General features: G+C 37.6%; 3 protein-coding genes across 8 annotated transcripts; all 3 read left to right on the forward strand.

Annotated features, from left to right (window-relative positions):
- Window positions 1–2,225: 2,225 nt before the first annotated feature.
- Window positions 2,226–14,152, forward strand: LOC141400783 (carbonic anhydrase-like). Of its 4 annotated transcripts, none has more exons than XM_073980280.1 (4): window positions 2,226–2,340; window positions 12,763–13,169; window positions 13,448–13,681; window positions 13,749–14,152. In XM_073980280.1, the coding sequence occupies exons 2-4, from the start codon at window positions 12,846–12,848 to the stop codon at window positions 13,983–13,985; spliced, it is 795 nt and encodes a 264-aa protein (XP_073836381.1). In that variant the 5' UTR covers window positions 2,226–2,340; window positions 12,763–12,845; the 3' UTR covers window positions 13,986–14,152. The 4 variants fall into 4 exon arrangements, with proteins under 4 accessions (XP_073836381.1, XP_073836380.1, XP_073836378.1 ...); XM_073980279.1 differs by lacking the exon at window positions 2,226–2,340 and adding an exon at window positions 3,090–3,117; XM_073980277.1 differs by lacking the exon at window positions 2,226–2,340 and adding an exon at window positions 12,595–12,675.
- Window positions 14,153–25,477: 11,325 nt separating this feature from the next.
- On the forward strand, window positions 25,478–38,989 carry LOC141400759 (uncharacterized). Of its 3 annotated transcripts, none has more exons than XM_073980231.1 (5): window positions 25,488–25,607; window positions 36,573–36,633; window positions 37,930–38,312; window positions 38,385–38,618; window positions 38,690–38,989. In XM_073980231.1, the coding sequence occupies exons 2-5, from the start codon at window positions 36,621–36,623 to the stop codon at window positions 38,927–38,929; spliced, it is 870 nt and encodes a 289-aa protein (XP_073836332.1). In that variant the 5' UTR covers window positions 25,488–25,607; window positions 36,573–36,620; the 3' UTR covers window positions 38,930–38,989. The 3 variants fall into 3 exon arrangements, with proteins under 3 accessions (XP_073836330.1, XP_073836332.1, XP_073836331.1); XM_073980230.1 differs by lacking the exon at window positions 25,488–25,607 and adding an exon at window positions 36,092–36,209; XM_073980229.1 differs by lacking the exon at window positions 36,573–36,633 and having other exon boundaries at window positions 25,478–25,607.
- Window positions 38,990–50,484: 11,495 nt separating this feature from the next.
- On the forward strand, window positions 50,485–55,320 carry LOC141402975 (uncharacterized). The gene is made up of 4 exons (XM_073985103.1): window positions 50,485–50,598; window positions 54,326–54,594; window positions 54,774–55,007; window positions 55,081–55,320. The coding sequence occupies exons 1-4, from the start codon at window positions 50,550–50,552 to the stop codon at window positions 55,318–55,320; spliced, it is 792 nt and encodes a 263-aa protein (XP_073841204.1). The 5' UTR covers window positions 50,485–50,549.
- The last annotated feature ends 16,769 nt before the right edge of the window (window positions 55,321–72,089 follow it).

Consider the following 72,089-nt stretch of genomic DNA (forward strand, 5'->3'; position numbering starts at 1 on the left):
GGAGGTATCCGGTTTGTCTATTTTTGAGATTAACGAGACATCAAATACTCGGACTGGTTGTGGTTTGTATGTGGATCTGGACTCAGAACATTTTAAGTCCGAAAGTTACAAGCAGTTGTTAGCAAAAGTTGAGAGAACTCGGGATACAATGCCGGACTTAAAGATAGTGGACGGGTATTTATATAGGCGTATGGAACATGCCACGGGTGAACAGGTACAAGACGATATGGCATGGAAGTTGTGGATACCTCTGGAGCTAGTTCCTGAGGTATTAGAACGCGCTCATAATGACCCGTTGGCTTCTCATGGGGGAATTAACAAAACATTGCACGCTCTCAGGAAGTTTTACTTCTGGCCGAACATGGTGGTGAACGTTAAAGAGTATGTCAACAACTGCGAGACTTGTAAGACAACTAAACATCCCAACCAGCCCCTTAGACCGCCAATGGGCGCAACATCAGAAACCCAACGTTTCTTTCAAAAGATATATGTCGACTTCTTGGGACCGTATCCCAGGTCGAAAGCAGGCAATGTAGGGATTTTTGTCGTCTTAGATCACTATTCAAAATATCCATTCCTCAAGCCCGTGAAAAAGTTCTCTTCAGAAATAGTAGTGGATTATCTTGAAAACGAACTCTTTCATACATATGGGGTACCTGAAACTCTCGTTTCAGATAACGGATCCCAATTCAGGTCTAACAATTTTAGTGCCTTCCTTAAGCGATACGGCGTTAAGCATTTTTTCACTGCTGTTCATTCACCCCAAGCCAATGCATCAGAACGGGTCAACCGATCGGTTCTGGCTGCGATCAAGTGTTATATTTCCCCCGACCAGAAAAATTGGGACTTACCGTTGAGTAGCATTGCTTGTGCCTTGAGATCCTCTTACCATTCCGCGATAGGAACATCACCATACTATCTTGTGTTTGGCCAGCACATGGTGACAAATGGTGCAACTAGGTATGTTGGAAGATAGAACCGTGCGATTTACGAAAAATGATTCTCTGGCCATAATGGGAAGTAGGGCAAAGGATTGTATGCAGAGGCAATTTGTAAGAAATCAGAGAACCTACAATTTGCGAGCCAAAGAGGTAACATATAATGTCGGTCAGGAGGTGTATCGCCGTAACTTCACCCAAAGCAATTTTACCAAAGGTTACAATCAAAAATTAGCCCCAAACTTTCTGAAATCTCGGGTACGAAAGAAGCTAGGAAATGCCACTTACGAGTTAGAAGACCTGCAAGGCAATTATATTGGAGTGTATCACGCGAAGGATATACGACAATGACCACTGCAAGCGGTATCAGCTTTGGTGGTAAAGGCGGTTGACCCCCAAAGTCTGATTTTGGCGGGGGGTGCTGAAGTGGCGCTTGCATTGGCAAATTATGTTCACAAGATTTCGCAATATTTTTATTTTTTTTTTCTCTTCTCAGATATTCAAATTCGAAATTGTAACCGACCTTAATTAAGCGACCTCTGCCGCTAAACTAGTTAATTGTAGGAAAATTTCCTTTTGGACCGTTGTCATTCTACCCTCATTTATCTTTGCGATTTTAGCAAATTTCATGGAAAGAAAATGTTAGCTATACGCCCTCATATGGCCTCGTTATACGTACGAGGAGAAAATCTCGTCCATTTGGTTACTTGCAAGTTGAACATTAAACATCAAGAATTTTAAGGAAGAAATCCTTTTAATTTCGCAAAGTGAAAATAGTCTTTGGTTATAAATTATATCAAACTTATTCCAAAACTTGAATTGTAAGCAACCATTTTGCCAATTGTAAGTAGAAACTCTTTCGACTTTTTTACTCGGAAAGGTGTATGCAATCTATCATATTTATTTCAATTTAGTTGCTTTGGAGATTTGTGAATATAATTGTTGAACGTGACCGGCCACCCTACAGGGGTTCTTCAAATAATTTTGATTTCCATTGCTTTATTGGAGAGACAAAATAGAGATATAATTTGCATTAGGTAAATGTTTATTCTTTGAATTACGATCAAAATTGTTCTCTCATTTAATTATTTATTAATTCTGTTAGGTCGAACAGCAATTGGTTTCTGTGAGAGCACGGCTTCTTGTGCATGATCGTAAGGCACCAAACCAAGGGCTGAACAATGCACAGAATTCAGTTGACTAATAACACTCTGTCTGTCCGCTGAGTGACGTAAAACCGTTGACAATGTGATGGAAAGAAGAATATGTAAAATTTGCTTGGTTCGAGAAGAAAAAATATCAACTTGCTAAATATCCACCTCGCTGGTTTAAATTATAATCTGTTCACATTGATCTTTTTGATGGTGCCCAAAATCATTTTCACTTAATGTGATCTATTGAGGTAACGTGCATATAAGTAATTGCAGAAATTGTGACTAGAACGGAGTGAACAAGCCAGAATTGATCGAAGAGTTAAACAAACCGAAACCCAAAAATATTATGTACAAGCCTGAAATCTATTACTGTCATAATTCTCAGTGAAATTAATTTGCTTGCAACTACTACGATAAGTTTTATAAGTTCCTTGTATTATGTATTTATAAGTCATTCACGTTTCGACCATAAATCATAATTTTGAGTGCCATTTTCATTTCGGTTCAACCTAATATTCCTTCTGGTATCATAAAATAACGTTTCAAAAAAAAAAAAAAAAAAAAAAAGCAGAAATCAGACGAAGAATTTGTCTTACGGTTCGTTCTCATTGTACATAGCGTGAAGATCACCGAACACACAATCAAACACACATACATGCAGTTTTTAAAATAATGTTACATACATTCAATGATCGGTTTTTAAGCATCCTGTTAAATTGTGTTTTCGGTCATGTTCCCGCTCAATGTTACTTAGCATATCAGTGTGAACAACATACATACATGAATTTAAAATTTCAAATATGTTGCTAAAGTTTTGTTCTGGCAACATTCCTGTCTACTAAATTGCTGTGCTAAACTCTCTCAACATTCCCCACAGGCTACCACAACAAATAACCTGTCATCATCATTGAGCATGAAATTACATGTATTGATCACACATCAGCATCTCTTAATCTCTACTTATTGACAGCTCTGCCGACATCGCTTCGTGAAAGTACTTTCAGCGAGGGACTTCAGCAGCAACCGTAAGTCAACGACCTTATATTATTTACATTATTTTTTATGAAAAGAAAGTACAAAAAGGTGATCATGAAACATATGTTCTGTTATAACATTGAAAGTAACTTAATTTTTATGAAGCTTATCGAATGATGCAACTTCACTATAAACATATGGTTCTTGTTCATTATAAGAAATAAAAAAAAAGGGAAAAAAAAACAAATTTAATCGACACCTTTTTGATAATGCATGCTTAAGGGAAATGTTGACATATGAAGAACAAAATATTTGTTACAAAGAGTTCAGCACCGCGTACAAATCATATTTAAACATTAACTTTAATCTATCGACAGTTTCTTTTTATGGACCTAATAAGTCTAAAAATTTAATTTATCATCCATTAGCTTTAAGGCATGCTCATGAATACCTATTTATATATTCCATGATTTTTTTGTCATTTATAGCAAAGATTATATAGTCTCTGAGATTAGTTTTTTTCTAATGTTTTTAAGATCTAGATTAAGCGTCTTATTCGTAAGAAATTATGAAGGTTGTTGAATTTTTAGTTAATAAAAAAACAATGAATTTCGACTAAGCTTAACCACTTTATCTGTTTGTGCGCTCTTGTATGTAGACATGGGTAGGTTGTAGACAGATTTTGGGGTTGCAACGCCACGATCTGCATAGTAACCGGAAACAAAATGTTGCAACCTAGGTTGGGTGGGCTTCTGGGGCAACAAACCATCTCGTTGCCTGGCATCATTTGGCTTCTTTCCTGTTTCTGCCGTCATGTTGTATATTTCTCTAGCAACTTGTTGGTGTATTTTCATTTTCCTCTTATACTATCTTTACTCTTTGACTTCTGTTTCCTTTCGAAACTTGTATATCCTTAATTGGTTCAATAAAAAAAATGCACAGAAATCATTTATATTCCTTAGTGATCTGGTGGCAAGGGAGCCACGAAGTTATTCGAACCCCCCCTCCGACGAGCAACAAGGCCGAAATAAACAGTGCATTTTCTTCGTTAGTACTCCCAACAATATCAGCCACAGATTCTTATACGTTACATGCTACAAGTATGCTTCTAAAAATGATATTTATTAACTTTTGAAAATATAAAAACGCTTCTCTGTCGTTTCATTGAAAAATCAGTACTTCATTCATTATGATGGATTTAAAGACTTAAGGCGACCGGCTTACTTGCTCCGCTTCATTTCTAATAAAAGAATAAAATTGAAGGGGAAACCTAGTTCGAATTTGTTCCGGCCGTTCTATATTCTCTTATCAGAAATGACTTAAGCAAGAATGCAATGTATCGATGCCTTACTTACATAGGTAACTGGAACCGTAAGACTTCTTAGCTTTAAGTAGCCTTCCATCAATAAGACGGCAATATATGAGGCGCTCAGCGCCAAAACGGCCTAACCCACAATGAAATGGTTCTGAGAAAAACGAAGTTAAATTTTTATATTTTTTTATTAATCATAAATACATATTAGTTGTGATATTTGTTTTAGGTTACTCATTAGGTGTTCGTTTACATACATAAAGACTGTTTTAAACAGTTAATAAAAAAACAAGGCTATAATCGGGACGGGGCCGACTATGTAATACCCTACACCACTACCTCTGTGCATAAGCTTTTCAGTGCTAAACATTTATTTTAGGGAATATTATCCGACTATCACCAAATTCAATATGCTTCTTCCTCTCTGGGACCTCCGCAGACCACAAAAATTTCGTGACGGCCGATAAAAATTGCGACATGTAGCTTAATTACAAAAAAAAAAAACAAGTAAAAAAGTATCAGTCGGCTTTGCTGACAGAGATATACCCTCAGCCTGTGTATATTGAAACAATTTTTTCACAAAAAACGCATGTATTTAGGGAGTTTTAAAAATTTTGGGCGTTTGAACTGACAAAAATGTTGATTAGGATTAAAGATCAAAAGTTTTGCGGAGGAGATACTAAAAAGAATGGATCTCCAGTCACTACATATGGTACCATAGGGTTTTTTTTTACAACTTCAGGGATGTTTGCTCAAGAAGTAAGGACTTGCCCCTGAAACAACTTTTACCATTGCAATTGAGGCAGCGAATGCAAGTTGCTTCAACAAAAATCAAAGTGATTCGAAAGCAGGTCTTGAAATGAACATGTATCCGAAATTTTGTGTGGGAGGTACCGGATGGAGTGGACAAATATAATCCATATTTGAACCTGATCTATATCTGGTTGATATATTAGGATGAGTAATGTATGGTCCAATTCGGCCACTATCTTCAAGAGTTATCGTACGCACAAATTTTCCGAACATTTTTGAACTTTTGTGGGGGAGGAACCTGAAGGAGTGGACCGATATGGCTTATCTTCGAACTTAAACTATGTTTGGACAAAATATTACTAAGGGCATACTTTGGACCAAATCGGCAGACCTGTTCGAGAGTTATTTTGCCCTCCAACCTCCTAACACGGTGTCATAGGGGGTTTTTTTTGCAACTTTCAGGTTATTTTCTCAGGAAGTATGGACTTGCCCCTGATGAAACTTATACCGTCGTATCGAGGGCAGTGAATACAAGTTGCTAAAGCAAAAATCAAAGCGATTCGAGAGATGGTCCTAAACTGAACTTTTTCAAATTTTTGTGTGGGAGGTACCCGACGGAGTGGACCGATTGAGTCCATATTAAAACCTGATCTAAGTCTGGTACACGCTCCACGATGGGCAAAGTATGGACCAATTCGGTTGCTCCCTTCAAGAGTTATCGTGCGCACAAATTTTCCGAACATTTTCGAACTTTTGTGGGGGAGGTACCGGAAGGAGTGGACCGATATAGCTCATCTTCGAACTTAAACTAAGTTTGGGCAAAATATTACGAAAGCCAAAATTTGAACCGAATCGGTTCATCCGTTCAAGAGTTATCGTGCGCTCCAGCCAGACAGACGGACGGACATTGCTCAATCGACTCGAAATTGTCTGAAACACATTTCGTCCAAACATACTTGGGGTCTAAAACCATTATTTCGATGAGGAACATTTCGCCCGTATGAAAGTGTATATACCCTCGTTAGCATAAATGCTGAGGGTATAAAAATGGAAAATTGGATGCATTACGGACTATTGTGATATCTCCCTTGTTTGACCACCTTCACCAACCTACGAGTTTGCAGCAATGTAAAGGCGATGTTTTCTTCTTACATTCATAGGCTTTGCCGTTGGAATACCCTACTAGAAGCCGAAATATTCGCAAAAGAATACAACATTGAATTTTTCTCCAGATGAATTTTTGTCCATTCCGACCGCTGCATATTATCCGACCATCACCAATCGACTATAGCGTGATTAAAAAAAATGGAAAAATGGAATTCTTTACCGACTTTTTCGATATCTTCATTTTTTGACCACATACGCCAACCTAGAACTTTTCTCAAGGAGAACTTTTCTTCTTCCATTGACGAGCTTTCCTTTTGGCATACCCAACTGGAAGCGGAGATATTCGCATATAAATAAAACTTTGAATTTTCTCCAAATAAGTTTTTTGCCCATTCCGACCTCTAAATATTATCCGAGCATCACCAAAATCAATAGGCTTCTTCCCCTCCGTGATTACAAGGTTTAGATGGACAGACGGACGGACGGACGGACAGACGGACGGGCACATATAGAGAGATCGACTCAGCTCGTCGAGACAATCATTTTGGTATATATAAGTACGACCATTATTTCGATGCGTTACAAACTTTTTGGCCAAAAACCAACTTATAATACCCTCCCCAGGAAAGTGGCTGCTTCGATGGGATTTAACCACAGATCCACTGGAGTTAGATGAGTAGGTTTGTTTTGTGACGTGCGGGCCCATGCTTGCACGGCGCGATCGATTTCGTCCCAATAAGAATTTAGGCGACTGCAATATCCCGAGCGTTGTTGAGCCAAAACTACTCTAGTTTGTCGTGGCAGCTGACGCAACTCAGCTGTGATAGATGGGGGATGTAATCCGAGGACTTTATTCACACTATATTTGCTTATGGCCTTAGCAACTGCATCCGTGTGAATACTATTTAAACCTGCTTGATATGATTGTTGATCTAGGGGTCCTCTCCTATATTGTTGGACCTCCCTCTCTAGAGCATGAATATCCTTCATGATCTGCCTAGCCAGCAGATGGTGATTGGAATGTCTCACACGGTAACATCCAAGCAGGTACTGCAACGAAAGCATCTCATTGTGTTGCTTTACTGGAAGAATCTTTGCCTCCTCATGTAGATGGTCCACTGAAGATTTGAGGAGGCACCCTGTTGCTGTTCGCAGGGCGGCATTCTGGCAGGTTTGAATCTTTTTAAAGTTCGTATCACATAATCCCGGGAACCAAACTGGAGCCGCGAAGCTTACCACAGACCGACCTATTGCGTTATATGTAGTCAACAATGTTTCTTTATTTGCACCCCAAGTGCTGCCGGCTAGGGACTTGAGGACCTTGTTCCTACTTTTCAGTTTGTCGCAGATAGCTGTGGCGTGCGCGCACGACTTGAAAGTAGTGTCGAATGTGGCCCCCAAAATTTTGGGGCAGTTTGTGGTAGGAATTCTCTTCCAAACTGCGCTGTCCATGTGGTGAACAGAGTGCCTGTAGATTTTGTGGCGGAAATCTGCATATTCCTCGCGTGGAAAAGGTGGTAAGATCGGTTAAATAGGAGTTCAGTCTCTCACAGATGTCATCAGGGAAGGTACCTGACGCCAGGATCGTGCAATCATCCGATCTCGATGCCGTCTGGAGGGGGCGGAATACAGGAGAGGTAGAGGTTAAACAGGAGATATCACCCCACCTTGGGGAACTCCCTGTTTCACTCTACGGGGTTTGGACTTCTTGTTCCTGAATTCCACGTACGACTGGCGTCCACACATATAGTTGAATTTCGAACGTTTCAAGCTAGGCCGGAGGTTTGTCTGCTCAATGTCCTCATACAGCGTGGAGTGCCTGACTGTATCAAAGGCTTTTGATAAGTCAAGCGCCACCATCACTGTTCTATCACACGGCTGTCTCTAGTTGAGTCCTTGACAAATATGTATATGTGGAGATGGCATGCAGCGCTGTTGTCGTGCTGTGCTGCTTACGGAATCCATGCTGATGATCAGCAACTTAATAGCTATTCGTGATACTGGGGAGGACTAAGGCCTCAAGGGTCTTTGCTACGGGCGACAAAAGCACTTTTGCTGGCATTCTTGCCTGGCTTCCGTAGCGGGACCACCCTGCCCATTTTCCAGATTTCGGGAACAATGAGGGTGGCTAGCTACAACTTGAGAACTATACCCAGCAAAAATCCTCATTACAAACATCCTTTCCCACCCATTATTTTAACAAGGGCATGTCGCGCGAAATATCTGGTTATTTTGTAACCACTGAAATAAGTAGTCAGAATCTACTCACTATCTACTTATTTCAGTGGTTACCATCTACCTATTTCAGTGGTTACAAAATAACCAGATAATTCGCGCGACATGCCCTTGTTAAAATAATGGGTGGGAAAGGATGTTTGTAATGAGGATTTTTGCTGGGTAGTGAGATACTCCACTCCAGGCTCATCCAGCTGCTTCAACATTACCATGGAGATTCCATCCGGGCATAACGCTTGACAAATATATGTGGTAATGGTGTGCAGCGCTGTTGTCGTGCTGCTTACGGAATCCATGCTGATGATCAGCAACTTGATAGCTATTCCTGATACTGGGGAGGACTAAGGCCTCAAGGTGCTTTGCTACGGGCGACAAAAGGGAAATCGGCCTGTACGATTTACTTTTGCTGGCATCCTTGCCTGGCTTCCGTAGCGGGACCACCCTGCCAATTTTCCAGATTTCGGGAACAATGAGTTTGGCTAGCTACAAGTTGAGAACTTTAGTGACATACTCCACTCCCGGCTCATCCAGCTGCTTCAGAATTACAATGGAGATTTCATCAGGGCACAACGCTTTGGATGATTTAGCGTTCCTGATGGCATACGCAACATCATCCATTGTAAACTGTGGTGGTTCATCCTCGGCAGGAAGAGATCTAATGCGACATAATACTCTTCTCTTCGCCCCGTTAATCTCGGGGTGCTCGACAAACTGTCGATTGAAATAACTTGCGCACCTCTTCGGGTCTGTCAACGTAACGTCGCCAAATGTGACTGAGGTCCTATCTTCCATCCTTTCGGGCTGCGAGAGTGACATAACCGTTGTCCACAAGTCAATTATACCGGCTCCAATGTTGCAACTCTTCAGATGATTTAACCACTTGTTCCGCGTATATTCGCCTACTAGCCTGTTAACGTCCAGTGTCAGCTCCCTGACTCTGGGGTCATTGAGGTTGGCTTGACGAAGCTTATCACGCTCATTTGCTAATCCCGTCGCCTCTGCACGGAAGTTTGGTCTTACTTCGGGTATTCGACCAGCAGGGATATGGCGAGCGGCTGCAGCAGTGATGATGTCTCGGAACGTCCTTTCCGCTACCCGAACATCAGAAGGATTGGGCAGTTTTCTGAAACGATGATTGGTGAACTCTCTGAAACTCGGCCAATCAGCTTTCCTTTGATTGACGAACGTGCGGCGTTCAGAGGTGATGACATCGGATGGCAAAGGAATTGAGTGGATTTCGTAAATGTAATCCAAGCATTAGCGGGGAGCTTTTGCGATTATTGGCATTTGAGATTGTCAAAGTACAGGGTGTTCAGTAAAAAAATGTAGCTAAAATCCAGAAAATACCGAAAATCGGAAGGAAACGTTATATGGGGGTTATACCAAAAACATGAAGCTGTTATGTTAATAATTTTAAGCGGAGACCACTTGGAACCTCAAAAGTCAAACTATGGGTAGTTGAGTCAAAATGTAGCTAAAATCCTCAAAATAACGCAAAACGGTAGGTACCCTTATATATGGGGGCCATACGAAAACATGGGCCGCTATTGCCTGGCGAGCTGGGCCGCACCGAACGATAACTCTCGAACGTATCAACCAATTCCGTCAAAAATTTGTCCAAACTTAGTTCAAGTTCGATTAGTTCATGTTCGCTAAAATGGTGCGCACGATATCAATTCGGTACAAACTTTGCACATAGCAATATGAGTCATTTTAGTTGGTGCCAGCAAAGTTTTGGTTCATTATAACCGAGAATATGGACTTGGCCCCCAAAAAAAATTTACCGTCATAATAGGGGCCGCGAGATTCCATCGGAAATACTAAAGTTAATAGAGGGAGATAACATTAATATCCTGAACAAGCTATTCAACTACATATATGAGACCGGAGAATACCCAAATGATTGGCTGAGATCAACGTTTATAACGATCCCAAAGAAAAACCAACCGAAACACTGCAGTGACTATAGGCTTATCAGCTTAATGAGCCATGCTTTGAAGATTTTTCTAAAAATAATTCATGGGCGAAAATATGAGAAGTGTGAGAAAGTTATGGGTGCATCCCAATTTGGTTTTAAAGAAGGCATGGGAACACGCGAAGCTCTTTCATCCCTACAAATCCTAGTCCAAAAATGCAAAACTGTTCAAAAAGATGTATACATATGCTTTATCGATTACGAGAAGGCTTTTGACACAGTACAACATGATAAATTGATAGAGGTTCTAACGTCCATTGGTATTGGACAGAATGAAATTCGATGCATAAAAAGCTTGTATTGGCACCAGACTGCACATGTGGATGTAAATGGAGAATGTACAGAAGACATAGTAATATCTAAAGGTGTGAGACAAGGATGCATATTATCCCCCCTATTGTTCAATGTCTACTCCGAAAGAATATTCCAAGAATCAATCAACGATATCAAAAAAGGAATTCTTATAAATGGTACTTTTCTCAACAATATTAGATATGCAGACGACACAACCATACTAGCTGATAGCTTTGCAGGACTCCAATACCTACTATATAGACTGGCAGCACACAGTGAAAGCTATGGTTTAAAGATAAACATTAGAAAGACTAAGTATATGGTTATTTCCAAAGAGAGTATGGGCAATCAAACGCCTTTAAAAATAAAAAATACCGACGTGGAAAGAGTACATAGTTTTAAATACCTTGGTGCCACAATAAATGACAAGTGGAGCATTTCAAACGAAATAAGAAGCAGAATTGAAATGGCGAGAGAAGCTTTCATAAAATACAAGAAAATTTTTGTGAGTCATGATATCAATATAAAGTCAAAATTAAGATATCTGAAAACATATGTATGGTCAGTTTTGCTATATGGAGTCGAAATGTGGACCCTGAAGGCAGCCGACATGAAGAAGCTTGAAGCTTTCGAGTTTTGGACCTACAGACGAATTCTAAAAATACCATGGACCAAGTTTGTAACGAACAATGAAGTGCTGCAAAGAATACATCAAGAAAAAGAGCTTATACGTACAATAAAGAAACGAAAAACTGCATATCTTGGACACATCATGCGAAACAACAAATACAAACTACTCCAAAACATTATCCGATGAAAAATAGAGGGAAGACAGTCCAGGGGAAGAAAAGAGAAATCTTGGATAAATAATATTCAGGAATGGACCGGTATAAATGATGTTGCAACTCTACTCAGCGAGTGCAGAAATCGACAATCTTTTGCTGAAATAATCAACAACTTATAAACACATATATGTACCGAATATACTGTAATACATTTTATGTAACTGCATTGATCACCATAAATTCGTAAAACGAATAGGCAAATAAAGAAGAAGAAGGGGCCGCGAGCACAATATACTGCGACCCAGGACAGGTCTATAAGTTCGACTTTTGCAAAAGAAGGAAGTTTAGTGTAGGGTACCTGAAGGAGTGGACCAGTATTGTCCATATTCGAACCTGAAATATGTCTGGAATTTTTTCCACGCATTTTTACAATTTACATTTTTTTCGGGGGGCAAGTCCATACTCTCTCTCTCGAGCTAATGGACCAGTCTTGGATCGCAGATGTTGTGCTCGAGGCCCCTATTATGACGGCAAATTTTTTTCGGGGGGCAAGTCCATATTTTCGGTTATAATGGACCAAAACTCGACAGCACCAACTAAAATGACTCATGGACACTATGACTTACGATTTGGCAACAACATTCTGAAAAACCCTAAATACATTATGTTTGAGGAAAAAATTCCGATTGTGTAGCCGGTATTCGATCTGTCCATAGTTGAAAGTCTCAGTTCACACGGGTTGGGGGTATATCTATGTCGGCAAAGCCGACTGATACTTCTTTACGCTTTGGCAAGTTTTTATCATTTGTATGGGTGGAAACATGGTACATCTTAGCTCATTACCTTTACCAGGTGATACCACGAGGAGACCAGTGTCCACAAGTTCTGAACTACCATCCCTACGTCACACCAATGCGATTACAAATATGTATATTTAATTCATTTGGAATTACGATACCAGAGGCTATTTGTACACAAACTTGTTTATTACTGTGTCCCCTGTGACAAGTGCTTTAATGGCAATGGCGATTCTGAAAAATGCCCTCAAATTTCAATTGCATTTCAAATTGCCCAGGTCAAACAGGAATAATGATGATGTTTGTAGGGACAATTTGTATAATTCTTTTGTTTTCATTTATAGATTTTGGTAAGAAATAGAAACAGTTTATTATAGAAAACTTTTCAGCCTTTACAACAAACGAATTTTTAAAAAAGGACTTTTACTAATTTTCAGTTTTCCCATCAGATGCAATTTGCCGAGGAAAATACAACATCCCATTGAATTCTTCAAAATTGCTAGCTGTCGAAAAAAGAAACATGCGTGATTTGGAATACAAAGGTGTAACTCAGGATCCACTTCGTGCTAAAATCAAAAATACTGGAGAAACATTGGTCATTACTTTAATCTATGAACCCAATAAGATACCCACCATATCAAAGGGACCATTGGAAAATGAGGTGTATCGTTTTGAATTTATGTACTTTCATTGGTTGAATGGAACAACAATGGGTGAAGAAATGCATGGACCACAAATGTTGCCAGCAGAACTCCACATGGTATTCGTAAATAGCAGATATGCAAATTATGACGAGGCTTCATTGAGAAACTTTGGAGTGGTAATTACCGCATATAAACATGAGGTAAGTATGTATGTATGTAAATTTCACGTTTAAAAATTCTTGTACTACAATAAGAATTAATGTTCAATAATAATATTTGGAACTTTTATCAATCTAAAATTTGAATAAATGTAAGTGTATGCATTTTTTAGAAAATTCTCTTTTGGACATTACGACATGTTTATTGGTACAGATATTCTTGCTAAATTAAGATAATTATTAAGATAATTTTTTGATAAATAATACTTATGTCGAAATAAACTTTCTTTTACCATTCGTATCATTCCAAATATTTTCAGGTGACTTTATTAAATTTACCGGGTATTATTTACGAGATATTTACTGATATTCCTAAACCTAACGATGAATTTAAATCAAATAATTATGGAGTACTACCTTTATATTGGTTCGCCCAGCGGCCGCCTACCTATAAATTATATCTGGGACATTCCGTATACCCGCATAGCAAATCCTGCTCTCATACGGTAATTTGGATTGAATATGATTATCGAATACCCATTGACCCAAGCGATGTAATATAAAAATTGTTTTCTCTCTTTGAATAATTATTAATTATAATTCATTGTATTCTTTGTGCAGCTTAAATATTTTCCAATCCTCAAGTCTACGAATGGTGTTCCTTTAATGAATAAAATAGTTCGCTATATTCCACCAAACACGACAATTTACGAAGCCATAGATCGTGATGAATACAAGGAAAATGGTTGGATTGCAGAACAATTTGAGGGCTTAGGAATTGTGATGGACACATCAGGACGTTTAGAGTGTGGATTTCTCACTTGGCTGGTGTTAATTATATGGCATGTTGTTTATTGAAATCTGAGTCATATTTTGAATTAAGGCAGTGCATAAATATATTTGTTTATAAAGTAACAAGGAAAAAATAGGTAAAAAAACTTTTTAAGTTAAACGGTTTTATGTTAAATATACATTGCAATGTTTAAGATAAATGTACTAAAAACTAAAAAATAATAAAATAGATACAGTCGTGGGAATTATAAACATATGCATAGACTAGACTAAAATAAAACCGTGGGGCACGTCAATTGTCTACAATCGTTGATCAAAATGTTTGTATTGTAATGTTACACTATAATAAGGCAGTTGTTCAACCGACAGCGATGGACGTGTGATAAGTAGGGATAGAATGTGCAAACAAGCTAGCAAGCTCGATTATAAGCGAGTTTTAGGGTTTCATAGTGGTGAGCGAGTAATAATTTGTCGATTAAAGACAAACTACGAGCAGTAAAACGATTCCTCGCCAGCCAGCAGTGTGAATGACCAACGATAAACTAGTTGAAACATCTCTTTTATTTACATGGAGTGTATAACTATTGGAATTTCCATGAGCAAGAAAATAGTAAGTAATTTCCTCACCGTCTGCGGGCCAACTGCCTAACGACGAATTAAACGATTCTTCTATTGCACATTTAGTCGATAATTTGTAGACAATTGACGTGCCCCACGGTTTTATTTTAGTCTAGTCTATGCATATGTTTATAATTCCCACGACTGTATCTATTTTATTATTTTTTGGTTTTTAGTACATTTATCTTAAACATTGCAATGTATATTTAACATAAAACCGTTTAACTTAAAAAGTTTTTTTACCTATTTTTATTTTCTAGTTTTTAGTTTTTATTTCGCATTCTGTTTAATTCATTTAGTGCTTCACTATTGCAAGGCTTCTTGCCCGTTAGTTTATTGCAGTCCAACTCCTCTATACGTAGTCCCTGCAAAGATCTTACTCTACTAAGAGCCACGTAGGCTTAACCTTCTTCAAACAGTTTCGCACCTAAGTATACGACTGCGTGATCCACAGTGCTGCCCTGCATTTTATGTATTGTAGAAGCCCATGATAGTATTAAAGGCAACATTCTCCTTTCAGCCGTCCTGTAATTGTACTTAGCTGGAAACTGTATGGCTTTTGTGTGTATAAGATGTACTGTATAGTGCACTGTATTCTTCTTGTCAAGCCCTTTTATTTGATACCCATATTGGTGGGATTGATAAAAAAAATTGTTATCAGCCATTTGGTAGCGGCGGCCATCTTAGATTTCAATTTTGCATAGTAAATTATATTCTACTTGTTGAGACCTTTCATTTGATACCCATGTTGATGGGATTGATAAAACCTCAGTTATCCGCCATTTTGTAGAGGCCGCCATCTTGGATTTTAATTTTATATAGTATATTGTATTCTACTGGTTGAGCACTTTCATTTGATACCCATGTTGATGGGATTGATAAAACCTACGTTATCCGCCATTTTGTAGCGGCCGCCATCCTGGATTTAAATTTTTTATAGTATATTGTATTCTGCTTGTTGAGCCCTTTCATTTGATACCCATATTGATGGGATTGATAAAACCTACGTTATCCGCCATTTTGTAGCGGCCGCCATCTTGGATTTCAATTTTTTATAGTATATTGTATTCTGCTTGATGAGCCCTTTCATTTGATACCCATATTGATGGGATTGATAAAACCTACGTTATCCGCCATTTTGTAGCGGCGGTCATCTTGAATTTATAATGATAATGAATAAACATAATTGTATTGTCACCAAAATCCAAAGTGTATACAAAATTTCAGATGAATCGGTTGACAGGAAGAGGGTGAAATTTGAATTACTAAATTTGACCCAAGAATAAATAATAAAACAAACGGGGTGAGCTAAATAAAACAATTTAAAAAAGACAGAGATATACCCTCAGCCTGTATAAATTGAAACACTTTTTTTCCAAAAGAAAAACTTATGTATTTAGGAGGTTTTCAAAGTTATGGGCGTACGACAAAAATGTGGATTAGGAATAAAGTTCAAAAGTGTTGCCAGGAAGCATGGACTTGTCCACGGGAAACATAATATCGCTGTAAACAGGACCACAACGAACAGCATCGCTATACATTTCCAAAGGATCTTTAAACAGACCTGTTCAAGAGATATCGTGCTTACCATTTTAGTGACATTTTTAAATATTGGGAGGAACTACCGAAAGTTGGGAACCGGTATTGGTCATCTTCGAACTGAAACTACATTTCGACTAAATATGGCGAAGGCCAAATTTTGAACCAAATCGGTTGATCAGTTAGAGTTTTCGTGCTCTACGTGCCCACTACATATGGTGACTAGGGTTATGACTTTTTGACATTTTTTCTCAAAAATGATTTCCTGCAGGGAGAATGAATGAGGTTTTGCCTATTAATGCCTAAAATAACATTCATTTCATTTTATTATAAAAATAGATTCCGCACAAACAACTTTGAAATTTTTAGTGATGGGAAATAGGTAAATACCCAAATGGTAAATACCCATTAAAATGGGTAAATTGGGTAGAGATGGGTATATACTCGGATATTTACCCAAAATGTGGGTATAAACTACAGAAACTAAAATCATGAAATTAGATGCGAAAACGCAGTGTTTTACCAAATTTTAAATGATTATGAATAAAATTATCGGTTCTATGATACGGGGCCCATAGAAGTGTACCTACCGATTTTCGGTATTTTGAAGGTTGTGGTTTCAATATTCCACCAAAACTGAAATGTGGTATTTAGTCTTTATTGGGGTATTCAACTTTCCAATCTAAATTTGTCGGTATAGTCCACGACCCATATAACGGTGCCTCCGGATTTTCGGTATTTTGGAGATTTAAGCTAAATTTGTAGACAGAACTACCTGTTATTTGACATTTGAGGCCCAAAACTTACTTACTTACTTAGCTGACCCATTACTGAACATTTGTTCCATAGGCCGAACTAAGAAAAGATCTCCATTTCTCTCTATTTGTTGCTTCGCACTCTGGAATACCGCGCCTTTTCATCTCGTCATCCACTTGTTTGCGCCATCTATTCCTTGGCCTGCCAATTCTGCGTGCACCGCCAAGCGGTCCTTATTTATACGCCTTCTTAGCGGGTTCATCATCGCTCATTCTTATGATATGGCCTAGCCAATGCAATCGCTGCATCTCGACACGTTTAACAATATTGATGTCGTTGTATAGCAGATTGGTCCGTAGATCTTTTGAAGAATTTTTCTCTCAAACACACCAAACACTGCCATGTCTGCTTGCGCAAGTACCCAGGCTTCGGAGCCATACATCAGCACGGGTAGTATCAGTGTTTTGTAGAGCGTTATTTTTTGTTTGACGAGATGTGGCTTTGTTTTTAAACTGCCTACTTAAACCAAAGTAGCATCTGTTGGCCAATACAATTTTTCTTTTTATTTCACAACTGATGTCGTTTGTTGTGTTTACGGAGGTGCCGAGGTAGACGAAGTCTTTTACTACCTTATAGGAACCAACTTCCACAGTCGGTCCGAGCTCAATTGACGCATTGCGCGTCGACACCATCAGCTTGGTCTTCTCGCCGTTTACCGCCAGACCAATTTAGCAGATTCACCTTCGACCTTCATAAAGGTATCGGTTACTTCTTTTACTGATCGGCCCATGATGTCTATATCATCAGCATAAGCAAGTAACATGTGACTATTGGTGTAGATTGTGCCACTTCTTTTGACGTTGGCCTCTCGCACGAAAGGCTGTCTCCTTGTCTGAAACCTCTTTTGGTACCAAACTCTTCGGAGAGGTTCTTTCCTATTTTAACTGAGGACCTCGTGTCAGTTAAAGTCATTTCACAAAGCCGGATGAGCTTTGCGGGGATACCAAATTCAGACATGGCTTGGAATACCTTTGAACGCGAAGGCTGCTTTATAATCGATAATGGTGGACTTGCCAGGTCTAAAGCCGCATTGGTATGGTCCAATTATCTCGTTGACCATAGGCTTTAGTCGTTCGCACAATATCCCTGACACGATCTTGTAGGCAATAAGGAGTAGACTTATGCCCCTATAGTTAGAGCATACAGTCTTATCTCCCTTCTTGTGGACGGGGCACAGGATACTCAGGTTCCAATCGTTGGGTACTCGTTCTTCCTGCCACATGGTGCTAACTGGCTGATGAATACACCTTATCAGCGTGTCGCCTACGGTTTTGAACAGCTCGGCTGGTAAGCCATCGGCCCCTGCCGCCTTATTATTCTTCAGCCGATTTATTGCTGTCCTTTACTCATCTTGGCTGGGTGGTATACATTCAATACCATCTTCTGGGATTGGGACTGTGGTATCTTCGTCGTCTTCGCTGCTATTGGATACCAACAGATTTGAAAAATGTTCTTTCCATATCCTGAGTACACTATCTGCATCAGTTACCAAATTACCTTGCTGGTCTCTACAGGAGGATGTGCCTGTACCAAAGCCATCAGTTTGAAGCTTGACTCTTTGGTAGAATTTTCGGACTTCATTCTGTCTCCTGTACATCTCGATTTTTTCACACTCCCGCTTTTCCATCTCTCTCTTTTTCCTGCGGAAAAGACGTTTCTCCTCTCTCTTTTTCTCCCTGTATCTCGTGCGCTACGCGTTGCTACTGATTGTAAAGTAGCTCTATATGCCGCATTTTTCTCTTCGGTGGCAGCACGACACTCCTGATCATACCATGGATTCCTTGGTGGAGGTCTCTGGTATCCAAGTATGGATTTTGCGGCTGTTTGCATGGAGTGGGCAATGCTTTGCCATTGCGCTGATATGTTATCGGGATGAGGAGTGATTTGATTAAGCAATTGGGCTAGTTGAGTGGAATATGCTGTGGCTATCTGTTGTGATTGCAGCTTACCGATGTCTAACTTTCGTGTTGTGTCTGTTCGTACTTTGTTTGCTACGTTTAAGCGGGTGCGTACCTTTGCTGCAACAGGTAGTGGTCCGAATCAATGTTTGCGCCTCGGAACGATCGTACATCCAACACGCTCGATGAATGTCTTCCATCTATCACAACATGATCAATTTGATTACTTGTTCTTTGGTCTGGAGACAGCCAGGTGCCCTTATGTATATCGAGATGATTAAATCTGGTACTGCTAACTACCATGTTTTTTGCAGCTGCAAAGTTTATCAGCCTCATACCATTGTCAGATGTTTCACTGTGCAGACTGAATTTCCCGACTGTTGGGCCAAAGATATTCTCCTTTCCAATTTTGGCATTAAAATCGCCTAGAATGATTTTATTGTCATGGGCAGGGCAACGGTCATATGTTTCTTCTAAGCGCTCGTAAAATATATTAGAGTTGTGCCGAAGGAACTATATGGAACTATCTAGTTCACTTCGCAGTTCCAATGGCCCATATTTTTTCTTTGAACAAACTGCGTATACTTACTATCACACGTTATATTTTATGATGTTACTCATACGTTTTGGAACTAGTACAAGGAACTACGAACTGTATTACCCAACTCTAAAATATATCTTTGGTCTGTTCGTCCTTTTCTTCAGTGGGAGCATGAACGCAAATAAAGCTAATGTTGAAGAATTTTGCTTTTATTCGAATTTCAGCAAGTCTTTCATTCACTGGGGTGAAGCTGGATACCAGATGTTTTAGTCTCCGACTAACTACGAATCCGCAACCAAATTCATGCTTTACGTCATGGCAGCTATAATACAGTGCGTCACCTTTAGGTGTTGTTGTGTCGCCTTTCCCAATCCATCGTATTTCCTGTGTGGCAGTAATATCAGCCTTGTACTTTTCAAGTACATCTGCCAATGCGAAGACTGCACCTTCTCTATAAAGAGTGCGAACATTCCAGGTGTATTCTTTCGTTTTTTCATAGTAGACTGTTTTTTCTAGGGAAGGGTTACTAACCCGACGCCCAAACCCAAGTTTTTAACGTTCTTATGGGTGAACGCGCGGCACATGTTAGCTCACTACCTTTAACGGGTGTTAAAGGCAGTTCCCCAGGTGACACCACGGGGAGGTCAGTGTCCACTTTGGATGAAAGAGGGACCAAGATAAATCCTGGGCTTTGCCATTTTAAAACCGGTCAGGACCGTTGCTTGGTATCTTCCATCCCCTACGTCACCCGGGCGGCCTAGTATTTTGGCACCAAATAAATCCCAGGGTACCTTGGAGACACAACCACCATTGTCTCCCACCTCCTCCGAAGTGGACACTGACCTCCACGTGGTGTCACCTGGAGAACTGCCTTTAACACCCGTTAAAGGTAGTGAGCTAACTTGTGCCGCGCGTTCACCCATAAGAACGTTAAAAACTTGGGTTTGGGCGTCAGGTTAGTAACCCTCCCCTAGAAAAAAACAGCCTATTATGAAAAAAACGAAAGAAAAGAAAAACAAACCCCTCCAAAGTTGACGAACCCCGCAAACGTTTAAAGGACCAAGATCTGCTAATCTGCACATGGAATGTTCGCACTCTTTATAGAGAAGGTGCAGTTTACGCATTGGCAGATGTACTTGAAAAGTACAAGGCCGACATTACTGCCATACAGGAAATACGGTGGAACGGGAAAGGCGTCACAACAACACCTAAAGGTGACGCGCTGCCATGACACAAAGCATGAGTTTGGTTGTGGATTTGTAATTGGTCGGAGGTTAAAACATCTGGTCTCCAGCTTCACCCCAGTGAATGAAAGACTCGCTGCAATTCGATTAAAAGCAAAATTCTTCAACATCAGCTTTATTTGCGCTCATGCTCCCACTGAAGACAAGGACGAAAAGACCAAAGATATATTTTACGAGCGCTTAGAAGAAACATATGACCGTTGCCCTGCCCATGACATTGAAATCATTCTAGGCGATTTTAATGCCAAAATTGGAAAGGAGAATATCTATGGCCCAACAGTCGGCAAATTCAGTCTCCACAGTGAAACATCTGACAATGGTATGAGGCTGATAGACTTTGCAGCTGCAAAAAACATGGTAGTTAGCAGTACCAGATTTAATCATCTCGATATTCATAAGGGCACATGGCTGTCGCCAGATCAAAGACAAAAAATCAAATTGATCACGTTGTGATAGATGGAAGACATGCATGAAGCGTGTTGGATGTACGATCGTTCCGAGGTGCAAACATAGACTCGGACCACTAGCTTGTTGCAGCAAAGGTACGTACCAGATTAAACGTAGCAAAGAACGTGCGAATAGACACAACACGGAAGTTGGACATCCGTAAGCTGCAATCACAACAGATAGCCGCAGCATATACCACTCAACTGGCCCAACTGCTTAATCAAAGCTCTCCTCGTCCCGATAACATATCAGGACAATGGTAAAACATTGCCCACTCCATGCAAACAGCCGCAAAATCAGTACTTGTATACCAGAGACTTCCACCAAGGAATCCATGGTATGACCAGGAGTGTCGTGCTGCCACCGAAGAGAAAAATGCGGCATATAGGGCTACTTTACAATCAGTAGCTACGCGTAGCACACGAGAGAGGTATCGGGAGAAAAGGAGAGAGGAGAACCGTCTTTTCCGCAGGAAAAATAAAGAGATGAAAAGCGGGAGTGTGAACAAATCGAGACAGGACAGGAGACAGAATGAAGTGCTTAAATTCTACCAAAGAGTGAAACATCAAACTGATGTCTTTGGAACTGGCACATCCTCCTGTAGAGACCAGCATGGTAATCTGGTAACTTATACAGATAGTGTGCTAAGGATATGGAAAGAGCATTTTTCCAAACTCTTGGTATCCAATAGTAGCGAAGTCGACGAAGATACCACAGATCCAATCCCAGAAGATGGTATTGAATGTATACCACCCGGCCAAGATGAGGTAAAGTCAGCAATAAACCGGCTGAAGAATAATAAGGCAGCAGGGGCTGATGGCCTATCAGCCGAGCTGTTTAAACCCGGAGGCGACACGCTGATAAGGTGTATGCATCAGCTAGTTAGCTCCATCTTGCAGGAAGAACGCGTACCCGACGATTGTAACCTGAGCATCCTGTGTCCCGTCCATAAGAAAGGAGATAAGACTTTATGCTCCAACTATAGGGACATAAGTCTTCTCCCTATCGCCCACAAGATAGTGTCAGGTATATTGTGCGAACGACTAAAGCACATGGTCAACGAAATAATTGGACCACACCAATGCGGCTTTAGACCTGGCAAGTCCACCATTGACCAGATATTCACCCTGCGGCAAATCCTGGAGAAGATGATGCAGATCGACACTTACTACCTTTTTGTTGATTACAAAGCAGCCTTCGACAGCCCCCTATGTTTAAAGGTATTCCAAGCCATGTCTGAATTTGGTATCACCGCAAAGCTCATTCGGCTTTGTAAAATGACTCTAACTGACACAAGATCTTCAGTTAAAATAAGAAAGAACCTCTCCGAAGAGTTTTGTACCAAAAGACGTTTCAGGCAAGGAGACAGCCTTTCGTGTGATCTGTTCAACATCCTGCTAGAAAAGGTTATACGAGAGGCAAACGTAAAAAGAAGTTGCACTATCTACACCAATAGCCACATGTTACTTGTTATGCTGATGATATAGACATCATGGGACGATCAGTAAAAGAAGTTCCGATACCTTTATGAAGATCGAAGGAGAATCTGCTAAAGTGGGTCTGGCGGTAAACGGCGAGAAGACCTAGTTGATGGTGTCGACGCGCAATGCGTCCATTGAGATCGGACCAACTGTTGAAGTTGGTTCCTATAATTTTGAGATAGTAAAAGATGTGGTATACCTCGGCACCGCCGTAAACACAACAAACGACATCAGTTGTGAAATAAAAAGAAGAATTGTATTGGCCAACAGATGCAACTTCGGCTTAAGTAAGCACTTTAAAAACAAAACCACAAATCGTCAAACAAAAATAACGCTTTACAAAACACTGATACTACCCGTGGCGATGTATGGTTCCGAAGCCTGGGTACTTGCGCAAGCAGATAAGGCAGTGCTTAGCGTGTTTGAGAGAAAAATTCTTCGCAAGATCTACGGACCAATCTGCGTTGACGCTGAATATCGACGTCGTATGAACCACGAGCTGTATCTGCTATACAACGACATCAATATAGTTAAACGTGTCGAGATGCAGCGATTGCGTTGGCTAGGCCATATCATAAGAATGAGCGATGATGAACCCGCTAAAAAGGCATATAAATTCGAGCCACATGGCGGTGCACGCAGAATTGGCAGGTCAAAGAATAGATGGCGCACACAAGTAGATGAAGAGATGACAAGGCGCGGTATTCCAAAAAGCGAAGCAGGAAACAGAGAGAATTGGAGATCTTTTCTTAGTTCGGTCTATGGAACAAATGTTCTGTAATGGGCCAGCTAAGTAAGTAAGTAACCGAACACACTAGGCCATGCGTACGAACATTAAAGGTTGTTTAAACACTTACATGTGCTTACATGTGCATCACCAACTGAACGGACGGTGAGCATTAAACACATAATCCTCGGATTTGTTATCGGACACACACGCTCTGTGCCACGGTACTCATAACTACCCAGCAAACCAAATGTCTGATGTCCGACACGTCTGAACAATTTCGGAAGCAAAGTCGTTCAGATTTCGTTCCGATTTCTAAACGATTTTTCGGAAAAGAAATAGTTCAGATTTCGTGCCGATTTCGTTCCGATGTCGGAAGGAATGTCGAAATAAAAATTTTTCTTTTCCGAATTTCCCAATGATTTTCTTCAGATTTCGTTACGAAATCGGACCGAAATCGATCCGATGTCGCTCCGACATTTCGTTCCGAAATTATGTCAACCACTTCATACAACTTTCGTTAAGATATCGTTACGATTTCGGATCAGATATCGGACGTATCATCCGAATTTTGTTCCGATTTCGTTACGATGTCGGTACGATTGGTTTGCTGGGTAAGTAAGGAGTAATATAAGTAGTGATTTTTGTTTACATTACTTTATAATGGGTTACATAATGACTAACGGATCGGAATTTTTGATGGGAAATAAATAAAGAAAAAATCGATAAATCATTTTGTTAATATGAACCAGTAAGGAAAGAATCAAAGTCGGGCGGGGCCGACTATATGATACCCTACACCACTGTGAATATGTAAAATATAAATCGGAGCTATATCCAGATCTAAACCGATTTTGATATAATTTGGCACATTTATTTCCAGACCGAATTCAGTCACACATTCCAAATATCATTGAAATCCGACTTATATAGCGTGTTTGGAGCAGCAAATACGCGAAATCGGCCGAAAATATATATGGGTGCTATATCCAAATCTGAACCGATTTCGATATAATTTGGCACATTTATTTCTAGACTGAATTCAGTCACACATTCCAAATTTCATCGAAATCGGAAATATATAGCGTGTTTGGTACAGAAAATACGTGAAATCGGCCGAAAATATATATGGGAGCTATGTCCAAATCTGAACCGATTTCGATATAATTTGGCACATTTATTTTTAGACCAAATTCAGTCACACATTCCAAATTTCATCGAAATCGGACATATATAGCGTGTGTGTTACAGAAAATATGTGAAATCGGCCGAAAATATATATGGGGGCTATACCAAAACTTGGACCGATATAGCCCATCTTCGAACTTGATCTTCCGACGGCTAAAAAAATGGTATTCCCCAATTTTTAGCGAAATCGGTCAACAAATGCGACCTGTACGTTGCGAACGGACGGACGGACGGACATGCATAAATCGACTCAGAAAGTGATTCTATGTATATCCCTAGAAGGAACTATGGGTCTATCTCGCTTCCTTTTGTATGTTACATACAAATGCACTAACACATAATACCCCTTACCACATAGTGGTGTAGGGTATAAAAATATTTGATCGATTAAATAAAATTTAACAAAATTCTTAGTTAATATCAGAATTACTAATTATCAAAATAATTTCTAACGTATACATCAATTTTTTATCGACGATTTTCAATATAAACATTATTTTTATCGGCAAAAAAAAATCAATTAAAAGTTAATCAGATTTTTGAATTCTTTTATCAAATAACTAAAATTTTTCGTGTACGTCGATGATAAGAATCACACTATTTAGAGTAAAGAAGTACTGTTACAGTAGTGTTCTGAGCAGCCCAATAGCATCGACAAAATAAGTCGATTTGAGGAGGCTGTAACAGACAACTTTGAAAAAAATTAAACAGGGTCTGCCAATTGGGTCTTGTTATAAAGCGCCATAAGGAGACGTTTATGGTATCAACAACCAAGAGGTCAAGTAGTCTGCATGGTACAGTACACCAATGCAAAAATAACACACTTCGTTAAGTAAATTAATGATTTAAGGCACTCTTTAGGTAAATGAGCGGCGTGTTCAATTAAAATAGCCACCATACTTGTTATTTCAAGTGTAATGTGGCATTAAGTTGAATTGGTAAATAACTATAAATTGTTCCCAAATGATTTTGTAAAAATACTTTTTTAAACTTTGCAAACAGTTATGTATGTATTTAATGGATTACAAAACCAGTGATTATACAGCAGTATGATATACAGCAGTATATCAAATATTCACTAAAGAACTCAAAGGACTTCAGCAGAACTCAAATATAATTCATACAATGGCTAAAAGTCTAGGCTCAGCACTGATAAAAATTCTGGTATTTTCTATCTCATTAAACTTCGGTATGTATTCTGGTATCTTTAGATTATGTTTTGGAAATTGGCCACATAACTCTTTGCAAAAGTTCAAGACTTGTCCGTTTAATCCAGTTTAAGACTACTTTTCGTATAGTTTGGAGAAGTTAATAGCGGGTAGTCATTGTAATCATGATTACGAGTATTCAATTGGTCATAGAGCTCGACAGCACTTTACATGTGATGGGTACGAGACGTATACTTCTGTACTGGCTCAAATCATGTTTTTCGATTTTCTTGTGCACGGGACATAGCAGACTGAAATTGCAGACGTTGTTTATGCCTTCCTTTGGCTAAGTTTTACTAATCAAAACTGATGCAAACTCATTATAAGTATGTTGCAACCGGTTTTTGAACGGTTGCAAAGGCAGCCGACCAGGCCTTCAGCCAATTAACCCTTTATTGCATGATTTTTGCTTTCTTGACGAATTTCGTCATGTAATATTCTCTATACTTTGTGAATTTTTCTTCCAGTATTAAAAAAACGAGATACCCTCTTTATACCCTCAGCATTTATGCTAACGAGGCTATATACTAATTCATACGGGCAAAATACTGTTTTTAGACCCCAGGTAGGTTTTCACGAAATTCGTTTCAATGTTAAGTTGATTTAGCCGTGACCGTCCGATAACTCTCGAACGGATGAACCGATTTTGTGCAAAATTTGGCCTTCGTAATATTTTGTCCAAACTTAGTTTAAGTTCGAAGATGGGCCATATCGGTCCACTCCTTCAGCTATCTCCCCCATAAAATTTCGAAAATATTCGGAAAAATAGTGCGAACGATAACTCTAAAGGGTAGTAAGCGATTTGTTCCATACTTTACACATAGTGAAATTTCTATCAGACATAAATGAGTTTCCAATTTCGACTCAACGGTCCACTCTTTCGGGTATCTCCCACACGAAATTTCGGAAAAGTTCAGTTAGGACCTGCTCTTGAATCGCTTTGATTTTTGTTGTAGAAACTTGTATTCACTGCCTCCATACGGCGGTACAAGTTTCATCAGGGGCAAGTCCATACTTCCTGAGAAAATAGCCTGAAAGGTGCAAAACACCCTTATGGCGCCGTGTGTGGTTGAAGGTAAGATAACTCTCGAACACACCCTAATATATCTACCAGATATAAATCAGGTTCGAATGTGTACTATATTTGTCCACACCTTCGGGTACCTCCTACTCAAAATTTCGGATAAGTTCACTTTAAGACCTGCTTTCGAATCACTTGCAAAATCTGACCTTAGTCATATTTTGTCCAAACTTAGTTCCATGGGCAATAGCGGTCCCCAACTTCCGGCAGTTCCCCCAAGTATTAAAAAAAGTCACTAAAAGGGTATGCACGATACCTCTTGAAAGGGGCAAACTTTGGATCTCCTAATATTTTGTCCAAATTTAGTTTAACCTTAAAATGGGCCATGTCGGTACTCTCTACAGGGTACACATCCACAAAAGTTCAACATTTGTGTTTAAGTGCAGTAAGGGTCTGTTCGAAGACCCTTTGGAAATGTATACCCATGATGTTCGTTGTATTCCTGTTTACTGTAATATTATGTTTTCCGTGGACAAGTCCATGCCTCGTGGCATTCTGGTCCAAAAGTTATACGAAATGACTAGTGGGCGCGATATCTATAGCAAAGATATGACTCCCAAAATAAGATCCACTTCCATAATGGACTATGTCGAACCATTCCATCAAGTACCTCCTCCGCAATACTTTTGAACTTTAATCTTAATTCACATCTTTGTCGGCAAGTTCAAATGTCCAAAAAAGGCCACACAATTCTGAAAGTCCCTAAGTACATTCAATCTGTCCGTAGATGAAAATTTCAATTCACATAGGCTGAGGGCATATCTCTCTCTTTTTTTGAAAATTTGACTCTTCTGGCGGAGATCATTTTTAATGTTAAAGCTTGATGATCGAAATTTTTTGCAAGTGAAAAAGTGTAGCCAAGGACTCGAACCCACTTTCCAAGCTAAACTCATAACTTCAAAGGCAGCGCAAAAAAGCGTTTGTCATGAAGGAATACAATTGGAGATCCAGGTATCCGTTATTGTATAAAAACACATTTGCATTTGAAAAACCAAAAGTTCGATGACAGATAAGCCACTCCACAGCCGATATGTCTGAAGAGCTGCCAATCCAACAGCGAAACTATTTACATAATTTGGTGGATGCGTGGGTTCGAGTCCTTGGCTTTCCTTTTTCACTTGCAAACAATTTCGATCTTCAAGATTAACTCCAAACGAGAAAATTAATAAAGTTCACATTTTTAGGGATTTAAGCTCACATTTTTAGGGATTCTTTAGGTTTACACAAATTTGCTTGGAAACCGCGAGTCCTATGTAAATGGGCCTAAAGAAAATATTGTAGCTGTGAAAAAATGTGAACATAAATCGCGATTTATTTTAAAATCCCTCCGGCGATTTTTTTTGTTTCTTGATATTTGTCATCTATGAGCATTATAGTTTCAGAATCTCCAAAAACTTCCCAGGTGTAAGCACCTTCCATTTAAATTTGGTTAAGGCACACCTCGGGGACATTTGAACATTCCGACAAAAATGTGGATTAGGATTAAATTTCAACAGTTTTGAGGAAGAGGGAATGGACCGACATAGTGCATTACGGAAGTGGGTCTAATTTTGAGAGTCATATCTTTATGATGATAGATATCGCACCCACTAGCCATTTCAGTGGGTTATCGTACACCTGTTGGACCAGTATGCCAGGAAGCATGGACTTGTCCACGGAACATCATCGGTATAAATTTCCAAAGGATCTCCGAACAGACCCTAAACTGCACTTGGACACTAATGTTAATTTTTTTGTGGGGGAGGTATCCTAAAGAGAGGACCGATATGGGTCATTTTAGAAGTTAAAGTAAGTTTGGACAAAATATGACGAAGGCCAAATTTTGGACAAATCGGTTGATCAGTTCGAGAGTTATTGTGCTCTCCACTACTACGTATGGTGCCATAGCGGTTTTGTACGACTTTTGGGCTGTTTTCCCAAGAGGTATGTACTTGCCACTGAAAAAACTTTTAGCGTCCTAATTGAGACAGCGATTAAAAGTTTCTTCAATAGAAATCAAAGTTAGTCAGTTAAAGTGAACTTATCCAAAATTTTTTTGTGGAAGGTATGTAATGTAGTCCATATTCGAACCTGATCTATACCAGGTAGAAATATTTGGATGCGTAAAGTATGGACCAAATCGGTCCCTCCCTTCAAAAGTTATCGTGCGCACAATTTTTCCGAACATTTTTGAACTTTTGTGGGGGAGGTACCTGAAGGAGTGAACCCATATTGGTTATCATCGAACTTAAACTAAGTTTAGACAAAATATTATGAAGGCCAACTTTTGGATAGAATCGGCAGATCAGTTCGAGAGTTATCTTGCGCTCCAATCACTACACACGGTGTCGTATGGGTCTTTTGAATATTTCAGGCTATTTTCTCAGGAAGTATGGACGTGTCCCTAATGAAACTTGTACCGTAGTATGAAGGGCAGTGAATACAAGTTGCTACAACAAAAATCGATTCGAGAACAGGTCCTAAACTGAACTTTTCCGAAATTTTGTGTGGGAGGTACCCAAAGGTGTGGACTGATTGAGTCCATATTGGAACCTCATCTATGTCTGGTAAAAATTTCACGATGTGCAAAGTATGGACCGTGCGTACAAATTTTCCGAACATTTTCGAACTTTTGTGGGGGAGGTACCGGAAGGAGTGGACCGATATAACCCATCTTCGAACTTAAACTAAGTTGCGAAAGCCAAATTTTGGACCAAATCGGTTAATCCGTTCGAGAGTTATCGTGCGCACCAGCCAGCCAGACAGACGGACAGACAGACGGACGGACATTGCTAAATCGACTCCAAATTGTCTGAAACATATTTCGTCCAAACATACTTGGGGTCTAAAACCATTATTTCGATGAGGCACATTTTGCCCGTATGAAAGTGTATATACCCTCGTTAGCATAAATACTGAGGGTATAAAAACACATCAAGTCATCTGAAAATAATTAGTTTTTGTAAATAACTTTAGTATTCGTTGATTGGCGCAGTACCAAAGTTGACACTTTTTTATGTACAAATAAAACAGACTTTGTGCTGTAAAATATACAATTTTTGGTGTATTGGGTCGCTGCATATTATACAGAAGTGAGACCAAAGTTATTATGAATCGGGAAGCTGTTAATGAGTACTTTCATAATATTTACAGAAAGAACGAATTATATATATTAAAAATTATTTTTATACCCTCAGCCTTTAGGCTATGAAGGGTATATACACTTTCATACGGGCAAAATGTGCCTTATCGAAATAATGGTTTAAGACCCCAAGTATGTTTGGACGAAATGTGTTTCAAACAATTTGGAGTCGATTAAGCAATGTCCGTCCGTCTGTCTGTCTGTCTGGCTGGCTGGAGCGCACGATAACTCTCGAACGGATGAACCGATTCGGTTCAAATTTGGGCTTTCGTAATATTTTGCCCAAACTTAGTTTAAGTTCGAAGATGAGCTATATCGCTCCACTTCTTCCGGTACCTCCCCCACAAAAGTTCGAAAATGTTCGGAAAATTTGTGCGCACGATAACTCTTGAAGGGAGTAACCGATTTGGTCCATACTTTGCCCATCGTGGAGCGTGTACCAGACTTAGATCAGGTTTTAATATGGACTCAATCGGTCCACTCCGTCGGGTACCTCCCACACAAAAATTTGGAAAAGTTCAGTTTAGGACCATCTATCGAATCGCTTTGATTTTTGCTTTAGCAACTTGTATTCACTGCCCTCCATACGACGGTATAAGTTTCATCAGGAGCAAGTCCATGCTACCTGAGAAAATAGCCTGAAAGTTGCAAAAAACCCCTATGACACCGTGTGAGGAGGTTGGAGGGCAAAATAACTCTCGAACCGGTCTGCATATTCGGTCCAAAGTTTGGCCTTAGTAATAATTTGTCCAAACATAGTTTAAGTTCGAAGATAAGCCATATCGGTGCACTCCTTCAGGTACCTCCCCCACAAAAGTTCAAAAATGTTCGGAAAAATTGTGCGTACGATAACTTTTGAAGAGAGTGGCCGAATTGGACCATACCTTACACATCCTAATATATCTACCAGATATAGATCAGGTTCAAATATGGACTATATTTGTCCACTCCATCTGGTACCTCCCACACAAAATTTCGGATAAGTTCAGTTTAGGACCTGCTCTCGAATCGCTTTGATTTTTGTTGAAGCAACTTGCATTCGCTGCCTCAATTGCGATGGTTAATGTTTTTTTAGGGGCAAGTCCATACTTCTTGAGCAAACATCCCTGAAGTTGTAAAAAACCCCTAGGGTACCATATGTAGTGGCTGGAGATCCATTCTTTTTAGTATCTCCTCCGCAAAACTTTTGATCTTTAATCCTAATCAACATTTTTGTGAGTTCAAACGCCCAAAATTTTTAAAACTCCCTAAATACATGCGTTTTTTTTTTTGTGAAAAAAATGTATCAATATACACAGGCTGAGGGTATATCTCTGTCGGCAAAGCCGACTGATACTTTTTTACTTGTTTACAAATATTTGTATACCCTCAGCCTTTAGGCTAAAGAGGGTATTTACACTTTGATACGGCCAAAAATGTGCCTCATCGAAATAATGGTTTTATACCCCAAGTATGTTTGTACGATACCCGTTTCAGACAATTTTGAGTCGATCTAGCAATGTCCGTCCGTCTGTCTGTCTGTCCGTCTGTCTGGCTGGCTGGTGCGCACGATAACTCTCGAACGGATCAATCGATTCGGTTCAAATTTTGGGTATCGAAATATTTTGTCCAGATTTGATTTAAGTTCGAAGATGGGCCATATCGGTCCACTCCTTCAGGTACCTCCCCCACAAAATTTTGCTTAAGTGCAGTTTAAGGCCTGCTCTCGAATCGCTTTGATTTTTGTTGCAGCCACTTGTATTCACTACCCCCATTACGACGATATAATTTTTTTCAGGAGCAAGTCCATATATCCTCAGAAATCAGCACGAAAACTGCAAATACCATGTGTCGTAGTTGGAGTGCACGCTAACTCTCGAACGGATCAACATATTTGGTTAAAATTTTGGGTCTTTCAATATTTTGTCCAAACTTAGTTTGGATAGACCATATCGGTCCACTCCTTCCGGTACCTCCCCCACAAAGGTTCAACATTTTTCGGCAAGATTGTGGGCATGATAACTCTTGGAGGGAATAACCGAATTGAGCCAAACTTTGCTATTGGTAATATTATTTTCAGGCATAGATCGAGTTCTAATATGGACTATATCTGTCCACTCATTTGAGTACCTCCTACCCAAAATTTGGAAAAAGTATAGTTTAACAACTCCTCTCTGATCTTATTAATTTGTGACGCAGCAGGTTGCGCTTGCGGACCTTTTACGACGTTGTAATTTTTTTTCGTGGGAAAGTCCATACTTCCTGAGATAATGACCCAAAAAGGTCCAGAAAATCCTACCGGCACCATATGTAATATATTTAAATTCAGAAAACTAAGTACAACATATTTAATTATATATTCTGTAAGGAAAATATCCATAGACTTATAAAGAAAAAAAAATATTTCCTACAGATTTGTATTAGGTCCGAATATGTACTACATCGGATCACTCCTATGGGTACACCCTACCCAAAGTTTGGAAAAAAATGCACTCGTCTTGGATCATTCTGAATTTTGTTGCAACATGTAGTTTTTTGCGGCCCTTTCCATCCTGGAAAATTTTCCCAACAGCTAAGAAACCTACAGAAGTATTGTGTTAACTTTTTTTCTTCGGGTACGTGGCTAAGGGTATATCTCTGTCGGCTCAGCTGACTGATACTTTCTTACTTGTTATATATGATTTAGGACCATATTCTACCGTTTTTATTCACATTTTCGTTATCTGCGGTCACAAAATATATTTTATTGAAGTTTTTTGATAATAAATTCTTTCAGAAGATTATGTGTGCTCGATCCAAACTGTTTCTGAAATATCTATGGTGAATATATATATAGGGAAAATATTGATAACCCAGATCGGACTTTGAAAAATTACGTATTTTAGTACTATAAACTACAATATCGTCATCAGGATAAGTCATAGGTTCCTGATATTGTGTGTGAAAATGCGGGGATAGTCCACGGCTTCTGTCCAGTGAATATATATCTGACATACGAGTCCTTCCCGTGTGGGGCTTGCTAGATCCTCCATCGGGACCCTCCCATTGGCGAATTGGGGACGTTCGGTGTGTTTCAACAACATACAGGACACCGGGGAAATAAAATACCCGGGGGTGACCAAAATCTAGCCTAAGGGACGGCAGCTGGTCCCTTAGTATCACTGGCGGGCAGATGTCGAGTCGACTAATATGGTCGCCTTTGGAGAGTGGGTGGCGTAGCAGAAACTGCGAAAGCGGCACACACACAGCGAAATGTGAATATCGGTTTGGAGCAAGCCAAGCACATTCCATTTTCATCGGTAGCGTCTGACCCATATTGGGCGGCTACAAACAGCGTCTGTATTCCAGAGGAACGGCTGAACAAATAAGACGGAAAACTATAAACCCTTCAGAAGGCAACGGGAAACCACTGAAGTATACTCCCTTGAAAACCATACAATTACAATGAATACAGGAAATAACAAACGGCCCTCAGTCTCCGGCAATTCGAGGGTGCTAAGAATCCCCGGAGGTAAAACCAAACTAAACATAGGAACGTGGAATGTCAGAAGTCTTTACGAACTTGGGAAATTGGACAATACCATAAACGAGATGAAAAGGTTACAGATAGATGTGTTGGGCATTAGTGAAACTTGGTGGACGGAATATGGAGAATTTGTATCTCATGATATAAAAGTTTATCACTCCGGAAACCCGGAAGGAATTCATAGAAGAGGTGTCGCAATTCTGATCAAGAACAAAATAGCTGCCAGCGTCGCTGGATGGGTTCCAATATCAGATAGGGTCATGATGGTGAAAATATCTGGAAAACCAATTAATATAAACATAATACAAGTTTATGCACCCACCTCTGATAGCAATAACGACGAAATAGAACAGTTCTACAACGACTTGGAAAAATTGTTGAAAATGACAAAACCGCACGACATCACAATAATCCAAGGGGATTTTAATGCCAAAGTCGGGCAAGAAGTAACAGCTGAAGTTACAGGCAAATTCGGACTGGGAAAACGGAATGAAAGAGGAGACAAATTGATTCAGTTTTGCCAAGAATATAAATACAAAATCACCAATACATTATTTTGTCTTCACCCTAGGCGACTTTATACGTGGAAATCACCTCAGGATAATAATGGCAACATAGTAAGAAACCAAATAGACTACATTTTGATAAATAAGAGGTACTGTACGTGTGTGTCAAAATGTTCTACCTATCCTGGTGCTGATGTCCCCTCAGACCATAACCTTTTAATGTGCAATTTAAGAATTAAACTTGCTACCACTCGCAAGAAAAAGCCGGAACCAAGAATCAATATTGAAAAACTGAATGACCCATTAACGAAACAAACGATAAAGGAACAATTAAATGCCGACCTCACTGAAATAAATGCAACAATATGTAATGTCGAAAACCTATGGAACCAAGTGAAAAAATCCATAAAAGATGTCACAAAAAATATAATCGGAACCAACATGCGCAAAAAAGAAGATCCATGGATAACGGATGAAATTCGAGCACTTCGGAAAGAAAGAAGTAAACACAGAAATGTAAACTATGAAAGATATTGGGAGATAAACCAAGAAATTAAAATCGCAACACGTGCTGCAAAAAATGAGCAAATAAATAAGCAATGTCAGGAAATTGAACGACTTAAAATACTTCATGACGACTTCAATCTCCACAAAAAATTAAAAGAGACATCTGGTATTTATCCAAAGAGATCGTCAACATTTATCTACAATGATAATAAAGTAGCAATTTATGAAACTGCAGAAAAGAAAAAACTATGGGAAGAATATATTAAGCAATTATTTATCGATCACCAACGAACATCCTTATCCAACTCTGGGGATGAAATTAATTTTACAGGGACACCCATTACTGAGAATGAATTACAACTAGCTATTACGTCAATGAAGGATAAAAAGGCAATGGGTCCAGACGAAATACCTGCCGAGGTACTTAAGTTAATAGACGGAAATAACACCAAGCTTCTTTTAAAATTATTCAACAATATATATAAAACAGGACAATATCCCCAAGATTGGCTCAAATCAACATTTATTACAATACCCAAGAAAAATAATGCGAAGACCTGCAGCGACTATAGACTAATAAGTCTAATGAGCCACGCTCTTAAAATATTTTTAAAAATAATACATAGACGAATCTATTCGATCTGCGAAGCACACATGGGACAAACACAATTTGGATTCAAGGAAGGCATGGGGACACGAGAAGCGTTACTAGCTGTACAAGTATTAATACAAAATTGTCGAGAGGTACAAAAAGATGTATTCTTATGTTTCGTAGACTACGAAAAAGCGTTCGATACGGTAAATCATGATAAATTGATAGAGATCCTACTTTCAATCGGATTGGAAGACAGTGACATAAACTGCATTAAAAACCTATACTGGAAACAGATAGCAAACATTCAAGTAGATAATGAATTAACTGACGATGTTCCAATTTCAAGAGGTGTAAGACAAGGCTGCATATTGTCCCCTCTTTTATTTAACATATATTCCGAGAAAATATTCGAAGAATCTGTACGTGGAAAGAATATTGGTATCCAACTAAACAACACCTTAATAAATAACATACGCTATGCTGATGACACCGTATTAGTAGCAAGCAGCATAGCTGGACTACAAAAATTAATAGACGCAGTAACACAAAATAGCGAAATATACGGATTAAAAATCAACGTTAAGAAAACAAAATATATGGTAGTACGCAGGAATCATACCGACAATAATACGCCACTAAAGATAAATAACGATGAAATAGAGCGAGTGACAACCTACAAATACCTCGGTATTCAAATCAACGATAAATGGGACATATCAAGAGAAATTAAATGCCGAATAGAAATGGCAAGAAACAATTTTTTCAAACATAACAAAGTTTTACTTAGCCACGACATAAGTCTTACTACAAAAATACGATTTGTAAAATGTTACATATGGTCCGTTTTATTGTACTCTGCGGAAACATGGACTTTGAAAGCTGTAGATGAAAAAAGACTGAACTCGTTCGAAATATGGATATATCGTCGAATTTTAAAGATCCCATGGACCGAGCGCATTACAAACGACGAAGTGTTAGAACGCATGCAAGTCGAACGACAATTAATAAAAATTATAAAAACACAAAAAACCGCATATCTTGGTCACATTATGAGGCATGAAAAATATAAGCTTCTGCAAACAATTATCCAAACAAAAATCGATGGGAGAAGACCGAGAGGGCGACGGGAAACATCATGGCTCAAAAACATTCAAGACTGGACTGGACACCATAATGAAAGAACTCTTGTGAATGCCGCTAAAAACAGAAACCTATATATAAATTAATAAACTGATTTGTTAAATATACCAAATTATCATTATGTAATTGTATGATCGCTAAAACCCGAATACGGAATGGCAAATAAAGAAGAAGATACGAGTCCTAACATCCATGGTTTTTGCATGGTCTTAAATACTCTAATGATGGCAGCTACTCCTGCTCTGATAAAATTGACAGCAATATTGTAAAATACACTTTATACCTAAAATGCAAGGATTCCAAGGAATCTGATGTCGAATATTTAAAAACCTGTAGAAATGGGCGGAAATTACCACGCCTATATAGGTTACTTCCCGACGTAAACTTTCAAAACGCCGATACACGTGTCTTCTTTTTTTCGGCCCTCTTTCATAATCTGGTCGAATTATCTTGTAATTATTTTTTGTGTTGTACATTGTAATTGATTTCAGGGGAACAGATAAAGCTGGAAAAGAGAATTGCGGTTGGGATACGAGTATATGTTGGATTTAAGTAAGTAATTTCTGAAGTTTGGTAATAGCCCGTTTCCACGGTACGTCGTTCGTTCTCTATTCGTTGTTCGACCCATAACTACGAATAAATTATTTATTTCCCCACACAACATTCTATGAACGAACGACGATTTTTCTACGTTGTTCGATTAGAAATACTCTCTGAACAACGAATAGATATGTCCCATCCCTAACAAATGAGAGAATTTATCGAAAAAATTAAAATATATTGAAAATATATTGAAAAAATATATTGAAAATACAAAATTATTCAGAATTTATGGAAAAAAATTAATGAAAAGTGCGTAGTTAAATATAGAAGATACATTTGAAGGAAAGTCTATTGCTTTTCCTATTCATTTAATGTATATTTTATGTGTTTTCGGTTCAAATTTTCGTGAAAACAAGGAACCAAAAATGAAGGAAATTTGGTTTATGTTTCTGTTAATTACGAATGGTGTCGTGGAAGCGGTTTAATTTGTGTACGTCGACAGGCGAACAACGTAATTGAAACGCTCGTGTGAACATGACATAACATGTTGTTAGTTTGGTAACATGTTGGTACCAAAACCATTTTGGTATTGTGTAAACGGTTAAGGTGAGAAATATCAACTATAGGGGAACGAAAAGTGCTAAATGGTACTTAATTTAGTGTTGGGTGTAGGAACAAGGCTGGGATTATATAATTTGGAAATACGCTATTTGTACAAAAAATACGAAATGGAAAAAAATATTGGTTATGAAGATCTCTATAAAATTTGAGATAAAGTTCTGAGGTTGAAAAATTGTACTGAATATTGTTCCATTGATTTAAAATTAACGCGAAGGTGTTTCTAAATAATGCACTAAATCTTCAAAATATCTTCTCTAATAAACGTGAACTGAAGTGGACATTTTTTAAATTAAACTTTTATAACCTCTGTTTGGAAATTGGTAGGGTAGGAAATGCTGTGTTAGTGAAGGGGTAAAACCAGAAGTCAAGTCTGAAATTTGCAATATGAGTCGCTGTTGGTGTATGTCTGTGATATGAGGTCGTAGTTTTGGAAATTCGAAATAAAAAATATGGTAGCTGTGTAGGGGTGCGATACAGAAGATTTTTTTTTTGCAGTGTACAGTACTAAAAGGAGTTAAATCGATTAAATATATTGGTATTAAAAATAGGTTTTAGTACAACAGAATCGCCAGTATTCACCATTTCCATATAAAATATTATTTATATATATGTTATTTCCTTCCCGTATACGAAGTAGCGGGCATTTGCTAGTGTAATATATGTTTACATATGAATATTTTGCAGCTTCTGCCTACACATGCCTTGGAAAATATTACATTTCACCCAAAGAGAATTTGAACATTTTAAAAAGGAACATATCTTCTATCGGATATAACTACTTCACAAGACACGTAACGGGTGGAAAATTGGATAACACCGGAGAAACAATTCTAATGACATTTATGTTTAAACCCAATATGATACCGTACATCGAAGGAGGGCCACTAGGTGATGAAAAATACCAATTCGCATTCGCGTACTTTCATTGGATGGATAAGAGCGTTGCTGCAAAGGCAAAGATTTTACCCTTCGAATTACATGTGGTATTCACTAATACTCAATACGCAAATTACGTAGAGGCTTCAAAGAAAAATTTCGGCATTGTAATAATGACAACGAAACATAATGTAAGTTGCAAGTATTAAATACATACATATGTACATGATATAATACCGATGGACACGAATATATATTTTCAGAATACCGAGACAAAATATCCCAATATGTATTATGAGTATTTACTAGAAGTTCGAAATCCAAATGATATTTACGAATTGGATGGTGAAGAATATCTAGGATTATCGGATGCAATTAATGTAGGCGGAGAATACAGTGTATATGTAGGAAAATCTACAAATCTAAATGGCGGTTCCTGTAATGTTGATGTCATTTGGATTGAATACGATGAAATACACAAAATTATGCCGAAGGAGGTACGGAAGACTGACTACACATTCTAAACTAATTTAAATTCTTACCATTAACATTAAAATTTCTTTTAAAGGCTCAGTATTTTGAAAATCTAAAAACATCAGACGGCTCACCGCTTATAAGTCGCTCAACGAAAACTGTAACACCGAAATCAAAAATATATCATTCGGTATATCTTTTAGATTATGAAAAAAATAATTGGCCCATTGAACCATTTGAAGGATTGGGAATTTCATTCGATTCTTCGGTTGGCTTAGAAAATATGTTATGGCAAAATGTATTAATTTTGTTGTTGTTATTTCAGTTGTATTAATATCACAATTTTATGGATATTTAAACCATTATATATGATATAAACATGATGCATTAATAAAGGTAGATGAATATTAAAATATACAAGTTTATGGAACCATTACAAAATGTGGAATATGTCCACAAGTTCTAGTGGGGAAGCGTTTAGATTTAAATTAAATTAATTAAATTTTGCTAAAATCCTCAACATTTGGTTTTTTTTTTAAATAGTCTGGCTTAATCCATTTGTTGTTATTTTAATATTTTAAAACAACTAATTTATTAGTGGAGAAAGTTTGGCATTGTTCGCCAAGGGGTAGGGCAGGGAAGACTAGTTTCGATCCTCGCCACAGGATCTCATCAGTTCCCTTGTTTATTGTTTATGGATATTCTCCTCCGAAGTTATTTTTCAATAACTTATTCAACAAAAAACTTTTTTATACCCAAACATCAGTTGTCAGCTCGAAATATAAAGGTGAACAAAGAAAAACTTCAATGAGAAGTTTTTCTTAGGGAACCTCACACAACCCCGACGAAAGTGTTTGCAAAACAAGACAAACCTTATCCACTATTATGTATCGTTGAAATACAACGAAGGTAACATAGCAAAATGTTGTTGGTATGCCTGTTACAGCCATAACCAACCATACAAACCGTGCCAGTTTTTCTCAAATACAGCATTGGTGGTGAGTCTTCCCTGCCTTAACCATGGAAACATGGACCTATGTTGAAAAATTTTCGTGACCACTCTGTCAAAAAGTGTAGCTAAAATACCCAAAATCGGAAGTTACCGTTATATGGGGCAATAACAAAACATGGAACTATGATAAAAAATTTTCATGACCACTACTTAATAAAATTTAGCTTAAATACCTAAAATACCCAAAATCGGAAGTTACCGTTATATGGGGCAATACCAAAACATGGACCTATGTTGACAATTTTTAGTGAAGAAGTTTTGTGACCATTTAGAATCCCAAATGTCAAATTACAGCTAGTTCGGTGAAACATTGAAGTTAAAATCCTCAAAATACCGAAAATCCGACACCGTTATATGGGGGCTATACCAAAACATGACCCATATTGGAAATTTTTAGTGAAGAAGTTTTGTGACCAGTTAAATGATTTATTACAGATAGTTCGGGACCAAGGGACCGACGAATTATCGAGGGTTTCGATTTGGCGAGGTTAAAATGAGAAGGAAATGGCTGCAAGGGACCGACAGCTTATACGAATTATCGAGATTTTCAGTTTATTAATATACGAATTATTGTGATTCTACTGTACATCTAATTAGGTCTGTAAATTCAGCTAAAATCCTTAAAATACCCAAAATCGGGAGATAACGTTATATGGTGATCTACCAAATCATAGACCTATATTGAAATTTTTTGTTGGAGAAGTTTCATGGCTGCAGAGAATCTCAACTATCAAATTACGAGTAGTTCAGACAACAAATGTAGCTAAAACCCCCCATAATATCGAGGACCGTGAGATAACATTATATCTGGTTTAAACCAAAACATGACCCTAAATGCACTTAAATGTCACATTACAGTTATTTCGATTAAAAAATGTTGCTAAAATCCTCAAAATACTGAATAATGGGAGGTACCGTTATAAGGGGCTGTTCACGTAGCGAATGGCCTGATTTTCTAATAAAGATAGTGAATGTCTTGATGAGGGTATTTTGTGTAGAGGAAAGAAATATTTAGTTAAACAGGGATCTATTTTATATACTCTTAGCATTTATGCTAAAGAGGGTATATGGGCAAAAATTTGAAAACTTGAGTTTTCCATTTTAAAAAATTTCAAAAAAATTGATGCTACGTGAATGATTTTTGGTACATAAATAAAGAAAAAAATCGTCATTCCAAATATTTTTTTGTAAATAACAGCAGCTACCCCTCATCTGATAAAATTTACTGAATTAACCCTTGAAATCGAAGTAACTAGCCATATCCTAACTAAATTTGTTATCATCATTCATTATACACACATGTATGTCAGTTCCTAGGCTTAATTCAGTAAATTTTATCAGATGAGGAGTAGCTGCCATCATTAGAGTATTTAGGACCATGCCAAAACCATGGATGTTAGGACTCGTATGTCAGATATATATTCACTGGACAATAGCCGTATACTATCCCCTCATTTTCACATACAATATCAGGAACCTATGACTTATACGAGTACTGATGACGTTATTTTAGTGTATAGTACAAAAATGCGTAATTTTTCAAAGTCCGATCTGGGTTATCAATATTTTCCCTATATATATTCACCATAGATATTTCAAAAACAGTTTGAATCGAGGACACATAATATTCTGAAATAATTTATTATGAAAAAACATCAATAAAATATATTTTGTGACCGCAGATAGGGTCCTAAATCATATATAAAAAGCGAAAGCTTCTGGAGATGTTAAATGTTGTAGCTACAAATTTCCTTTGTTCAGAGACTCATAATGAAATTTGATTTGGAACATTTCTTCTTTTGGCACAATCCCCAAAAAGTGAGGTATTTTAGGAGATTTTGGCTCAGTATGGAATACATTTTAATTAAGAGTCTAAAAGTTTAACAAATAATTTCTACCTTTAATAACTAATTTTGTAGCGTCATTTTCTTAACAAAGTATTTTACTCAGATATCTAGTCTGTTCTAGGACTTACAATGAAATTTTGTGTAGAATATTTCTTCTTTTAACATCTTTCGTCTAGAACTAAATTTCAGGTTACTTTCATGCATCAACTCGAAAAAAGAACAAAACAAATTTATTCAAAAAATATTTGGGTGTTTTGTTGGCAAATTTGATGTATATACTTTCATGATATATATTGCAAATACATATTTCATTTATTTAGCGACTTATATTGAAATTTGATGGAGATTATTTTTGTCTTTGACGTCTTCTATCTAGAATGAAGTTTTGTGGGACAAAACTTAATAAACTCAGATAAAGTACAACATTAACCCTAAAACGTGATTTTACTTTTGGCACATTCCTGGCGTTCAGGTACGATTTAGAGTTTTGTTGTATTCGGGGACCTACAGTAAAATTTTATGGCAAATAATTTTGTAGAATATTTTGATCTGATACGATCTCATTTTAAAGTAGTTTTTAAAAGTTTTTGAAAAAAGGGACCAAAATGACCCCTTTAGTGAATCGCATGAGGGTTAATTTTTTTCATAAAAAGATACCCCGCATTATTGTCAGCAATATTGTAAAATACACTTTATATCTAAAATGCAAGGATTCCATGGAATCTGATGTCGAATATTTCAAAACCTGTAGAAATGGGCGGAACTTACCACGCCTATATAGGTTACTTCCCGACGTAAACTTTCAAAACGCCGATACACGTGTCTTCTTTTTTTTTTGTCCTCTTTCATAATCTGGTCGAATTATCTTGTAATTATTTTTTTTGTTGTATAGTGTAATTGGTTTCAGGGGAACAGATAAAGCTGGAAAAGTGAATTGCGGTTGGGATATATGTTGAATTTAAGGAAGTAATTTTTGAAACGTTTGGTAACATGTTGTTAGTTTGGTGACATGTTTGTACCAAAACCATTTTGGTGTTGTATAAACGGTTAAGGTGAAAAAAATCTACTATAGGGGAACGAAAAGTGCTAAATGGTACTAAATTTAGTGTTGGGTGTAGGAACAAGGCTGGGATTATATAATTTGGAAATACGCTATTTGTAAAAAAATACGAAATGGAAAAAAATATTTGTTATGAAGATCTCGATAAAATTTGAGATAAAGTTCTGAGTTTGAAAAATTGTACTGAATATTGTTCCATTGATTTAAAGTTAACGCGAAGGTGTTTCTAAATAATGCACTAAATCTTCAAAATATCTTCTCTAATAAACGTGAACTGAAGTGGACATTTTTTATACCCTCAGCCTTTAGGCTAAAGAGGTTATTTACACTTTGATACGACCAAAAATGTGCCTCATCGAAATAATGGTTTTAGACCGCAAGTATGTTTGTACGATATCCGTTTCAGACAATTTTGAGTCGATCTAGCAATGTCCGTCCGTCTGTCAGGCTGGCTGGTGCGCACGATAACTCTCGAACGGAACAAACGATTCGGTCCACTCCTTCAGGTACCTCCCCCACAAAAGTTCAAAAATGTTCGGAAAAATTGTCCGCACCATAATAGGCCGTTTATATATAACAAGGTTAACCCAGTGGTTCTGGGTTTCAAATGTCATTTCCATTGTATATACTTCAAACAAATCCTCATAAAGAAGGTTAACCCTGCAAAAAACTATAATATAAACGCCGTATAACTTTTGAAGGGAGTACCCGATTTGTTCCATACTTTGTATATCGTAAACATTCTAATGAAATTCCAATATGGCCTCAATCGGCCCACTCCTTCGACTACCTCCCACACAAAATTTCGGAAAAGTTCAGTTTAGGGCCATCTCTCGAATCACTGTGATTTTTGTTTTAGCAACTTCTATTCACTGCCTTCCATATGACGGTACAAGTTTCATTAGGGGCAAGCCCATACTTCCTGAGAAAATAGCCTGAAAGTTGTAAAAACCCCTATGGCACCGTGTGAGGTGGTTGGATCGCAAAATAACTCTAGAACGGATATGCTGATTCGGTCCACTATTTGGCCTTAGTAATATTTTGTCCAAACAAAGTCTAAGTTTGAAGATAAGCCATATCGGTCCACTCCTTCATGTACCTCTCCCACAAAAGATCAAAAATGTTCGGAAAATTTGTTCATACGGTAACTCTTAAAGGGAGTGGCCGAATTGGTCTATACTTTACACATCCTAATATATCTACTAGATATAGATCAGGTTCATATATGGACTATATTTGTCCAATCCATCCGGTACCTCCCACACAAAATTTCGGATAAGTTCACTTTAAGACCTGCTATCGAATCACTTTGATTTTTGTTGAAGCAACTTGCATTCGCTGCCTCAATTACGATGGTAAACGTTTTTTCAGGGGCAAGTCCATACTTCTTGAGTAAACATCCCGAAGTGTGTAAAAACCCCATATGGCACCATATGTAAGTAGTGGCTGAAGATCCACTTCCATAATGGTCAATGTAGATCCATTCCTTTTAGTATCTCCTCCGCAAAACTGTTGATCCCTAATGTCTGTTCAAATTCGCAAAATTTATAAAAACCCTAAATACATACATACGTTTTTTGGGAAAAAATTGTTTCAATATATACAGGCTGAGGGTATATCTCTGTCGGCAAAGCCGACTGATACTTTTTTACTTGTTAAATTAAAATTTTATATCCTCTGAGTATTCAAGGTCCAAATTTAAAGAAAATTGGACAATATAGATTTGTTCTATTTTTAAAATACAGGGGTACATATGTATATTTTGCAGCTTCTGCCTGCACGTGCCTTGAAAAATATTACATTTCACCCAAAGAGAATTTGCCCATTTTGAAAAGGAACATATCTTCAATCGTATATAACTACATCACAAGACACGTAACAGGTGGAACATTGCATAACACTGGAGAAACAATTCTAATGACATTTACGTTTAAACCCAATATGATACCGTACATCGAAGGAGGGCCACTAGGTGATGAAAAATACCAATTCGCATTCGCGTACTTTCATTGGATGGATACGGGCGTTGCTGCAAAGGCAAAGATTTTACCCTTCGAATTACATGTGGTATTCACAAATACTCGATACGCAAACTACGAAGAGGCTTCGAAGAAAAATTTCGGCATTGTAACAATGACAACAAAACATAATGTAAGTTGCAAGTTGCAAAATTTAATTTAAACACATACATACATATGTACATGATATAAGACCGATAAATACAAATATATATTTTCAGAATACCGAGACAAAATATCCCAATATGTATTATGAGTATTTACTAGAAGTTCGAAATTCAAATGATATTTACGAATTGGATGGGGAAGAAACTCTAGGATTATCGGATGCAATTCATCTAGGCGAAGAATACAGTGTATATGTAGGGAAATCTACAAATGTAAATGGCGGTTCTTGTAATGATGATGTCATTTGGATTGAATACGATGAAATACTCACCATTATGCCGAAGGAGGTACGGAAGACTGACTACTCATTCTAAAATAATTTAAATTATTAACATTAAAATTTCTGTTAAAGGCTCAGTATTTTGAACATCTAAAAACATCAGACGACTCACCGCTGATAAGTCGCACAACGAAAACTGTAACACCGAAATCAAAAATATATCACTCGGTATATCTTTCAGATTATGAAAACAATAATTGGCCCATTGAACCATTTGAAGGATTGGGAATTGCATTCGATTCTTCGGCTGGCTTAGAAAATATGTTATGGAAAAATGTATTAATTTTGTTGTTGTTAGTTCAGTTGTATTAATATCACAATTTTATGGATATTTCCACAATGATACAAACATAAAACATTAATAAAGGTAGATGGATATTAAAACAAATATATATTTATGGGACCATTACAAAATGTGGAATATGTCCACAATTTCTAGTGGGGAAGCGTTTAGATTTAAATTAAATTATTTAAATTTTGCTAAAATCCTCAAAATTTTGTTTTTATACCCTCAGCCTTTAGGCTAAAAAGGGTATATACACTTAGATACGATGAAAATGTGCCTCATCGAAATAATGGTTTTAGACCCCAAGTATGTTTGGGCGAAATGTGTTTCAGACAATTTGGAGTCGATCTAGCCATGTCCGTCCGGCTGGCTGGAGCGCACGATAACTCTCGAACGGATGAACCGATTCAGTTCAAATTTTGGCTTTCGTAATATTTTGCCCAAACTTAGTTTAAGTTCGAAGATGAGCTACATCGGTCCACTCCTTCCGGTACCTCCCGCACAAAAGTTCGGTTTGTACAAAAATGTGTTTGTTTTGTACAAACATTGTAATCCAAATCCAAAACAAGTAAAAAAGCGTTAAGTTCGGCCGGGCCGAACTTTTCATACCCTCCACCATAAAATATTCTGAACTAAAATGGTTTAGTTTTCATTTCTGTCCCCAACTTTAAGTGGGTACGTTAAAATGTCAGATAATGTACATAAAATGCTTTATTCGGGAGGCCCTTTTTTATATATAACTATGTATGTTGACAATTTTTGGTGGGCTAGAAATTGGGAGGTACCGTTATATAGGGGTTATAATAAAAAAACATGGACCTATGTTGACAGTTTTTGATGGGAGCCTTTAATGTCAAATAACTCCTAATTCGGTTAAAAATGCAGCTAGAATCCTCAAAATACCGAAAATCGGTACATAACGTGGGAACTTCAAATGTCATTAACAGCTAGTTCGGAGGTATGTGGGCTATACGAAAATATGAACTTAAATGAACAATTTTTGTTGCAGAATTTTTGTTGGCTTTTAAATTTTAAATTACAGAAAATTCGTCCAAAAAATAAAGCTAAGGTACGGAGAATCGGGAAGTTTGTTTTGGGGCTATACCAAAACATGGACCTACGTTGGTTAAACATTTTAAGTAAAATCCTCAAAGTATTGAAAATCGGGAAGTATCGTTATATTGGGGCTATGTTGAAAATTGTTGATACAGATGTGTGGTGACCACTACAACCTTCAAATGTCAAATTACAGTTAGTTCTGTTAAAAATTGTAGCTAAAATTGCAAAAATACTGAAAATTGGGAGGTACCGTTATTTGGGAGCTATATCCGAACATGGACCTATGTTGACAATTTTTGATGGAGAGGTGTTGTGACCACTAAGAACTTCAAATGTCAAATTACTGCTAGTTCGGTTTAATATTGTAGTTAAAATAATCAAATTACTGAAAATCGGGCGGTACCGTTATATGGGGGGCTTTATCAATACTTGACAATTTTTGGTGGAGAGGTGTGGTGACCACTAGGAATTTCAAATGTCAAATGCTCAAATTACAGATAATTCTGTTAAAACTTGTAGGTAAAATTCTCAAAATACCGAAAATCGGGAGGTACCGTTATATGGGGCTATACCAAAACATGGACCTATGTTCATAATTTTTTGGAATATAGGTTTTTTGGTCACTAAGAACCCTAAATATCAAATTATAGCTAATTCGGTCTAGAAATGTGACTTAAAACGTCAAAATACCTGAAATCGGGCGGTAACGTTAATGGGGGCTATTACAAAACATGGACCTTTGTCCACTAGTTATATAAGTTTATTGACATTTAAGAACCCGTAATGTCAATTTATAGCTAAGTCGGTCTGAAACACTGAAGAACTCTAAATGTCAAATTATAGCTAAATCGGTCTAAAAATGTGGCTAAAAACGTCAAAATACCGTAAATCGGGGGGTACCGTTATATGGGGGCTATATCAAAACGTGGACCTATGTGCACAACTTTTGTTATATAAGTTTATTGATACCTAAGAACCCTAAATGTCAAGTTATAGCTAAATCGGTCTGAAAATGTAGCTAAAAACGTCAAAATACCGCAAATCGGGGGGTACCGTTATATGGGGGCTATACCAAAAAGTGGACCTATGTCCACAAGTTTTGTTATATATGTTTATTGACACTTAAGAACCCTAAATGTCAAATTATAGCCAAATCGGTCTGTAAATGTAGCTGAAAACGTCAAAATACCGTAAATCGGGGGGTACCGTTATATGGGGGCTATACCAAAACGTGGACCGATATATCCCATCTTCGAACTTGATCTTCCGATGGCTAAAAAAATGGTATTCCCCAATTTTCAGCGAAATCGGTCAACAAACGCGACCTGTATGTTGCGAACGGACGGACGGACGGACATGCATAAATCGACTCAGAAAGTGATTCTATGTATATTAGGGCTATAACCAAAAAAATACCACCACATAGCCGTGTAGAGCATGGAAAACTATTATGAAATACGGCGTCAATTTTTCTTTATCGCGAAAAAAGTTTCCGCACCAAATGCATTGAAGTTCAGTAATGCATTTTTTAATTTTAGCTGTTATGACAACATATTTGCTTTTAATTAAAATTTTTATTTTTTTGTAATCTAATTTAAAATCATTATCAAAGCGTTCTGGACCAATTTGTTCTCAAATCGCGCCATTTCGGAGCATTTTATGCATTTTTGACACTATTGCAGTTTTTGCTTTTTCTTTATAAACTCGTGAATTTTATGTTTATATTTTTTGTACCTACCGGACAAAAGAATATGGGGTCATTTGCAACGAAGTCGCGAAAGTTACAGGCTGTTTTTGTTGACTTTGCCTGTGAGAATCGTATATGTTTTTTACAAAAATACAACACCAGTACCACGTGGGGAATTTTGTCCTAATAATGAAAACGCGTTTCTAAGATCGATTCGGTGAAAAAAATTTCCGCGCCGACTGTAATTACTAAAACCCTTTTGATATTTTTTCTACTTATAATTTTAAATTTGCTTTGTTTGAATAAATATTCATAGAAAAAATACAATTCTCACAGGCAAAGTCATTAAAAACTGTCTGTAACTTTCGCGAATTTGTTGCAAATGACACCATATTCTCTTGTCCGATAGGTACAATAAATATAAACATAAAATTCACGAGTTTATAAAGAAAAAACAAAAATTGCAATAGTGTCAAAAATGCATAAAATGCTCCGAAATGGCGCGATTTGAGAACAAATTGGTCCAGAACGCTTTGATAATGATTTTAAATTAGATTACAAAAAAATAAAAATTTTAATTAAAAGCAAATATGTTGTCATAACAGCTAAAATTAAAAAATGCATTACTGAACTTCAATGCATTTGGTGCGGAAACTTTTTTCGCGATAGAGAAAAAATTACACCTTTTTTCATAACAGTTTTTCATGCTCTACACGGCTATGTGGTGGTATTTTTGATATTTGCAAAAAAGTGCAAAAAGTTATATCCCTAATGTATATCCCTAGAAGGAACTATGGGTCTATCTCGCTTCCTTTTGTATGTTACATACAAATGCACTAACACATAATACCCCTTACCACATAGTGGTGTAGGGTATAAATACCATCTTTTGTTCCGAACATAGAAAACAAAAACAACTTTCGAATTTCCGCAATATTGTAAAAATCGTTAACAATACCGATTGTAGGAACAATCATAATCTAAATTTTTTACAAAACATATTGGCAGCCCTGAAAACCAGATACTAATTTTTTTTGATTTGAGTGTATATACTTCTCATATACACTTTCCACACAACTTTGATATAAATATCGCGTATTATATTACGAGCATTGATGAACGCAATATATGGTTTGCTACTTTAGCTGACAACAAAGACAAACAAAAAGCCACAAGCAGCCACCACAACATAAGGAATAATTAAACACCATAACAAACATGAAAAGGAAGAATAATGAAATAAAGAAAAAGAATGAAACAAAACAGGAACAAATAAAAACAAGAGTCTCATTGTTGGTATACATACACACATAAAGGCAACATGCCAGATAAAGGCACAAACACCACAACTCACCAAAATTGTTTTTTCAACAAGGCATCGAATAGCGAGAGGAGAGAAAAAAATTTTCGAAGAAAAGAGAGAAATATTGTTCACAATTTTTGGATTTAACAAAAACGATTGTTGGATTCACAATACTACATAAGGAATGCAACAATATGTTAACAATACATATTTTGCTCTTGGAATATTGTTGGATCAAACATATTTTTTTCTCTGCGTGTTGGCCAGGCCGAACTTGTTATACCCTCCACCACGACTTGTATTGAAGTAAAATGGAACTATTAGTTTCCTTTCGTTTATGAAGAAGACTAAATTCCAAATTTCAGCAAGTTTGGTAAAACAATGTGGTTAACCTTCAAAATACCGAAATTCGGGAGGAACCGTTCCATGGGGGCTATACCTACAAAATTCTGGCGGAATGTTTTTAGACTCAAAGAAGACTAAATACCAAATTTTCGATATTTCGGTAAAACCTTCAAAATACCGAAAATCGAGAGGTACTCTTCTATGGGGGATATAGGAACCCGCGGATCTATACAGTACAAAATTTCAGCCATTTCGAGGCTAAAACCTTCAAAATACCGAAAATCGTGTGGTACCGTTCTATGGGGGATATATGACGGCGTGAACCTATACCGACAAATTTCATATGGAACGTTCAATATCAATGCGTGAAGCGATATAGCCCATTTGCAATACCAAACATCTTAGGAGTAATAGAAACTTCTGTACCAAATTGCAAATCTCTATCTTAAAAATTGCGAGCTGTATCTTGATTTCAACAGACGGACATGGTTATATCGTCTTAGAATTTACCCTGATAAAGAAAATATATATTTTAAAATTTCTCCGATGAATATTTCGTTGTGTTACAAACGGAATGAAAAATTTAATTATACCCTCCATATTATGGTGGAGGGTATAAAAATGCACTTTTAAGTTATGACACTCCTTGAGTAAATGTTTATAATAAAATACCGGCATCATTATTATTATTATTTTAAGCGTAATGTGGTATTAAAGTCAATTGCTAATTTATAATAAATTGTTCCCAAAGGATATATATTTATATAATAAGTTGTCATGCATGGCAAAGACGTATGGATCTCCTTGATTGCAAAACCAGTGAGTAATCTCAAACATTCTGTAAAGAATTCATCGGACTTCAATATTACTAAAATAAAATCCATATAAAATGGGTAGAAGGCAAGAAATGCTGATATTTTTCATCTCATTTTACTGTGGTATGTATTTGGTTGCCATTGGTTCGTATACTTTGCATATCACTACGACAGAAAATCGGTCTTAAATAAGAGATTTTTTATTATTAATATCGGGAAATTCGACATATGTAAGTCTAAAGGCTTGACAACTAAATAAGACGCAAACCATTATCGGCTGGAAGTACAAAACATTTATGAATTGAACTCGACTTTGTTCATAAGGGCACGTATGCATGTGTCAATACGTTGGATCAAATTTTCAATGATTCGGTCATACTTCCCATTCAATGTTAGTCCTGATTGGTTTATGCAATGATTTAATGTGGCCCCAAAAAATAGTGTGGAGGCCTCAAATCGCACGAACGAGATGGTCAAACGACTGGGCCATTTCTTAAGATAAACACACTCATCAAACTTACTCGTGAATAAGTCGATTGTAACTAGTGCTGTGTGGCTTGTGGCATAGTCCCGGTCCATATCTTTCAATTCAGGCCAAAAATAATCAGCAAACCACACCACGCCTTCATATTGCCCCCATAGAACGGTACCTCCATTGTTCCACATTGTTTTACCGAACCTGCTGAAATTTGGTATTTAGTCTTGGTCATAAACGAAAGGAAACTAATAGTTCCATTTTACTTCAATACAACTCGTGGTGCAGGGTATAACAAGTTCGGCCTGGCCGAACATAAGGCCGTTCTTACTTGTTAACATTTGCAGAAGTTGTTCGTTCGTGTACTTGAAATGAAAATGTTGAGTTTACTGAATAAATTGAAAGTTCAATGATGACGTAGAGCATAAAAGAAACCAATCAATGGCCCTAACCGGCTTTATTATGGCAAAGCCCAGTACTTCTCTTGGTCCCTCTTTCCGCTCAAGTGGACACTGAAATACGTGTGGTGTCACATGGGGACCTGTCTTTAACACCCGTTAAAGATAGTGAGTTAACTAACGTGTTCCGCGGCCGTTGTGCCAGAACAAAGTTAAGCTATGTTTAATACCACAAGATAGAGGCAACCTTGGTCATTTATTCCACCAACTAACATTTGATATTGCATGAACACATGGCCGCAAAAATGGATTTTTCTCGCTAGATCCAGCTAAATTGGCCAATCGCTCAAAAAACGCTCTTGTGGATTTGTGCAAAGAAATTATGGACAAAAACAATCGCGATGCTTCAAACGACATTTATAAGATCGTCACAAACGACGAGTCTTGGATCTATGCTTTGGAGCTCGAAACAAAACAGGAATCGACCGTTTGGGTCTTCGAAAGTGAGCCAAATCCAACGAATGCTGTTCATGTAAGAAGTACATCGAAGCAAATGGTCGCATGTTTCCTATGCAAAACTAAACATATGGAGGCTATACGACTTGAGAAATGTAGAACGGTTAATTCTGAGTGGTACACTACAATTTTGTTGCCTGAATTCTTCTGAAAAATTCGAAAAACGAACACGATAACACGAATCATTCAGCATCTCTCACACATCGATTCAAAGCAGCGTCTGTTTGACCTAACGAAACGTGGAATTGATAGGTCATCCGCCGTACAGCTCTGACTGTGGATCCAATGACTTCATTCGATTCCAGTATATCAAGAAAAAAGGCGCAGTCAACGATTTTCGTCGCCAGAAAATATTGTTGAAACGTTCAAAACTATGTTTTGGAGGTGTCTCAATCGGAGTAGAAAAGGGCTTGAACAAATGGTTTGAGCGCATGAAAAAGTGTATAAATCATGCTGGAGACTACTTAAAAAACGATAAATCTATTTTTGATAGTAAATAATCCCGATTTCGCTGTTAGGCCAGATACTTATCATGCAGATCTCATAGCTTTCGTTCGTTTTTGAAAGTATTAAGATCTTACTCTAAGTTACGGCTTACTACTTGGAGAAGCAGAACATATTAACTGATGATAATCATTTTATATTGATAATTTTCCTACTTCCACCTCAGAAGCAAAATCTTTAAAGAAGCTCACATGGGGCGTCGTCGTTGTTCTTTACAAAATATGGACCAATATTAAGAATTTTTCGATGAGCTTTTGTATCCTCTGACAACACATAATACCAAATAAAAGAAATCTCGGTTCGAAAATTGGAGAAAAAAAATGTGGAAATGCCGGTTCATGGTGGCTAGACTAAAACATGGATATGTATGAATGTTTTTATACCCTACACCACTATGTGGGGAGGGTATTATAAGTTGGTTTTGGCCAAAAAGTTTGTAACGCATCGATACCATACATAAATATACCAAAATGAATGTCTCGACGAGCTGAGTCGATCTGGCTGTATGTGTCCGCCCGTCTGTCGCAATTTTAATCCGATCGTCACAAAATTTTGGGTGTTGATGAAGGTCCCGGAGGGGAAAAAGCCTATTGATTTTGTGATGATACTTTACACATCCTAATATATATACCAGATATAGATCAGGTTCGAATATGGACTATATTTGTCCACTCCCTCGGGTACCTCCCACACAAAATTTTGGATAAATTCACTTTAAGGCCTGCACTCGAATCACTGGTTTTTGTTGAAGCAACTTGCATTCGCTGCCTCAAGTCCATACTTCTTGAGAAAACAGCCCGAAAGTTGTAAAAAAACCCCTATGACACCCACCATATGTAGTGGCTGGAGAGCTCGAACCGAATACTACGTTCGTCCACACTTTGGATATTATAATATTTCTTTGAATATTAGATGGAATTCGAAGGTGTTGCTTATAGGTTCACTCCTTCCCGTACCTCCCCCACAAAAGTTCGAAAATATTCGCTAAAATGGTACCCGCGATTTCTCATAGACGTAGCAACCGATTTGGTCCAAACCTTGGATCTCTAAATATTGTTGAAACTTAGTTTATGTTAAAATTTGGGCCCTACCTGTCCAATCCTTGTGGTACCACCCTCACAAATGTTCAAGATTTTGTGTGGTTAAGGGTCTGTTCGAGGATCCTTTGGAAAATTTTCCGAAGGTTTTCCAAGTGGCTCTGTTTACAGCGATATTATGTTTTCCGTAGGCTAGTGTGATAAAAAAGACCTATCTATCGTTATCCCCGCAAATTTTTGAGCTTTAAACCAATCCATACTTTGGTCGGTTCATACGCCCAAAATGTTGAAAACCCCCCTAAATATGTACATAAGTTATGTTTAGAAAAAAGTATTTCAATCCACACAGGCTGAGGGTATATCTCTGTCGGCAAAGCCGACTGATACTTTTTTACTTGGTTTGTGTTATTTTTGGGAAAAAAAAATCCGATTTCATTTAAAATTTTGTCAATTTTTATAAATTCCGCGAATACTGAGTAATATTTTAAAAATATTATGCAATCTATCAAAACGTTATGCAACCTATCAAAACGTTAACCCCATTCATTTGCAATAAGGTTTTCTAATACTAGGGAATACCGATAGACAAATTTAGGCCAATTTCATTGAAAGATGTGTACCGTTCTATGGGGGCTATACCTAAAGTTGTTGATTTTTTGTTCTTTTTATTTGTGTTACTAAGCTAGCCTTTACTGAAATTTTTGTATTTTTTACCGCTCTTCCCATACAAGTTCAACCACTGTGCGATGGTGGCAAGGATGCCATCAGCAGAGCAATCGATTCTTTCGTATGTGCGAGAAACCCCTGGAGAGAGAAGAATCCCTTCTTCGAATGATTCGTTAAACAATATTTATTATAAATATTATGTTATTATTAAATAACATAAATGTATGTATATGTTTTTTTTTAATATTTTCCAGGGTGTGCCTCCAATTGCATTGGAAAATATTACTTTACACCTAAAGATAATTTGACCATTTTAAATAGAAACATATCTTCAATCGAATACAATTATTTTACAAGGCACGTAACAGGTGGAAAATTGCATAACACTGGAGAAACAATTCTAATGACATTTACATTTAAACCCAATATGATACCATACATTGAAGGAGGGCCACTAGGAGATGAAAAATACCAATTTGATTTTATGTACTTTCATTGGATTGATAAGGCTATTGCCGCAAAGGTGAATATTTTACCCTTCGAATTACATGTCGTATTCATAAATACTCGATACGCAAACTACGAAGAAGCTTCAAAGAGAAATTTCGGTATTGTGATAATTACAATAAAACATTCTGTATGTTGCAAAGTGTAATACCACTTAGTAATACAACATTAACGAACACGAATTTATATTTACAGAATACCGCGACAAAATATTCCAGTATGTATTATGATAATTTAATAGAAGTTCCAAATCCAAATGATATTTACGAGTTGGATGGAGAAGATCATCTAGGATTATCTATAGCAATGAGTGTACGCGGAGATTATAGTGTATATATTGGAAAATCTACAAATCCAAATCGCGGTACCTGTAATATCGATGTCATTTGGATTGAATACGATAAAATAAACGATCTTATGCCGAAACAGGTATGGATTGCTACCAAATAAATTCTTCAATGATAATAAATTCTTAACGTTAAAATTACAATTCCTGTTTAAGGTTCAGTATTTTGAAAATTTCAAAGCATCAGATGGCTCACCGCTAATGAGTCGAACAATTACAACCGTAACACCGAAATCCAAAATATATCATCCGGTATATCTCTTAGAGTATGAAGTAAATAACTGGACCATTGAAGCATTTGAAGGATTGGGAATTTCATTCGATTCTTCGGCTAGCTTGGAAAATATGTTATCGCCAAATATATTAATTTTATTTTTGTTTGTTCAATTGTATTAATGTCAAGATTTTATGGAAATTTCATAATGTTTCTCAAAACATTTTCATGAAATTTGTTATTGTCTGGCACAAGAGTTATTTTCGAAGTCTGGCACAAGAGTTTTTTAATTTTATGAGCATGATACATTAATAAAGGTAGACCGATATTGAAAATAGAAACATAGTGAATTGTCATACATATTTTGCATTCAAATATTCATTTCTTCTAAAAGTACTGCAAGGAATATTGGCAGGAGTGGAAAAAACCAGGTTGGTATGCCAACATCAATGTAACAACCAATCAAATGACATTCGTAATATTTTGTCCAAACTTAGTTCAAGTTCGAAGATGGGCCATATCGGTCCATTCCTTCGGTCACACCCACAGAAGCTCAAAACTTTTCGATATTATAGTGCGTAATATAACTCTCAAAGGCAGTAACCGATTTGGTCCATACATTTCACATCGTAATATTTCTACCAGACATAGATCAGGATCGAATATGTGCTACATCAGGACCATATTCCACGAAACAACTTATCAACTTTTCATTTTGCTCTTAGCAATATTTTTGATAATTCGCAAATTTTTGCGTTCTACGAAACCCTTATTTCTGATAAGTGATAAGAAAAGTTTGCTAAGTTTTCCAAAAAAAAAATGTTGCTCTCTTTTTGAAATCTGTTCCACAAACGTTTCCTTCCGCTAAGTGAAAAGTTGTAACTGCAAAGTGTATTTTGCTAAGATTTTGCAAAAAATTGTGCTCTTTCGTTTCCATTTTGAGTTTGCAGACTGACAGTTTTTGATCGAAAATCGTCAACTTAATCCATAACTAGGTTTGGTTACCGCCTTATGCGATTTTTTCGCTTATAGTTATGACAATGAGAGTGACTACATAAGATATACAATAGGGTTATGACTTTTTTACAACCTCATATCCCTGTATCATAGCGTGATGAGTTTTGCCATAAGATTACATAAAATCTTAATTATAAGGTGATTCGGTGAAAAAACCTCACGCACAAAATGATTTTAAAATTTGAATTTATCAAACTTATGGACAATTTTTTGAAGTCACTGAAAACTGATATATAATTGAAAATAAACTTTAGAGCCACATGAGATAATAAAAATGACATAAAATTTATTTCCCACTATTTTTCTTCAATTCTCAGAATCGTAAAAATGTCGTAAACGCTTTTATTCAAAAATATAATTTTTTAACAAAAAACAAAAAAATTAAAATTTTTTCAAAGTGACTTTTTCGCGACTTTTTTAATATATGAATGAAATAAACGTTATTATAGTTATTAGTACGCTTATATTTATTCATTCGTGCAACAAAAAATAATTTTTTGAAAAAAAAATTTTTTTCATTTCATATATTTTTTCAAAAAATTATTTTTTTAAAATCGATTTGTGCGTGAACTTTTTTTATATTTCAATGGAATAAACGATAGCATAGTGATTAATAGGCAAAAGTTCATTCATCCCTGCTACAGGAAATCATTTTTGAGGAAAAATGTCAAAAAGTCATAACCCTAATATACAACCCAAAGCAGTAAACCTAACATAATCTCACTTAAATACCGCCATAAAAAAGTTTTCAGATGAGAGTTTCCCCTATGGCTATTGAGTTTTCTACAAGTTAAATATACGGAAAGTTTTGAATGACTGATCAACTGACCTCCTGAAGAGCACAGAAAGCTGGACACTTACATTTTTCACAACGAGATATACGATTTTCACCCATTAAAAATCCTTAACGAAAAATTTCAACTGATATAATTCGAATGCGAGGCAAAAAAGCTCAAACTCTCTGTAGTCCAGATATGTACCTAAATATGACCAATCTGGCTGGAAATTGCTAAGAACATTTAAAAGCTCATAAAATCGAGTTTGGAACATTGCTTTCTTTAAATTCGTTCGTTAAATTTTGATTAAAGTACAGTTATCCTGTTTTATTTAAAGGAATTTTGGCTAAATTGAAAAATCGTCATTTCAGGGCATAAAATCATCAAATCGTAATTTTCCAATTTTGCGCCAAAGATCGTAAAAATGACCATAAATCGTAAAATTCGGCAACACTGGTTCCAGTACAGATTTCGTAAAACTTAAAATTTTGGATACTTTTAATTTTTGGTTGGAAAAGTAGCGAAAACCTAAACATGTTATAGACTGGATTTCTGCGAAATTTTATAGAGGTGTCAAAGACAACTTCATGACGGGAGTTAAACAACAAATTAATAACACAAATAACCAAAGTCGGACGGGTCCGACTACCCTTATCTTATCAACTTAACATTAAATAGGATGAAAATATATAAGGGACTATAGTTAACTCTGAACTGAATATAAGAAAAATTGACCGACTCTACTCTTGGCTGATTTCGGCCAGAAGTACGAATTTAGTGTACAAAACACATCAAATCGGATGAAAAATGTATATGGGAAATATATTCAAATCTAAACCGGTATAGATACATATATATCTTGGCAAACTTATTTATTGTCCGAATTCCGCGATATTTCCCAATTTGCATCAAAATTAGACAAAATTTGCGTATTTGGTGCACCGAATACCTCAATTTCCTTATTTTATGCACCAAGCACGCTATATATGTCCAATTTCGCTGAAATTTAGAATGTGTGATGGATATTGGCCTAGAAATATATGTGCCAATTTATTTTGAAATCGTTTCAGATTTGGATGTAGTTCCTATATATATTTTCTGCCGATTTTATGTATTTGATGCACCAAACACATTATATATGTCCAAATTCACTGAAATTTGGAATGTGTTACGGAACTTGGTCTAGATATAAATGTGCCAAATTATATCGAAATCGGTTCAGATTTGGCTATAGCTCCCATATATATTTTCGGCAGATTTTCCGCATTTGATGCACCAAACACGCTATATATGTCCAATTTCGCTGAAATCTAGAATGTGTAACGGAATTTGGTCTATACATAAATGTGCCGAGTTATATCGAAATTGGTTCAGATTTGGATATAGCTCCAATATATATTTTCGGCCGACTTTCCACATTTGATGCACCAAACACGCTATGTATATCCAATTGCGCTGAAATTTGAAATGTGTGATGTATATTGACCCAGAAATATATGTGCCAATTTATATCGAAATCGGTTCAGATTTGGATATAGCTCCTATATATATTTTCTGCCGATTTCATGTATTTGAGGCACCAAACGCGGTATTTATATGCAATTTCAATAAAATTTGGAACGTGTGACTGAACTTGGTCTAGAAATACATGTGCCAAATTATATCGAAATCGATTCCGATTTGGATGTAGATCCCATATATATTTTCGGCCGATTTCCTGTATTTTATGCACCAAACTCGCTATATATTTGGAATGCATAACGGGATTCGCTCTAGACATGAATGTGCTAAATTGTATCGAAATCGGTTCAGATTTGGATATTGCTCCTATATATATTTTCGGCCGATTTCCTGTATTTGATACATTAAACACGCTATATATGTGTCCAATGTCGCTGAAATTTGGGATGTTTGACGGAATTCGTTCCAAAAATAAATGTGCCAAATTATATCGAGACCGGTTCAGATTTGGTCACACTATGAAATTTTGAACGGATTTCGATCTAGAATTAAATGGGACAAATTATATCGAAATCGGTTCAAATTTGAATATAGCTCCCATATATATTTTCGGCTGATTTTCTGTATTTTATGCACAAAACACGCTATGTAAGTTCAATTTCAATGAAATTTGGAATGTGAGACGGGATTTGGTCTAAAAATAAATTTGACAAATATAGCTCCCATTTATATTTTCGGTCGATTTCATGTTTTTGTTACTTGTGTTCAATTTCAATGAAATTTTGAAGACATAGCAGTCAGTAGATGTCATCATTATTTACACAAGTACTTATAGTTGGGAAGGAATTGACCAGCTATTAAGTATTATATCATTGAGAGACTTCTTAAGATTTATGTTTTATTTAGTCCGGTCAAAATAGACATGCGTATAAGGGGGAAATAGCAAAAATTCCCACAAAGCTGAATTTTGGTGGAGAGCTAGGGTTAGCCATTACAAGCAACGTCCTAAAAGTCCCCATCGATCCCATGTGTGCAAAACAAGTTATTCGGGGTCAAAGGTCATTTTTGGAGGCATTATTCAGTTTTTTTAATTTTTCTCGAAAACGGTAAGACTTAGCAAAAGCCGGTTAAAGTAAAAGTTGTAGACTCAATAATTGTCTACAAGAGTGGTCTTTATGATTCTTAAAAAAGACTTACCATTTTCGAGATATCGCGATCTAAAGGTCAAATAAAAAATTAGCCGCGTAAGTACATTGTGAGGCGAACCGGTTAAAGTAACGACGCTATGTGTTAGATACTTCCGTAAGCTTTCAAACGATATCCACTTTGCAGTAATCGGTTTAGTAGAACCGGGTCTAACCCGGTTTTTAAATTTGGCCTTTCTGGTCGAATAGCCGGCGAACCGGATCCGCAACCGTTGAAAATTATACATTTCCGTAATCAGCGCAACAATCCCTACCTTCGGACAAAACTTGACAAAAATCGGAGAGTTTTCGTTAGGGTCGTTCCCGTTGGGCTTTCGATTATACATGTGGGTTAAATGGGCTATTTTTGCATAAAATGATTCTTACTTACTTACTTAGCTGGCCCATTACAGAACATTTGTTCTATAGGCCGAACTAAGAAGAGATCTCCATTCCTCTCTATTTGTTGCTTTGCACTCTGGAATACCGCGCCTTTTCATCTCATCATCCACTTGTTTGCGCCATCTATTCCTTGGCCTGCCAATTCTGCGTGCACCGCCATGTGGCATGTATTCATACGCCTTTTTAGCGGGTTCATCATCGCTCATTCTTATGATATGGCCTAGCCAACGCAATCGCTGCATCTCGATACGTTTAACTATATTGATGTCGTTGTATAGCAGATACAGCTCGTGGTTCGACGTCGATATTCACCGTCAACGCAGATTGGTCCGTAGATCTTTCGAAGAATTTTTCTCTCAAACACACCAAGCACTGCCATGTCTGCTTGCGCAAGTACCCAGGCTTCGGAGCCATACATCAGCACGGGTAGTATCAGTGTTTTGTAGAGCGTTATTTTTGTTTGACGAGATGTGGCTTTGTTTTTAAACTGCTTACTTAAACCAAAGTAGCATCTGTTGGCCAATACAATTCTTCTTTTTATTTCACAACTGATGTCGTTTGTTGTGTTTACGGAGGTGCCGAGGTATACGAAGTATTTTACTACCTCAAAATTATAGGAACCAACTTCAACAGTTGGTCCGATCTCAATGGACGCATTGCGCGTCGACACCATCAACTTGGTCTTCTCACCGTTTACCGCCAGACCCACCTTAGCAGATTCTCCTTCGACTTTCCTAAAGGTATCAGTTACTTCTTTTACTGATCGGCCCATGATGTCTATATCATCAGCATAAGCAAGTAACATGTGACTATTGGTGTAGATTGTGCCACGTCTTTTGACGTTTGCCTCTCGTATGACCTTTTCTAGCAGGATGTTGAAGAGGTCACACGAAAGGCTGTCTCCTTGTCTGAAACCTCTTTTGGTACCAAACTCTTCGGAGAGGTTCTTTCAGTCAGTTAAAGTCATTTTACAAAGCCGGATGAGCTTTGCGGGGATACCAAATTCAGACATGGCTTGGAATACCTTGGAACGCAGCGGGCTGTCGAAGGCTGCTTTATAATCGACAAAAAGGTGGTAGGTGTCGATCTGCATCTCTTGGGTCTTTTCCAGGATTTGCCGCAGGTTAAATATCTGGTCAATGGTGGACTTGCCAGGTCTAAAGCCGCATTGGTATGGTCCAATTATCTCGTTGACCATAGGCTTTAGTCGTTCGCACAATATCCCTGACACGATCTTGTAGGCAATAGGGAGTAGACTTATGCCCCTATAGTTAGAGCATACAGTCTTATCTCCCTTCTTGTGGACGGGGCACAGGATACTCAGGTTCCAATCGTCGGGTACTCGTTCTTCCTGCCAGATGGTGCTAACTAGCTGATGGATACACCTTATCAGCGTGTCGCCTCCGGTTTTGAACAGCTCGGCTGGTCCCTGCTGCCTTATTATTCTTCAGCCGATTTATTGCTGTCTTTACCTCATCTTGGCTGGGCGGTATGCATTCAATAACATCTTCTGGGATTGGGACTGTGGTATCTTCGTCGTCTTCGCTGCTATTGGATACCAACAGATTTGAAAAATGTTCTTTCCATATCCTGAGTACACTATCTGTATCAGTTACCAAATTACCTTGCTGGTCTCTACAGGAGGATGTGCCTGTACCAAAGCCATCAGTTTGATGCTTGACTCTTTGGTAGAATTTTCGGACTTCATTCTGGCTCCTGTACATCTCGATTTTTTCACACTCCCGCTTTTCCATCTCTCTCTTTTTCCTGCGGAAAAGACGTTTCTCCTCTCTCCTTTTCTCCCTGTATCTCTCTCGTGCGCTACGCGTTGCTACGGATTGTAAAGTAGCCCTATATGCCGCATTTTTCTCTTCGGTGGCAGCACGACGCTCCTCATCATACCATGGATTCCTTGGTGGAGGTCTCTGGTATCCAAGTATGGATTTTGCGGCTGTTTGCATGGAGTGGGCAATGCTTTGCCATTGCGCTGATATGTTATCGGGATGAGGAGTGCTTTGATTAAGCAATTGGGCTAGTTGAGTGGAATATGCTGTGGCTATCTGTTGTGTTTGCAGCCTATCGATGTCCAACTTCCGCGTTGTGTCTGTTCGTGCTTTATTTGCAACGTTTAGACGGGTACGTACCTATGCTGCAACAAGGTAGTGGTCCGAATCAATGTTTGCGCCTCGGAACGATCGTACATCCAACACGCTCGACGAATGTTTTCCATCTATCACAACATGATCAATTTGGTTTCTTGTTTTCTGATCTGGAGACAGCCAGGTGCCCTTATGAATATCGAGATGATTAAATCTGGTACTGCTAACTACCATGTTTTTTGCAGCTGCAAAGTCTATCAGCCTCATACCATTGTCAGATGTTTCACTGTGGAGACTGAATTTCCCGACTGTTGGGCCAAAGATATTCTCCTTTCCAATTTTGGCATTAAAATCGCCTAGAATGATTTTAATGTCATGGCCAGGGCAACGGTCATATGTTTCTTCTAAGCACTCGTAAAATATATCTTTGGTCTGTTCGTCCTTTTCTTCAGTGGGAGCATGAGCGCAAATAAAGCTGATGTTGAAGAATTTAGCTTTTATTCGAATTGCAGCAAGTCTTTCATTCACTGTAGTGAAGATAAATGATTCTAACATTGAATAACTCTACTAAACACGCTCCGATTTTGTTGGAATTTTTTTAGAAGATTGCTATAATTTCGCTCTTCAAGAAAATATATATTTTTTGGGGGACAGACCCGATTACTTCGCTTATTTTAGCCGGTTCGTCTGAATATGTGCATATTTCCCTTATAAGTGCATAAAAATCATGTGTTTTGTAGAACAGCTATATCTCAAGAATGATTCCTTCTAGGAAAAAAATTATAAAGGTCTAACTTGTAGATAATTTTTCTGTCTATAATATTTACTTTAGTCACTTTTTGATTAGATCAACCGTTTTCAAAAAATAAATCCGAAAACCTAAAAACCCTTAAAATTTGACCTTTGACCCCGAATAATTTTTTTTTTGCACACATGGGATCGATGGGGACTTTTAGGACATTGCTTCTAATGGCAAACCCTAGCTCTCCACCAAAATTCAGCTCTGTGGGAATTTTTGCTATTTCCCCCTTATAAACATGTCTATTTTGACCGGACTAATTATGATATATCTAAATCATTAGGAATACTTATAGGCGGAATAGCTTTCGGAGGAGTGTTACCTCCTGAAACATACAAAAGTACCATAGTAGCTCCATAACAACCCAGAAGAGGTATATAACGCCTTCATATCTCCTACATTTATTCGTTAAAATATTAAAAACTTTAATATGATTATGCATTCCATTATATTTTATCGTAGTTGGGACAGCAAAGCGCACCGGATTCAGCTAGTTAAAAATAAAAAAGAATAACAAAAAAGTATTTTTTTCACTTTGCAACTTTATTCTCCAAAAAAAAAAAAAAAAAAACAATACCATTAGGCTTGCTATTTCCACAATAAAATTCTTTCACAAACATAAATCAACGAAAAATTAAAAACAGATGATTGATTGTTTCCAAGAAGAAGAAGTACCTTTCACCTGGTTGAACACATTTTTTAGATTAGATTATATAATTTAGGCATTTGGGGTGTGGTAGACAATTTTTTGCCCTAAAATTTAGGACAGGAAAGGAAACTAATTATTCAATTTTAATTAAGAATATTTTATGGTGTAGGATATAGAAAGTTCGGCATGGTTGAACATAACGACTTTTAACTTCTTATTTCTAGCTTCTGCCTCCAATTGCATTGGAAAATATTACATTTCACCTGAAGAGAATTTGACCACTTTAAAGAGAAACATATCTTCCATCGAATATAACTATTTTTCAAGGTTCGCAAAAGCTGGAAAATTCCAAAATAATGGTGAAACTATTTTAATGACATTTTCGTTTAAACCCAATATGATACCATGGATTGAAAAAGGGCCACTAGGAGATGAAAAGTATCAATTTGCTTTCATGTACTTTCATTGGATTGATAAGGCTATTGCGGCAAAGGCGAATATTTTACCATTCGAATTACATGCGGTATTCACAAATACTCGATACGTAAACTATGAAGAGGCTTCAAAAAGAAATTTTGGAATTGTAATAATGACAACGAAACATAATGTAAGTTGCAAATTTTTTGTTAAAATTCTTATAAACAAAAATTACTATTTACAGAATACACAGATCAAATATGCCAATAGGTATTATGAAAATTTACTAGATGTTCCAAATCCAAATGATATTTACGTGGTGGATGGGGAAGAACATATAGGATTATATAAAGCATTCAATATAGGCGGCCAATACAGTGTATACATAGGGAAATCAACAAATCCAAATGGCGGTTCCTGCAATGTCGATGCCATTTGGATCGAATTCGATCGAATAGAGAACATTATGCCGAAGGAAGTATGCAGAAGGAGTACAAAATCTACAGTTAAGAAATAATAACTTTTTGAAATTCAAATTACAATTTCTTTTAAAGGTTCTGTATTTTGAAAATCTAAAGGCATCAGATGGCTTACCGATGATGAGTCGAACAATTACAGTCGAAACACCGAAATCAAAAATATATCAGTCTGTAAATCTTGCAGTGTATGCAGAGTATAATTGGCCCATTGAGCAATTTGAAGGATTGGGATTTTTATTGGATTCTTCAGCTGGTTTGAAAAATATGTTATCTCAAAATACACTCGTGTTCATTTTATTTTTCTTTGTTCAATTGTATTAATAGCAAGATTTTATGAAAATTTTGAACATAGAGATGATACAATAATAAATGTAGATGCATATTGCGAATTGTCATATATTGCTTTCACGTAGAAATTTATTCAAAAAGCACGGAAGACGAAATAAAAGAAAGTCTAGTTGGTATATCAATGTAACAGTTAATCAGTAGTGGGATTCTCTAACGCATTTTTTGGTTACCGATAAAACTCGGTTAAATTAAAACGCATATAATTTCGGTAATTAACGAAATATGTCGGTAAGTTAGCAACCAAAATAAAGTTGCAAAGTTCTACCGATAGCATGATGTCAACTTTTAATTGAACATTTCATTCATAATTTTACGTTTTAATTTTACCGATTTTTGTTGACAACCAAAAACTACCCTAGAGAATCCCACAACAGGCATATTAGATGTTTTTGTTGCTAGACAATTTTCGCCATTTGGAGCTCCTATTTATACGTACACTGCGAACATTTGTGTAGGTGGTAGTCAAGGAGTGGATCGATAGGGCCCACTTATCATTTTAGCAAATATTTTCGAACTTTTGTGGGGGAGGTACCGGAAAGAGTGGTGCTATAAGCACCACCTTCGTGATATAGGGGATGGAAGATACCAAGGAACGGTCCTGACCGGTTTTAACATGGCAAAGCTCAGGATTTATCTTGGTCCCTCTTTCATCTCAAGTGGACACTGACCTCCCGTGGTGTCACCTGGGGAGCTGCCTTTAACACCCGTTAAAAGTAGTGAGCTAACATGTGCGGCGTGCTCACCCATAAGAACGTTAAAAACGTCGGGTTAGTAACCCTCCCCTAGAAAAAAATAGCCCAATATGAAAAAACGAAACAAAATAAAAACAAACCCCTCTAAAGTTGACGAACCCTGCACCTGGAATGTTCGCACTCTTTATAGAGAAGGTGCAGTCTTCGCATTGGCAGACGTACTTGAAAAGTACAAGGCCGATATTACTGCCATACAGGAAATACGATGGATTGTGAAAGGCGTCACAACAAAACCTGAAGGTGACGCACTGTATTATAGCTGCCATGACGTAAAGCATGAGTTTGGTTGCGGATTTGTAGTTAGTCGGAGACTAAAACATCTGTTATCCAGCTTTACTCCAGCGAATGAAAGACTTGCTGCAATTCGAATAAAAGCTAAATTCTTCACCATCAGCTTAATTTGCGCCCATGCTTCCACTGAAGAAAAGGACGAACAGACCAAAGATATATTTTACGAGCGCTTAGAAGAAACTTATGACCGCTGCCCTGCCCATGACATTAAAATTATTCTAGGCGATTTTAATGCCAAAATTGGAAAGGAGAATATCTTTGGCCCAACAGTCGGGAATTTCAGTCTCCACAGTGAAACATCTGACAATGGTATGAGGCTGATAGACTTTGCAGCTGCAAAAAACATGGTAGTTAGCAGTACCAGATTTAATCATCTCGATATTCATAAGGACACCTGGCTGTCTCCAGATCAAAGAACAAGTAATCAAATTGACCATGTTGTGATAGATGGAAGACATTCATCCAGCGTGTTGGATGTACGATCGTTCCAAGGCGCAAACATTGATTCGGACCACTACCTTGTTGCAGCAAAGGTACGTACTAGATTAAACGTAGTAAACAAAGTGCGAACAGACTCAACTCGGAAGTTGGGCATCGGTAAGCTGCAATCACAACATATAGCCACAGCATATTCCACTCAACTGGCCCAACTGCATAATCAAAGCACTCCTCGTCCCGATAACATATCAAGACAATGCCAAAACATTGTCCACTCTATGCAAACAGCCGCAAAATCAGTACTTGGATAGCAGAGACCTCCACCAAGGAATCCATGGTATGACCAGGAGTGTCGTGCTGCTACCGAAGAGAAAAATGCGGCATATAGGGCTACTTTACAATCAGTAGCAACACGTAGCGCACGAAAGAGGTATCGGGAGAAAAGGAGAGAGGAGAAACGTCTTTTCCGCAGGAAAAAAAGAGTGATGGAAAAGCGGGAGTGAACAAATCGAGATGTACAGTAGACAGAATGAAGCCCGAAAATTCTACCAAAGAGTGAAACATCAAACTGATGGCTTTGGAACTGGCACATCCTCCTGTAGAGACCAGCAAGGTAATCTGGTAACTGATACAGATAGTATGCTAAGAATATGGAAAGAGCATTTTTCCAAACTGTTAGTATCCAATAGTAGCGAAGTCGACGAAGATACCACAGATTCAATCCCAGAAGATGGTATCGAATGTATACCACCCGGCCAAGATGAGGTAAAGACAGCAATAAAGAGGCTGAAGAATAATAAAACAACAGGAGCTGATGGCCTACCAGCCGAGCTGTTTAAAACCGGAGGCGACGCGCTGATAAGGTGTATGCATCAGCTAGTTATCACCATCTGGCAGGAAGAACGCGTACCCGACGATTGGAACCTGAGCACCCTATGTCCCGTCCACAAGAAAGGAGACAAGACTGTATGCTCCAACTATAGGGACATAAGTCTTCTCCCTATCGCCTACAAGATAGTGTCAGGTATATTGTGCGAGCGACTAAAGCCCATGGTCAACGAAATAATTGGACCATACCAATGTGGCTTTAGACCTGGCAAGACCACCATTGACCAGATATTTACCCTGCGGCAAATCCTGGAGAAGACCCAAGAGATGCATTTCACCTTTTTGTCGATTATAAAGCAGCATTCGACAGTCCCCTCCGATCAAAGGTATTGCATGCAATGTCTGAATTTGGTATCCCCGCAAAGCTCATCCGGCTTTGTCAGATGACTTTAAATGATACTAGGTCCTCAGTAAAAATTGGAAAGAACCTCTCCGAAGAGTTCTGTACCAAAAGAAGTTTAAGATAAGGAGACAGCCTTTCCTGTGACCTATTCAACATTTTGCTGGAAAAGGTAATACGAGATGCAAATGTCAAAAGAAATGACACAATTTACACCAATAGTCACATGTTACTTGCTTATGCTGATGACATAGGCATCATGGGACGATCAGTAAAGGAAGTAACTGATACCTTTCGAAGCAGAATCTGCGAAAGTGGGTCTGGCGGTAAACGGCGAAAAGACCAAATTGATGGTGTCGACGCGCAAAGCGTTCATAGAGCTCGGACCAACTGTGGAAGTTGGTACCTATAATTTTGAGATAGTTAAAGACTTTTTGGACTTTTGAACTTGCCGACAAAAATGTGAATTAGGATTAAAGTTCAAAAGTGTTGCGGAGAAGATACTTAAAGGAATGGACCAATATTGAAGTGGATCTAATTTTGGGAGTCATATCTTTTTGATTGATATTCAGTATGGCAGGAAGTATGGGCTTGTCCACGAAAAACATCATATCGCTTTAAACAGGACCACAACGATCAGCATGGGTATACATTTCTTTGAACAGACCCTAAACTTCACTTAGACACAAACCTTGAACTTTTGTGGGGGAGGTACCTAAGGAGAGGACCGATATGGGCCATTATAGAAGTTAAACCACCGGGGAATCCTGGTCATACCATGGATTCCCCGATGGAGGTCACTGGTATCCAAGTATGGATTTTGCGAGATGCCTAAATCTGGTGCTGCTAACTACCATGTTTTTTGCGCTGCAAAGTCTATCAGCCTCATTCCCGACAGTTGGGCCAAAGATATTCTCCTCTTCAATTTTTGCATTAAAATCGCCTAGAATAATTTTTCTAATTCTTCTAAGCACTCATAAAATATATATTTGGTCTGTTCGTCTTTGTCTTCAGTGGGAGCATGAGCGCAAATAAAGCCGATGTTGAAGAATTTTGCTTTTAATCGAATTGCAGTGAGTCTTTCATTCACTGGGGTGAAGCTGGAGACCAGATGTTTTAACCTCCGACTAACAACAAATCCGCAGCCAAACTCATACTTAGTGCCATGGCAGCTATGATACAGTGCGTTACCTTTAGGTGTTGTTGTGACGCCTTTCCCAATCCATCGTATTTCCTGTATGGCAGTAAAAATAAATTGAATAACCGCTGCCAAGTCTATCAGCTTCATTCCATTGTCCAGTGTTTCATTTTAGAGTTTGAATTTTCCGACAAATGGGCCAACGATATTCGCCTTTCTCATGGTTGAAGCATCCGTCATATGTTCTTTATAAGTGCTAGTAAAATATATCTTTGGTTTCCCTGTTCTTGCTTTCGGTCGGGACATGGACAACAGGGTGATGAATTTTCGACATTTTTTCAATAATAACAATGAATGAACTTATATAAAAAGCGACCCAGCGACTTGTTTTTTTATTTTTCTCATGTATGAACATTGTAGTTTCAGAATCCTCATAAACTTCGCAGGTTTAAGCGCCTTCCATTTAAAGTTGGTTCAGGCGCACCGCACAAGACGTACAACTAACCGCCAAGAGGGACAACTGACCGCTCACTGAGATGCATCGACTCCAATGACAACGTGTATACTACCCAGCAAAAAAATCATTACAATGACTTTATTCAGTAAATTTTGACAGCACTTACAAATTGACTGTAAAAGTCATTATTTTTACATGGGGATGTCATAGGAAGGAAGTACTTTCTTAAATATGTTTTTTAAGTACATATTTAACCACATACCGGTAGTAAAAAAGTTAAAAAGCATGTGTTGTTCTATTTTTAAAACAAATTGAGGTGAAATTATATTCAAACTCAACACCACATTTGTATACCCTCCACCATAATATGGAAATATCGAAATATTCATCGCAGAACCTATAAAGTACATATATTCTAGATCAGCGTAAAATTCTAAGTCGATATAACCATGTCCGTCTGCCCGTCCGTCCGTCTGTTGAAATCAAGAATACAGCTCGCAATTTTTAAGATAGAGCTTTGAAATTGAAATTTTTAGAACAATTGAGGTGAAATTATATTCAAACTCAATACCACATTTGTATACCCTCCACCATAATATGGAAATATTCATCGCAGACCCTATAAAGTACACATATTCTTGATCAGGATAAAATTCTAAGTCGATATAACCGTGTCCGCCCGTCCGTCTGTTGAGACCAAGAATACAGCTCGCAATTTTTAAGATAGAGCTTTGAAATTTGGTATAGAAGTTTCTATTACTCCTATGATGTCTGGTATTGCAAATGGGCTACATCGGTCCACAATTTGATATAGCCCCCATAGAACGGTACCACCCGATTTTCGGTATTTTGAAAGTTTTAGCTTAATTATCACACCGAAATGGCTGAAATTTGGTATTAAGTGTTCGTTGGTGGTATAAAACTTTCCCCCCGAATTTTGTTGATATGGGTCCACGTCTTCATATAGCCCCCATAGAACGGTACCTCCCGATTTTCGGTATTTTGAAGGTTATGGCCACAATAATCCATTGAAATGGCTGAAATTTGGTATTTAGTCTTCGTTAGGGGTATTCAACTTTCCCCTCTAAATTTGTCGGTATAGGTCCACGCCTCCATATACGAGTAGCCCCCTTAGAACTGTACCTCCCGATTTTCGGTATTTTGAAGGTTGTGACCTCAATGTTCATCCAAAGTGGCTGAAATTTGGCATTTAGTCTTCGTTCGGGTAATAAAACTTTCTCACAGAAATTTGTTGGTACAAGCCCACGCCTTAATACAGCCCCCATAGAACAGTATCACCCGATTTTCGGTATTTTGAAGGTTTAAGCTTCGTTATCACACCGAAATGGCTGACATTTGGTACTTAGCCTTCGTTGGGAATATACAATTTTCCCCCAGAATTTTGTTGGTATGGGTCCACGTCTTCATATAGCCCCAAAGAACGGTACCTCCGATATTGCTGAAATTTGGTATTTAGTCCTCATTTGAGTTATAAAACTTTCCATATGAAATTTGTCTGTATAGGTTCAAGCCTTCATATAGCCCCCATAGAACGCTACATCCCGATTTTTTTTTTTTTTTTTTTTGAGGGTTGTGGCCACAACAGCAAACAGGAATGGCTGAGATTTGGTATTTACTCTACGTTGGAAGTAAAACTCTATAGGTCCACGTTTCGATATAGCCCCCATAGAACGGCACCTGCCGATTTTCATAATTGTGATGAATGTGACGTTAATATCCCACCGAAATGACTGAAAGTTTTAATTTAGTCTTTCATGGGGTATACAATGTTCCAGAAAAGAATTATCAGTATAGGTCCACGTCTTCCTATATCCCCCATAGAAGCATACCTCGTGATTTACGGTATTTTTTAGGTTTTAACCACATTATCCTAATGAAATATCGTATATTTGGTATTTAGTCTTCTTTGAGACTAAAAACTTTAAGCCAGAAATTTGTCGATATAGATCGACGTTTTGATATAGCTCACATAGAACGGTCCCTCCCGAATTTCCGTATTTTGAAGTTTAGCGGTATTGTTTTACCGAAATTGCTGAAATTTGGTATTAAGGGGTCGATTATGGATAGCAACCCAACTCCAGTTGCGTTGCCGACAGCAAATATAATAATAGAAATTTCCATTTCCGAATTGAAATTCAAACTTTTTTACTATTAAATTAATAGCTTAAGGTTCAAAACACTGATATTGAACGGATTTCTGTCGTTTCAGTTATTTTAATTGTATTATTTTCTCATCTGGCAACCCAACTACAGTTGAGTTGCTATCCATTATCGACCCCTAAGACTTTTTCATAAACGAAAGGAAATTAATTGTTCCATTTTACTTTAATACCACTACTGGTGAAGGGTATAACAAGTTCGGACCGGCCGAACTTAAAGCCGTTCTTACTTGTTTGTTTTTTCTTTTTCCTTTTTTGAACACACGAACTTCTGATTTGTAGCCAAACACACTGCACACTAGGCCACTCGTACAAACATTTAGGGTTGTTTAAACACATACATGTACATCAACATTTCTTCGTAATTTTGTGAACAAAAAACTCCCATGCCGACGGTGAGCTTTGAACACACAACCCTAGGATTTGTAGTTGGACACATTAGCTCTGTGCCACCGTACTCATTACATAGTAAGTAAGGAAATAATTAGTTATGTGTAAACCATTAAATACGTACTGCCTGGTAATGCGGAGTGTAATGAGCACTCATTACTCGGTAATGCATGAAGTAATGACATGTGCATGAAGTAATGACAAATTTTTGCTGAGTACCGCTTCTAATGTCTGCTTAGTATGTTAATGCCAGGGATCTTTTTTCCGTCTGTGTCATCTGGAAATTTAGAAAATGTCATTGGAATCAAGTGTATTAAGAAATGTCCCAACTTGGTGATAAAAATTGGAGAAGTTCCGCTGAATTTGTCCAGGTATGTACTGAGGCATTAGGTGTTGTTAACATTGATCAAAATTAAAATACCATTTAAACTTGCCTTTGATGATGT

Source organism: Musca autumnalis, unplaced genomic scaffold (genome assembly GCF_047663935.1).
Source record: "Musca autumnalis isolate F117 unplaced genomic scaffold, ASM4766393v1 scaffold_4, whole genome shotgun sequence".
Classification (NCBI taxonomy): domain Eukaryota; kingdom Metazoa; phylum Arthropoda; class Insecta; order Diptera; family Muscidae; genus Musca; species Musca autumnalis.

What these genes read in the sequence shown, in the direction of transcription:
- LOC141402975 (XM_073985103.1), top strand. Translation starts at nt 50,550, where the DNA reads ATGGGTAGAAGGCAAGAAATGCTGATATTTTTCATCTCATTTTACTGT. An exon ending in TTTCATCTCATTTTACTGTG is followed by an intron (nt 50,599 to 54,325) that starts GTATGTATTTGG and finishes AATATTTTCCAG; the next exon opens with GGTGTGCCTCCAATTGCATT. An exon ending in ACGATCTTATGCCGAAACAG is followed by an intron (nt 55,008 to 55,080) that starts GTATGGATTGCT and finishes TTCCTGTTTAAG; the next exon opens with GTTCAGTATTTTGAAAATTT.
- LOC141400783 (XM_073980277.1), top strand. Translation starts at nt 12,618, where the DNA reads ATGATGATGTTTGTAGGGACAATTTGTATAATTCTTTTGTTTTCATTT. An exon ending in GTTTTCATTTATAGATTTTG is followed by an intron (nt 12,676 to 12,762) that starts GTAAGAAATAGA and finishes ACTAATTTTCAG; the next exon opens with TTTTCCCATCAGATGCAATT. An exon ending in TACCCATTGACCCAAGCGAT is followed by an intron (nt 13,682 to 13,748) that starts GTAATATAAAAA and finishes TTCTTTGTGCAG; the next exon opens with CTTAAATATTTTCCAATCCT.
- LOC141400759 (XM_073980229.1), top strand. Translation starts at nt 25,544, where the DNA reads ATGGCTAAAAGTCTAGGCTCAGCACTGATAAAAATTCTGGTATTTTCT. An exon ending in TTCTATCTCATTAAACTTCG is followed by an intron (nt 25,608 to 37,929) that starts GTATGTATTCTG and finishes AATATTTTGCAG; the next exon opens with CTTCTGCCTACACATGCCTT. An exon ending in ACAAAATTATGCCGAAGGAG is followed by an intron (nt 38,619 to 38,689) that starts GTACGGAAGACT and finishes TTTCTTTTAAAG; the next exon opens with GCTCAGTATTTTGAAAATCT.